The 71,366-nt window shown below is 50.4% G+C and overlaps 1 protein-coding gene and 1 pseudogene across 1 annotated transcript; both read right to left on the bottom strand.

Moving 5' to 3' along the window:
- Positions 1 to 36: 36 nt before the first annotated feature.
- Positions 37 to 16,232, bottom strand: LOC149520663 (uncharacterized). The gene is made up of 4 exons (XM_089775269.1): positions 16,154 to 16,232; positions 15,764 to 16,047; positions 6,120 to 6,123; positions 37 to 1,320 (listed from the first exon to the last, which is right to left on the bottom strand). Exons 1-4 carry the CDS (start codon positions 16,197 to 16,199, stop codon positions 905 to 907), a joined length of 750 nt encoding a protein of 249 aa, XP_089631395.1. The 5' UTR covers positions 16,200 to 16,232; the 3' UTR covers positions 37 to 904.
- Positions 16,233 to 26,288: 10,056 nt separating this feature from the next.
- Positions 26,289 to 56,931, bottom strand: LOC149520662 (immunoglobulin lambda variable 8-61-like; annotated as a pseudogene).
- Positions 56,932 to 71,366: the final 14,435 nt, after the last annotated feature.

Raw genomic sequence — 71,366 nt, 5'->3', positions numbered from 1 at the left:
AAAAGAAAGCCCGATGGCCAGTGTAGACAGGCAACATTAATTTCTTGCAAAAGAAAGCCCGATGGCTAAAATGGCCATTGGAGCTTTCTTGTGCAAGAGAGCGTCTACACTGGCTTGGATGCTTTTGCACAAAAGCACATCTTTTGTGCAATAGCACATGCCAGTGTAGATGCTCTCTTGTTCAAATACTTTTAACGGAAAAACGTTTCCGTTAAAAATATTTGCGCAAAATCATGCCAGTGTAGAGACAGCCCTTGAGTGTCTACTGTTTGGCTTCCCTCCTGTATATAGATTTTGCAAAAGCACTTTTTGTGGAAAAGCATTCGTGCCAATCTAGACGCGCTTTTCCGCAAAAAAGCCCCTATCGCCATTTTAGCTTTCAGGGCTTTTTTGCTCAAAACAGTACTCTGCTGTCTACACTGGCACTCTTGCGCAAATGATTTACGCAAGAGGGCTTTTGCCTGAACGGGAGCAGCATAGTATTTCCACAAGAACACTGACAATCTTACATGAGATCGTCAGTGCTTTTGTGGAAATTCAAGTGGCCATTTTCGCGATCGGGGCTTTTTTGCACAAAACAAATCTGGGCTGTCTACACTGGCCCTTTTGTATAAAAGTTTTGCACAAAAGGACTTTTGCCCAAACGGGAACAGCATAGTATTTCCATAGTATTTCTCTTACATGAGATTGTCAGTGCTTTTGCAGAAATTCAAGCAGCCAGTGTAGAAAGCTGGCAAGTTTTTCTGGAAAAATGGCTGATTTTCCAGAAAAACTGGCCAGTCTAGACACAGCCAGGGTGAGCAGAGAGCGTATGAATAGCTGAGTGAATGCTGAGTGCATGGAGCATCAGCCCCTACTGATGACAATGGATGGCAGAATTTCCAAAGGAGGAGCAATCGGTTTCTCACCTATACCAGGCAAAGCCCAAACTGCGCAGCATGTGCAGCTGGAGGAAATGGTGGGTGTAAGACACAAGAGGTTTTTGTCTCACTTCCCTCTCTGACTGGATCACTGTGTGCGCACTACCAGCCCATACCATACAGTAATAGTCACCCTCTTCCTCTGCCTGCACACCGGTGATGGTCAGGGCAGCCTTGTTACCGGATATGGCCCCAGAGAACCGGTCAGGGATCCCGGAGGGTCTGTTATTGGTGTTATATATAAGCTGCCGAGGAGCTGAGCCGGGTTTCTGTTGGAACCAGCCAGGATAGTTGCCGCTGGTGATGGCTCCAGTGCTCAGGCTGCAGGACAGCGTGACGGACCCTCCTGGGGTCACTGACATGGAGGGCTCCTGAGTCACCACAGGCTGTGACCTGACCCCTGAAAGCAACGGAACAAACAAACTCAGCACAAGGACTCCGGCTCCTCACACACAAACCTCCTCACCTGCAGGTGGCCTCCATGCTGTGTCAGTGCAGCCAACAACCCCTCACCTGAGCAGTAGGTGAGCAGGGCGAGGAGCAGCGGGGCCCAGGCCATGGTGGATCCAAACTAACTCGGCTTCCTGAGGCAGGTCTGTGGCTGGGACCCTCCGATTGTCTCTTGAACCTCCAGTGTTGAAGACCAGCCCCTTCATGCAAAACTGCCTCCTTCTTAAAGCTGAGCCCTGCAGGTTGGCTGCGTGGAATCACTCTGTAACGTCCCACGGGACACAAGTTACAAAGGCCCCTCTGCTGCATCATTTGCTCCAAGGAAACCAATATGATCACAGTGCACGGAGCTCCGACCGGGACACCTGCAGTCGCCCATTTACCAACACAGCACACGTGGATTACGATGAAATGTCACTGACCCCTGAAACTCCTGGAATCCCTGCGCACACCCACTGGCACTGAATGAGCAGGGAGCGCTTATGGTCCCAGTCACTCTGGGGTCAGCTGTCACCTCCCTCACGTCTCTGGTGGGATGCCTTGGACTGGCTGGTTCTGACTCAGGGCCACAGGACACAGCCCAGGGGGCTCACACCAGGGGACGTAGCTGGAGCTGGGATGGAAACAGGGAAGTTGTTGGAAAACTCCCACTGGGGCTCGTGTTCTGCCCTGATCTCTCAGACGCATCAGCAGAGGGACAGGTCACTGTCACCTCCAGAACGAAATGTGCTCGTCCCAAGGGAATGTGGAATTAAACAGTTATTGCATCTGTAGCTGGAGAAGGGAGAGGTCCTGGGGAGAATAGAAAGGGGAGGGGGATGCCTGAGGTTGGTTTCACTCCATTGCAAATGGGAGATTTCTTTGAAGATAAACTGTACCCGGCTGTTTACAGCCTTCGGCCTGGACATTGGACATTGCAGACAAAGAGCTCCCCCTGGTGGGACAGGTCATTCACAGAAATTTCCAGCAGGCCCCTGAGCTGCAGAACTTACTGCTTTACAATAATAGTCTTTCACCCCAATCTTGCCTTGTAACCCGGATCTCTAGTGCCCTTGGATCTAAGCTCCTGGCAATTCATAATCATCCTTGAGGAACACCAGCCTGGCGTTCAGAGGGTGACAACTATGCTTTTTCCTGGGAAGAAGGAAAATTCTTCCAGATACCACAGGAATCAGCCAGTGAAACCAAAAGGGTGAGCTTCCTAAGGCAAATGTGTCTGTGGTTGGGACCCTACAATTCTCTGTAAACCCCCAGTGCTAGAGAATGATTCCATCATGCAAATCTGCTCCCTGTTCATTGGCTGCAAGTATTCTGAAAATTGAACTCCTGAATTTTAACCAGTATAGAAAGACTGACGTCCAATTCAACCTCCAACTTATGCTTTAGTTTAAATTAGATATTGAAAAATAACCCTCAAAATTGAAGATTTTGCATTTTTTTCAAGTTCATTTCCAAAAGACAAGTGCAGCAGAATTTCCACACTATGTACTGGGGAAACTTACATTTGGTCCTTTCAAATCCCTGTCAAACTACATCAGCTGCAGGATCACAATTCTCTAAGTTACAGCCAGGAAACGAGTCACTGGGCAACTCACAGTAGTGGGTGGGAAAACGGTGGTAGATTAGGGACAATTTCTCAGTACAGGCAGTAAGCCCTGCTGTGATTTATCCTATTCTCTAATTGTCTCTGAGACCCATCTCTCTGTTTAATTGGGAGATCAGCCATTGTGCATGGAAGAGAAAGTCCATCGCAAAGAACCAGAGCAGAGAATGTTTTGGTCAATATGTGGGTGAAATGTCATGAATGAATAGCATTTCCTCAGCAGCGACCGATACTTGTTCTTTAAGTTGCAACACCTCCTTGTTACTTGTCAGTGAGGGCTTTGGGAAGAGAGGTCTGGGCTGTTGACAGCAGGAGACTGAGCTGCCTATATCTCTTGCAGAGGCCAAGTAAGGAAGCTGCATGTAAAAGCTGCTTTGCCCCTCTGCAGAGGCTGTGAAGTGGGAGCGGGAGCAGACGTCTCCTCTCAGACTGTGGGAAGCTGGAACTCTCTGTGACCAAACATCAGGTGGTTTATTGAAAGTAAAATGCAAAGTTCTGCAGAGAGTGAGGGATCCAGCAAAGCGAGGCTGGAGAAGGGAGGGTTTTTGTCTCAGTTCCCCCTCTGACTGTGACATGGTGGGTTACCCGGAGCTGCTACCAATGCTGTAATCTGCACCACAGTAGTAAGTGGCCTCGTCCTCTGGCTGGACGTTGGTGATGGTTAAATAGCGAATGGCTCCAGAGTCGGAAATAGTGAATCGATCTGGGACCCCTTCTCCTTTGGTGCCAGAACTGAGCCAAAGGAACTTAGGGGCTTGGCCATCCCTTTGTGGATACCATCCAACAACGTAGCTGCTGTGCTGTTGTTCAGGGTGCAGGAGAACTTCACCGTGTTTCCCAGGGACACTGAGTCTGAAGGTGGCTGAGTCAGCGTGGGCTGGACGCTGGCCCCTGGAACAAGGACAGGAATTAAACAATTATCACGTCCTGACTGAACACAGAAAGAGAATCGAGAAAGTGGAAATGAATGAGGGAAAGCCCAAAAAAAGAGCTTCCTGAAGCACAGTGTGTATTAATCCCCCACCCTCTGAGCACCTGAGTAGTAGGTGAGCAGTGCAAGGAGCAGATGGGCCCAGGCTATGGTGGATCCAGATGAGCTCGGCTTCCTGAGGCAAATGGGTCTGAGCCTGGGACCCTCTGATTCTTCTTTAAACCCCTAGCTCTGGAGAACAGCCCCTTTTGCAAATGTGCTGCCTACTCATTTTTTGCTTTCTGGCACCTCCCCCCTCCAGTCTATGAGAGGAACAAGAGGCTGTTAAAAGTGCATTTGTATTTGATGTTGTGAGCCAGGTAAATATGTAGGTAGCTGGAGTCAGAGAGAGATTTATTTTCTGCCTGGAACATTGCAGAGAGCTCCCCAACCCTTTGCACAGAAACGATTTGTCGTGTAGCCTGCAGAGTGCTTATTGGGCACTATGATGAGTCATTGTTGCAGTAGAAGGGCTTCTGTACACTGGCACTATTTTGCCACCAAAACCTGCCTTTTGGTGACAAAATAACTAGTGTGTTTACACTACAATGTGACATTTGTTTGAAAAGCACCAAATTTAAGGGTGGAATACCTTCCACCTTTGAAAGAGACTTTTGTTTTTTCCCTTCCCTTTATTGTTGACAAAGAGCCAGTGTGGACTCTGTTGGGTTTTTTAAAAAAAATAGAACTGGCTTCCTCCAATATCCCACAATGCCTGCCCTGATGGATCTGCACAGTGTTTTGTGCTTTCTGCTGCCCTGCAGGCATGCACCCCTCTCCTTTCAGAACTCCAAGAAGCATCTAACAAATCACTGGGATGCTTCTTTTCTTCTCCACACTTGGAACACTGCAGCAGGCAAACTGCTGCTGCAGGAGGAGGGGGACAGATTCTGCGCTGCTTTGCCATTCCCTAGCAGGGAGAACTCACAGAGCTACCAGAGAATTCCAAGAAGCTCAGGGATCAGCTCTGCTTTCCCACAACACTGCACTGCAGGATGCCAACCCACACTGCTTTGCTTTAGCTGTTGACAGGGTGCTGGCCATGTGGCCATGAAATGTCAACATGGGAGCAGAAAAAAACAGTTTGGCCAGTTTTCACTTTTAGCAACTTTTCCATGTTGACAGCACTTTCATTGCCAAAGCTTCCTTAAGTGATCATTGCCAAAGAACACTGAATAAGTCCCGATCCAGGAATCATTTAACTCAAGGTCAAAACTCTCCCCGGTACAATGATGCAAGATCAGATTAATTGTCAGCATTTTAATGATACTTCTTTAATTTTAATGTTAATAGGCTCAAAACCAGAAGAAGTAACGTGAAGCTGAGACAAGAGCAGTGCATTCAAGCAGTGTCTGTTGCTGTCTTTGGTGGGAAGTGGGGTCATTTTTCATCACGATCATCACTTTCATAAGTCTAAAACCCCCATGTTTCTGGGATGTAATTGGCCCTATGTAGCACTCTGACTCCTTCACCAAAAAACGGAACCCCAGAGCATATGTAGTAGTGTCCTGTTTGTCCGTTCGCTTCCTGTCCTATGTTAATAGCCCTCTTGATTAGCAAATCTCCCATGGGTTTTACACTAGTGGGTTCCGCTGGAGCAATTACCTTATGGTTTAGCAAGGTGGAAAACAAGTGCCTCATACCTGAGGCAGGCATAGACCCAACAGCCCTGCTCTGAGCTAAGGGGACATTTGAGAGTAAATGTATGCAGAACAGATGACACCTCATGGTCCATTCAGTTGATTGCTGGTATATTTCCCCTATGTATTTCCCAGGGCAATAGAAAGGAGGTGGGGCAGGCCTGAGTATTTATTCAGAATAAACTCTGATCCCAGAGGACAGTCTGAACAGAAATAGAGCCTCATTTTCAATTCACAGCATGTTAAAGTCTCCTGCATGACGCTGAAATGATTTTTTTTTAATTTGCACATTATGTTGTTTCACAGTTTGAATGTGCTGCAAAGAACTGTCCATTTCATTTTTTTATTGTCTTCACTTTAGAAAACCCAAGGCACCTAGAAGAGGCAATTAACTGGAAAATACGGAAAAAACAACAAAGAGTCCTGTGGCGTCTTATAGTCTAACAGATTTATTTGTGCTCAAGTCTATGCCCAAAGAAATCTCTTAGTCTATGGTGCCACAGGACTCTTCATTGTTCTTGCAGATACAGACTAACAGAGCTACCCTGCTATGACCAGAAAATATGGTTTGTTCAGTTCGGGTGTTTGTATGTGTGGCAAAGCTTGGAGTGGTGCTTTCAGAATAAATCAAAAGCAAACTAAAGAAATATTCTGGGTGAGTGCTGCTGAGTTTCCGTTGCTTACTTGAGTACCCCTGGCAAACCTTCATTAGACAAAGGACATAGAGGCAAAATCACAAGAAACTAGTGTAGTTTCTGGTTTAAAACAAAACAACTTAAAATGGCATTTACAATGGACTCTTCCAATGAGTAACCAGAGGTGGAGAGTAACTAAGGCTAGGTCTAGACTGCAGGCTTCTTTCGAAAGAGGCTCTTTCGAAAGCATCTTTCGAAAGAGCCTCTTTCGAAAGATCGCGTCTAGACTGCAGGCGGATCTTTCGAAAGAGCAATCCGCTTTTTCGAAAGAGAGCACCCAGCGAGTCTGGATGCTCTCTTTTGAAGAAGCCCTATTTACATTGAAGAACGCCTTCTTTCGAAAGAGGAACTTTCGAAAGAAGGCGTTCTTCCTCGTAAAACAAGGTTTACCGCCATCGAAAGAAAAGCCGCGTTCTTTCAAAATAATTTTGAAAGAATGCGGCTTGAGTCTGGACGCAGGGGAAGTTTTTTCGGGAAAAGGCTACTTTTCCCGAAAAAACCCCTGAGTCTGGACATGGCCTAAGTAGAAATTCTTTGTTACACTACTCAAGTACATTTTTTCAGTATTTGATCTTTCCTCTAGTAATTTATTTTTGTGATACTTTGACTTTTACCGAAGTAGGTTTTTTTTAGAAAATATCATACTTTTTACTCCATTATTATTTCTGGAAGCACTTAGGGTGTGTCTACACTAAGTTGGGTTTACTAGATAAGTTTACTAGACATAGCAAAAGGAAGCGGCGATTTAAATAATCTACTATATCCTGTCAGTTTCTGGCTATGGGACCTTAGTTTAAAATTTGCTTTAAAACGATTTTATTAGGGAATATCTACACCAGCCATGGCCAACCCATGGCTCGCGAGCCACGTGCAGCTCTTGCCCCGCAAAAGTGCAACTCGCAAAGCTGCTGCTGTGGCCCCTCGCAATGGCCCCCATCCTCCACCGGCTCCCCCCTGGACTCCAGCTTCCCTGTGCTCATGGGGTCAGAGCTGAGGGGTTTTAAAAATGGCGCCCAAGATGACAGCCATCTTAAAGGGGCAGCCTCCTTTTTAAAAAATAATTTCTTTGGTTTTGCTCAACTTTTCTGTTCTGGGTTTTTGTTTGTTTGCTTGTTTTTGCTTGACAATTCTGGTGCAGTTCTTCACATTTTTTCCACCACTGTTTTAGCTCTCTTTGTTAAATGAGTTGGCCACCCCTGGTCTACACAATGCACTTATTTCAGAATAAGCAATTTCAGAATAATAATTCCCAAAATAGCTATTTTGAAATAGCAGGTCCACACTATAAACGCCCATCTAAATTACACAGACGTATATCAAAACAGGGCATCCACACTGATTGGAGGCAGGTTCACATTTAAAGCTCCCTAGAAGCACTCCAAACAGGGCATCAGGACAGCATCCATTTCCTAGAGCTGCTGCCTGAGGCTATCTGAGGGTACGTCTAGACTACATGCCTCTGTTGCCAGAGGCATGTAGATGAGGCTACCAGACATAGGAAAGTGAAGCGGCCATTTAAATAATCGCGGCTTCATTTAAATTTACATGGCTGCCGCGCTGAGCCGACAAACATCTGATCAGCTGTTTGTCGGCTCAGCGCGGTAGTCTGGGCGCTCCCCTGCCGACATCAAAGGTATTTGTCGACCACCCAGGTATGCCTCCTGGGATGAGGTTTACCTGGGTGGTCGACAAATACCTTTGATGTCGCCACCCGTGTGTCCAGACTATCGCGCTGAGCCGACAAACAGCTAATCAGCTGTTTGTCGGCTCAGCGCGGCAGCCATGTAAATTTAAATGAAGCGGCGATTATTTAAATCGCCGCTTCATTTTCCTATGTCTGGTAGTCTAATCTACATGCCTCTGGTGACAGAGGCATGTAGTCTAGACGTACCCTGAGGCTCGAGTGCTTAAAGGAGCTACCCTTCACAGCCATGTATCAGGCTCTTCACCTTTGCCTACCTCCTCAAGGGACAGAAAACACAACACTGTGTGCTCTGGTTGCTTTTGAAGATGCCACAGCACTCTAGCCATGGCGCCAGAGCTGGGAAGAGGGAAGAATGTGGAGGTGGGGGAAGGAGGGGCTCAGAGATGGGGTTGGAACTAGTGTGTCCCTTGGGTGGTTCCACCACCCCATGTGCAGGGCTCTTGGTGGCCAAAGAGGGGCTGGGGGAGAAGCCAGAGGAGCAGGGGCAGAGGTGGGGACAGGAGCAGGAGCAAATGTGGGGGGAAATTAGGAAGAAGCAGGTGTGAGGGGAAGGGGAAGCTTCTGGGCCACGCTATCACGATGACCAGGCAGCTGACGCTGGCAGAGTATGCCACACACATGCTGCAGGTCTGCTGGGACAGCTCCTGCCAGATGGTGCAGCGCAGCTCCAAGTCTGCGTCCCACCTCTTCTCCTGCCGCTTTAGGCACCGCTGTAGGGCACACAGGCAGGCGATGTGTTCCTGCTCCAGGTCCTCATGGGGTCATTGGTGCTGGCAGCTCTTGCAGGGTTAGGAGGATGGCTCAGGAGGTGATGGACATGCTTCACTCACAGCCAGCCCACCTGTGAAGAAAAGCAACAAGGACAGTCATCCCAAGAGACACAGTGCATGAAGCTGAGCCCTCATCTCTGAGCCGACACTATCAGGTCTCGGTACTAATGAAGGTGATGTGCTGTGAGCAAGGTCATCTGTGTCTGGGACAGCAGGGGCTGTCCTGCAGGGGCACGGGTGTCTCAGGGAAGTGTAGGAAGAAGTGTATTAGCTCCCCGCTGTTTACCTTCATTGTACAGTTGCCTCCAAGGCAGTAACAATCGTCAGGAGCTTTGCCAGAATTTGATGTCTCATAATAAACTGAACATTCCTCGGCGGGGGCATGCTAAGGAGTCCAGCTTTCTACTCTGTTTCTCCAATGCCAGCACCCCTCAGAGCTGCCTGAGTGGAAAGATGCAGCTGGCTGAGCAATATGGGTGAGGATGCTGAGTCCATGGGCAAGGTGGGGAGGCCTTGGCTCTGTGCTCCCCGAAGGGATGGGGCCTCAGGCAGAAGGAATGGGAACGGGACATCCAGTGCCACCCAGAGTGACCATGGGGTGTTCCAGTGGTGATTTAAAGGGCCCAGGGTTCTGGGCATTGCCATTGTCACAGTAGCGGCGGCTGGAACTCTTGGCCCTTTTGAATCACTAAGTCAGTTGCCCCCATTATCTCCCCCATCTCTTCCTGGCAACGGCCCGAGCCCTGGGCCCTTTAAATTGCTGTTGGAGCCATGCACGGTGGATTCACAGCAGGACATTAGGTGAAAACAGTCAGTGGAGGTTTTTGTCTCAGTTCCCCATTTGAATGCACCATTGTGGAATAGCCACGCCGTCGTACCATAGGGCACAATAATAATCATCCTCATCCTCTGCCTTGACATTGGTGATGGTTAAATAAGCAACATTGCCAGAGCTGGAACCAGTGAATCAGTCTGAGACTCCAACACCTCTGCTGCTGGTGCGACGCAAGACAAAGCGAGGGGCTTGGCCAGATCCCTGTTGGTACCAATCCAGATTGGCGCTGCTAGGGCTGTAGTCACTGCTGATGGTACAAGACAGTTTGGCTGTTTGTCCTGGTGACACAGACGCTGAGGAGGGCTGAGTCAGAACTGGCTGAGAACAGGCACCTACGCAAGAATGAACAGGAACATATAACTAGCAGTTACACAGGCTCATGATGGGGATGTTCAAAGGAGGGCAAGAGATTTGGCTGCACAAGATTAATCCCCAGGAATACTTTGAAAACCTCAGCACTGATCTGCTGCCTTCCAAAACACCATTTAATTGCTCTGAATTAACAACCTCATAATCACAGCCTCTGATCAAAGTTTTGTGACAAGTCAACCCTCCCAGCTCACCCGAGCAGTAGGTGAGCAGTGTGAGGAGCAGGCAGGCCCAGGCCATACTGGATCCAGACGAGCTCGGCTTCCTGAAGCAAAGGGAGCTCTGGCTGGAACCGGTGGAGTCTCTCTTAAATCCCCAGCACAGGAGAATGGTCCCTTCATGCAAATCTGCTCCCTGCTCACTGGTTGCAGTAGCATTTCAGAGTCCCCCGCCCCCCTCCGCTGAGGAAGGCAGAAACTCTGAAATGGGATCTGTGCTCTCAGAGGTACTCAAAACCAGAGAGGATGAAAAAGCAGAATAATTTGCTTTTTTGGAATGAAACCTACAGAGATTCCCTGGCTCCCACACAGGACAGAGCAGCATGAATTCCCCTCTCTAGCACTGGGAGAATAAATAACTTCCTAGCTTCACAAGAAAGCTCTGTGCAGGGAAGGCTTCATAGCTTCCTCTCCTGTAGTCCCTAAAGTATACAGTCTTCTTCCACTATCTGTAAGACTCTACAGCTGCAGCAGGAAGCAGTGGCTACATTCAGCTCTTGATTGCCCACATGGAACCCCACTGAAGCATGGCTATAAACAAGAGCAGGCTTTGGACCATTGTTACCACTTTGAAATAGACACTAATGCAGCCAAAAAACAAGCCCTTTATAGGGCCCCTGCTTTTTAAAACAGGAGGTGGGGGTTTGGAAGCTTGTGGACAGTGGGATGCACGGACAACGGGGTGCTGATTCTGCAAGGCACTATGTACCCTCCGCTCAGGGCAGCTCAGACCCCCAACAGGGTCAGGAGCTAAGTGGCCAGGTACAAATGTATTCCTTGCAGGGCCAAATTCCAGTGTGGAAGTTCCATCTCAGCCTACGCCCTGATCCCAGGAAACTGATATGCTCCTGTCAATGGTGGGTTGATTGTGAGGGAGATATAAGAGGAAAGAACAAATTTGGAAAATAGGTAAAGAATGAGAACCTGCATATACACACTGGACACAAGGAGAACACACAGGATTAATTCTCTGAGATTCCTAGGGGTGAATTAGGCTCATTTTTTATTATGGGTTTCACACTCTGGATCCTAAATAGGGCGAGTGTTTATGCCCCTCCCTGTCAGCTAACAGCATAGGAGGTTTGCTAATAATCTCACTAACCATGTCCTATGCACATCATTGTTGGGCAAGGAAAGGTGTGTGTGCATGTGTGTGTTGTGTGCACGCGCACATCTGTGTGTTTTCTCTGGCCATAATACACAGAGTCAGGGGAGCCAACAGCCTCTTCAGGCCTCAGAACAAGATGGGGGGGGGGGGTCCTGGCTCCATGCACCCAGAAGGGATGGGGTCTCAGGTGAAAAGGGCAGGGCCGGGGGCAGCCAGACCATGCACCACCTGGAACGTGGCATGCTGCTCCCCCCAGCCCCCTGAGACCTGCCTGGAGTGCAGCGCCCCATTCCCCCCAGCTCTCACTGCCACAAAGAGCACCAATTTAAAGAAGCAGCAGCAGCAACCAGGAGCCCTGGGCCTCTTTGAATTTCTGGGCCTTGGGGCAACTACCCGCTTTAATCCCTGCACAGAGTGGCCTGGATCCAATGAACCTGGTCAAACCTACCATGGCCGTTTTTCCAACAAAACCTGAGTTACATCCACACTGCTCATTGTATTCTTCTACAAGTAAATCGAAAGAATGGAGAGGTGGGGCGGGGGAGGTGTTTCCAGCACTGGTAATCCTCTTTCTACGAGGAAGAAGCCTTCTTCCAAAAGAGCTCTTTCGGAAAAAGGTGTGTGTGGATGGGGAAGAGGGAGTTCTTTTGGAAGAAGAGGAAAGAGGAAAAAGCACAGGTAGTCACAGATAGTCACTCCGTCCATAGTAATCCCATCTTAAATGCGAGAGAGCATCCATTCAGTGTGGACACTATGGGTACGTCTAAACTACATGGCTCCATCGACGGAGCCATGTAGATTTGTTTTTTGGCAAAGGCAAATGAAGCCGTGATTTAAATGATCGCGGCTTCATTTAAATTTACATGGCTGCCGCGCTGAGCCAACAAACAGCTGTTTGTCCACTCAGCGCGCTAGTCTGGATGCTCCCCTGCCAACATCATTCCACGAGGAATAACGGGGCTGCCGACAAAGGGCTTTGATGTCGGCAGGGGAGCGTCCAGACTAGCGCGCTGAGCGGAGAAACAGCTGATCAGCTGTTTGTCGGCTCTGCGCAGCAGCCATGTAAATTTAAATGAAGCCGCGATCATTTAAATCGTGGCTTCATTTGCCTTTGTCTATCTGTCTAATCTACATCGATGGAGCCATGTAGTCTAGACACAGCCTATCTTTTGAAAAAGCAGATGGCGTTTTCGATGCGCGTTGGCAGTGTGGGCGCTCTCTTCCAGAAGAAGTTTTTTCAGAAGATCTCTTCCAGAAAAGCTTCTTCCGAAAGAAGCCTGCAGCCTAGACGTAGCCTCAGATACAGGCTACTTTGCTTCTCTATCTCCAAATGGCTTGGCAATGGTGAGACCCAATTGCCACTTTCTGAAGAGTCACCCCGGCTTTAAATGGCTAGTGAATGTGCTTAGTAATTACTAACACCCTCTTGTCTATATTTTTTAGAGACATTTACAAGAAAGATGTCACCTGCTCCATTCGTGTGCACAAACACAGTTTATCCCAGCAAATTCCTTCCCTCTCCCACCACTGTCCTCCTTTCCTTTGGGTTTACAGACAGTAGCTGAATGGCTTAGGACTAACCAAGCTGTGTAAAAGGCATGCAGATCCCAGCAGAGCACAGAACACAGAGAGAAGACAGGTTTTGTTCTCAGTTCCATATTTGAGTGTATCCCTGGGGATATTACCCATAGCTACTACTACAGCTGGAATGTACACCACAGTAATGAGTGGTCTCATCCTCTGCAGTGATGGTTAAATAGCAAATGGCACCAAAGCTGAAAACAGTGAATTGGTCTGGGACCCAGTCTCCTTTGGTGCTCGCAGTGCACCAAAGAAACTGGAGGGTCTAGACATCTCTTTGCTGATACCAGGAAATGATCTAGCTTGGTGGTTCCCAAACTTTTCAGCATCATGCCCCCTTTTTGATTTTTGAGAAAACCTCACGCCCCCTCCCCCCCCAAAAAATAGCAGCAAAAGTTGGAGTGGGAGTGATCTCAAATCAAAGCCACAGTAACAAACTAGGATTATTTCCTCACCTCGCAAGACCTGAGCAAAAAAATTCCTGTGGGATGACAGAGTGACATCTTGCCATTTGCACCCTCATGCTATCACCACAGCCTGCCTTCACCTCTGTCACCAGCCTCTTGCTGTGGCCAGCCTCGGGGACATCCCATCTGGGACGGTCCAGTCCAGCTCCTGCTTCATGCCCCAGGGGGTATCACTACTGGAGAGAAGCTGAAGGGGCTGGGTCCCCTCTACCATCCGAGCCCGACCTCCCCCCGTCAGGCTGCACCAGGTCCCTTCCGCCATCCAAGCCCGATTCCTCCTCCACAGGCCGTGCCACTTCCCCTCCGCCATATGAGCCCAATCCCCTGGCCGTGCCAAGTCCCGTCCACCTTCCCAGCCCAATCCCTCAGCCACCCCAGGCTGCCCTGCATCCCCTCTGCCATCTGAGCCTCACCACCCTCCACCAGGCCATATCAGGTCCCCTCTGTCATCTGAGCCCAATTCCCCCCCCCCCCGGACACATCACAACTCCTCCGCCATCCAAGCCAACATCCCCTGGCCACTCCGTGTTCCCTCTGCCGTCTGAGCCTGACACCCCCTCACCCCCCAGCCATACCAGGTCCCCTCTGCCATCCAAGCCTGACTCCCCCCACAATCTGCCCTACATCCCCTCCACCATCTGAGACCTACCCCCAATGCTGCCTGAACCATCCTGCATCCCCTCTGCCATCAGAGCTTGAAATGCCCCCCATCGACAGCATACCCTTCTCCAACATCTGAATCCCCCCCAGGCCACACTGGGCCCCCTCCACCATCTGAGACCATCTCCTCCAACCTCCTGGGCTGTCACATGTCCCCTCTGCCATCTGACCCCAACCCCCCTCAGCCTCCTCTCCCCTTCTGCCAAAACCCCATCCCCCAGCCTGCTCCTGTACCTTCCCCTGCTATTGCCCCTTCCCCCATGGCCAGACACCCTGCTCCCAGGGAGAGGGGAGTTGGTAAGTGTAGCACTAATGCTCTCTGGCCATGAAAGCCTCCAGAGAGAAGGGGGTTTGGTGAGTGTAGTGAGCAGGGGGCACAGCCTCCTAGTATATATTTTAAATATATATATATATTAAAATTGCATTAAACATTTGCAAAAAAGCACATGGACGCCAGAAATTCCTGAGCATGGGCCTGAATACAGGCAGTCCCCGAGTTACGCGGATCCGACTGTCGGATCCGTACTTACGAACGGGGCTTTTCTCGCCCCGGAGGATGCGGGCGGCGGGACCGCCCAGACATGCCGTGGTCCCACCGCCCACATCCTCCGGGGCAAGAAAAGCTGCTCCGCGTCTCCCTGGTCTGCTGGGGGGGGGGAGCAGAGACACGGAGCAAAGCCGCGGAGGACCCGGGCGGCGGGACCAAGACGCACCACGGTCCCACCACCCGGGTCCTCTGTGGCTTTGCTCCGTGTCTCCCTGATCTGCTGGCTCCCCCCTCTCCCCCAGCAGACCAGGGAGACGCGGAGCAGCTTTTCTCACCCCAGAGGACGCGGGCGGTGGGACTTTGCTTTGCTCTGCCCCGGGCTTCCTGGAATCAGCCGCTGATCAGTTTCAGCAGCAGCTGACTTGGGGACACCTGGGGTAGAGCAGCTGGGGTGCTGCCGGGTTGGTCCCCGCAGCGCTGAGGTGCGGTGCTGCGGGGACCTACCTGGCAGCGCCCCAGCTGCTCTGTCCCAGGTGTCCAGATTCAGCTGCTGTTGAAACTGATCAGCGGCTGATTCCAGGAAGCCCAGGGCAGAGCAACTCTGCCTCGAGCTTCCTGTAGTCAGCCGCTGGTCAGTTTCAGCAGCGGCTGAATCTGAACGCCAGTTCTGATGAAGGAACAAAAGTGTATTCTCCCAGGAAATAACAGATGTAGTAGTATTTGGATGCTGCTTTGGACTAAGTAATATGACTGCAGAACCTGCACCCCGCTCGGTACAATGGCATAGTCACCTGCCGTGTATTTCAAGTTTCTCTGTGTGTAAAAGGGAGTCTAGCTTGTACCACCATATGCATCACTTCTGGATTTTGCCCCCAATGCTCCATGCTTTAGTGTCAGGCTTTTTATGTGAAAACCATAAAATAATGAAATCAAGGAAACACATGTCCCAAGCTTTAAAACACATGCCTGGTGCTTCTGGATATTGGGATTTGCCTGAGCTGCTCCACAGGATGCAGAGATTGACTGGAGAACAGGGCAGAGCTGTTCCTTGTGCAAAGCAAGACAGAAGATGTCGGGAAGGTTGTTCCAGCCAGGAGAATAGGGCTGGAATTCATACTGGAAAGCAATCAGAAGTCAGACTTTTCCAGACAGAAGCCAGACAAAAGCCTCCACCAGTCGCAGGAAGGCAATGCAGAGTGAGGAGAATAAAAAGAGGAAGTTTTTGTCTCAGTTCCCCGCCCTGTTGCATCACTGTGTACAGTGAACCACTGCTACCCGTGTACACAGCACAGTAATAATCAGCATCGTCCTCTACCTGGACCCCGGTGATGGTCAGGGCAGCATCGTTACTGGATATGGCCCCAGAGAACCGGGCAGGGATCCCTGAGGGTCTCTTGGTAGTTTCATAGATAAGCATCAGAGGTGCAGAACCTGGTTTCTGCTGGTACCAGGAGGGATAGTTGCCTGTAGTGATGGCTCCAGTGCTCAGGCTGCAGGACAGCGTGACGGCCCCTCCTGGGGTCACCGACATGGAGGGCTCCTGCGTCACCACAGGCTGTGAACTGGCCCCTAAAAGCAACAGTACAAACACATTGTTATTTATTCAATTATTATATTTATTGAAAAGTCACTTCCTCCATAACAACCACACAGAACATAAAACCACTCCACTGACCTGAGCAGTAAATGAGCAGCGCAAGGATAAGAGGGGTCCAGGCCATGATGGGGAATCCAGATTAGCTCTGCTTCCTGGGAGAGGTCTGTGGTTGAGACCCTCCGATTCTCTTTTAAATCCCCACCACCGGGGAGTGGCCCTTTTATGTAAATCAGCTCTCTCCTCATTGGCTATAGAGCATGTTCTGCAGATGATAATTTTTTTTAAAGGAAGATGAGGCTCCAGAAAGGTCAAAGAAGAAGGTGGCATGAAAAGTGCAAATCTCAGACAGACAATTTAGTGACATTTCTCCAGCCACACAGAATTCTTTGGTGATGGCACAGCTCCTCACCTCACTAATGCCAGTCCAGAGGCAAGCAGGATTTGACTCCAGATGCTTAGGAGACATTCTAGCAGAGTAAGGCACAGGGCAGCGCAGCTCAGTAGCTTAATGATATGAAGATTGCTGAGTACACTCTGTAGCACGCAATCCGAGTGTGTTGGCCATGTCTGTCTTCCCAGAAATACAAGAAGCCTCAATCATTGTTTCACACCTTGTACACAGACATTTAGGGGGTTATTAAAACAGCCCAGCTTGACTGATGTTTGCTTTCCATTCAGGGCATCGGCTTGTTCAGTCTAAAGTACTTTCTGCTTTAAAGTTGCACAAAGACAAGATCCGACCGACGGTAACAATTCAGATATGGCAGGGATCAGACTTCCCAGGAAGCAGAGAGGCTGTATGAATACCTGCATGCAGCAATGCTGCTGTTGCTGAGGGTTCTACTTCCTGTCTTAAAGTACACAGAGCCCGGGAGCACATATCATTAGCCCCACAATGGCAGGGGCAGGTTACAGAGCAGGAGTAAACATAAATGGCAGAAAATGCTTTGAGATATGTCCAGCGCACAAGGTTCCTGCCTGAGTTTGCTTTCCCTCTAGGCACTACAGCCCAAATGCTTCAGCATGCTCTGCTCATAAGCTTCAGTATGCAAGGTGATGAGTTCTGTCCTGCTAACAGCTTCTGCCTTTGGGACAGGGAGTTTGTATATCAACAGAGGCCCGGTGATTCAGATAAGATAACAAAAAGGACCAGTTAGATATCCTTGAATACATTCCCCGACTCTCCAGTTAAAAGATAGGAAACCCAGGTTAGGAGCCCATGTTCAGAATGGAGAGAGGTAAACTGTGGTAGCCCCAGGGGGATTGTACTAGACCAGTGCTGTTCAACCTATTCATAGATGATCTGCAAAAAGAGGTAAAAAATGAAGTGCAAAATTCTCAAATGACACAAAATTATGCAACACAGTTAAATCCAAACAGACTACAAGGGGAACTTACAAAAGTGGGTGACTTGGTAACAAAATAGCAGATGAAATTCAATGTTGAGTGCACCGAAATACACTCCAGGATACTTCAAATTGATAACACTCATTCTTCTTGCGCCTGTATCATCCTGAATTATTTCCTCAGCTTCAGAAGATGTAAAATTTATCTCCAATCACCAATGGGACAGACACAACTGAATATTGTAGCTGTCATTAACATTAGTGCCTAGATATAAACAAGATTCCTGAAAGTTTCATTCTGAACATTACAGTGAGACATATTGTCTTTGAACTAAGACGTTAGTAAAGACTCCTTGTAGGAGACTGCAAGAATTTTGGTAGACTGTAATTCATTCTAAAGTAATTATGCAGTTTGTAACAACTAAATTCTTATTAAAATAGCAAAGACCACAATGAGAGACACAGTCAATACTTGGGGTATGCTTACACAGCATGCTTATTTTGAAATGAGCTATTTCAGAATTTTTTTCCGAAATGGCTTATTTTAAAATAGCATGTCTACTGTACAGGAGATCCTCAAAATTAGTCAGAGTCAGGCTTCCCTAATGTGGACGTGCTACCTCAATTTAGAGCCCCAGGGAGGCACTGGGGAGTAATTAATTTGAATGACCCTGGGGAGCAGCTATTTCGAAATAGCAGCAGTGGAGCATCCACACTATTTTGGAATAAGTGTTATTCTTTCTAGAATGAGGTTTACAGATTTTGAAATAAGCCATCCATTATTTCAAATATTATTCTGAAATATCAGAATTGCTGTGTAGATGCTCACATTGTTATGTCAAAATAGCTGTGCTGTGTAGATGCACTCCTAGAGTATGAAAGTGTATATTACACTGAAAATAGCCCCCAAACCTGACAGAATGCCCCCCAACACACCTCTTCAAAACCACTCAACTGCATACACAAAAGTCAGCACCTATGTTCCCCCTGTGGGAAGTACCTGATCCCTGTGCGCAAACTCAACAAATAACCCATATGCTACAAATGCAGGGATCCCAGCCCACCCCCACTGATCAATGAAGATAAGCAGAATTGCTCCTTGATCTGTGTGTGGATGCTTCACTTCTCCTGCTGGGCTGTTGGCTTCACATGGCCAGAGATACACTGGCTCCAGCTGAAATTCCTCTGTATGCTGGGCTGGAGGAGCCTACCCAGAGTACATGGCTTGGGGCTGTGCTGAATGAATCTAGGCAGAATCCCCTATATCCTCTCACCACCATGCAGCATGAGCTTTGTGGCTCTGCAGCGGCTCATGTTTGTGCAGCACATGACAAATGCAGGGAGAAGGATGAATTAGCCCTTCAAAGAATAAAAACTAAGTTGAAAGTGGCACTGGGCCAGCCAGGGTCACAAAGCCAGCCCTGGCCAGAGAGACTTGCGAGGTCAATGCTGGAGGATCAATCACTGGTGGGCAAATACAAATGGAGTCATCTGAATATTGTAACAGTCCTTGACTGGCAGACAGGGAGTACAGCATTGGTCATGCTCACGACCCACTGTGACGGCACGTTGGGGGTTCCCCGTCTCCTGCACCCCGAAATGGCACAAACAGACTGTACCAGCCAGTGGAATTGAGGGTGGTTTATTGCTCCTCCAGCACAGCGCAGCACAGATGTAATCTGGTTACAGGAACTGGGCTAGGATGCCTCAGGCCCCCTTGAGATGGGGGAGACTGGGCCCCTAAAACTCCAGCTCCTCTCCCTAGGCTGTCTCGTCCATCCTCCCAGACAGCCACCAACCAACTAACCCACTTCCAGCCCTGCCCCCCAGCCAGGGCCGCATTCACCTTCCTTTGTTCCTCTCCATGGGGGGTGTCTGGCCACTGGTTCAACAAGTTTGTCCTTATCTCTGCCTAGTGAGGTTTTCCCTGCTGGGTCTTGCTCCAGACAGCAGGGGTCACCACATCCCAGCAAGTACCCCCACTACGTCACACCCACCCCCAGCAATAAGCAGACACAGACTCCAGTCCCCTTAGGATAAGCACAGGATAAAGCTCAGACATACAGGCCAATGACACAGCAACTGCATTTACATATGTTTAGAGAAGGGATCTGAGCCCTAAATACTTGTTCAGGCAAGTGACAGAGCTGGCTGTTCTGTGAGATCCCTACAGACCCAGTGGACAGCTGAGTCTCTCTCCCTTGCAGGGCTTCACAGATCTGGGCTCTCTCCTCCTAATGTCCCTTTGTAGCTTCCCGACCCAGAGTGTCCTGAAACTAGCCTTGCTCTCACTCTGGGCTATTCTGAGAGCTCCCATGTCACAAGTGCTGGGCTCTCCTCACCTGCAGGGCACCATCTACAGCAGGTACCAGGAGTTTCATCCCTTATCCTGCCCGGCCTTGGTACCGATGGAAGGAACCCCTGGGAGGCCTGTATCTAGAACAGAGCTTGCAGATCTGGTCATCCCAGCTCAGAAAATTGATTCTGGAATCGGAAAAAGATACAGAGAAGATCAAGGAAAATGATTAGGGACCTGGAATGGCTTCCATCTGAGGAAAGAATAATTAAATTGGGACTTTTCAGTTTGGAAAACTGAAACATATGGGGGAAGGGCTATGACAGAGGTCGGTAAAATCAGGAATTGTGAGGAGAAATAAATGTCATGTAGTCCATCTCCTAATGTAATCCACGCACCTAGTAGATGTGGTTCACTGTCCCATGTAGTGGCACTTAAACCACGTACAGAGAGAAGTAAGAACGAGTATGATCTACAGCAGGGGTTCCCAACCTTTTTTGGTCCCAGTACCTCTTTGGCTCTTAGTAAACCTTCCCGTACCCCCTATTCAATATGAAAGGAAATAAATTCTAGCCTCTAGGGCTATGACTACACAGGCCCCTTCTTCGGAAGGGGCATGCTAATTTTGAAAGTCAGAATAGGGAAATCCGAGGGGGATTTAAATATCCCCTGCGGGATTTAAATAAACATGTCCACCGCTTTTTTCCGGCTTGGGGAAAAGCTGGAAAAAAGCGTCTAGACTGGCCCGATCCTCCGGAATAAAGCCCTTTTCCAGAGGATCTCTTATTCCTACTTTCAGGTTGGGAACCCTTGATCTACAGCCTAAGCTGAGAGCCAGCTGCCTTTATAGCTCAAGATGTAGAGGGTCCTACATTAAGCTCCAAAGGTTCCAGATTTGAAAATGCCAGCTGGCAGTTACACCAACACAAGAACTAGGGGTCACCAAATGAAATGAGTAGGCAGAAGGATTTAAAGGACAAAAGGAAGTACTTCTTCACATAAGGAATGGTTAACTTGTGGAACTCTTTGCTAGAGGATGTTGTGAAAGCAAAGACTATAAGAGGGTTCCCAAAAGAACAAATTAAGTTCATAGAGGATAGATCCATCAATAGCTGTTATCTAGAACAGTCAGGAGTACAAAACCATGCTCTGAAGTGTGGCTAGCAGCTGTATGAAAGAAGCCGGGAATGGGTGACAGGGAATGGATCACATGGTTATTGCCTCTCTGTTTATTCCCGCTGCAGTACCTGACAGTTCCACCTGTCAGTTGGGACACTGGGCTAGATGGCCCATTGGTCTGACCCAGTATGGCCATTCCTATGTTCTAAAAGATCCCAAGTAGGACCAGGTCTCTGCCAGCTAGTGCCCACCCCAAGAACTGTTCCCCAGGAGAGAGGCAAGGGGAGGAGGAAAAGAGCAGAGAGCAAAGAAGCCATGCAAAGAAGCTCTCTGTCTGTCTGATTGTTCTAATTGTGCCATTCAGCTGGGATGGGAATGGGTTACTCTAATACGGTATGTCTACACTACAGCACTAATTCGAACTAACTTAATTCGAATTAGTTAATTCGAACTAAGCTAATTCTAACTAGTGCATCTAGACCTAAAAACTGTTAGAATTAGCATTTTGCTAATTCGAACTAGCATGTCCACATTGAGTGGACCCTGAACCGAGGTTAAGGCTGGCCGGAAGCAGTGCCGGCAGGGCATCAGATTAGGACTTAGAGCAGTGGTCCCCAACCTTTTGAGGTTGTCGGGCGTCGGGGGCGTGGCCGTTTGCCCGCCGGGCTCCAGGGGGCGGGCCCCCCCCAGCCGCGCGCCCGGGGGCGGGGCCGCCCCATAGCTGCGCGCCCGCTCCCCCTCCGCCCTCCCCGCCGAGTGCCGCGTGCCTGGGGCCAGCGCTCCCCCCCCCCCGCCGAGTGCCGAGCGCCCGGGGCCGGTGCTCCCCCCCCTCCCGCCGAGTGCCGCGTGCCCGGGGCCGGGGCCGGCGCTGCCCCCTCCCGCCGAGTGCCGAGCGCCCGGGGCCGGCACTCCCCCCCACCGCGCGCCCGGGGCCGGCGCTCCCCCGCTGAGCGCCGTGCGCCCGGGGCCGGGGCCGGCACTCCCCCCCGCCGCGTGCCCGGGGCCGGCGCTCCCCCTTGCCTCCTCCCGCCGAGTGCCGCGCGCCTGGCGCTCCCCCCGCCAAGCGCCCATGCGCCATGTGCCCGGGGCCAGGCCAGCCCCGAGCACCTGGCGGGCGCATTGAAATGCCCCCACGGGCGCCATGGTGCCCGCGGGCACCGTGTTGGGGACCACGGACTTAGAGCGTGGAGCTGCTGTCTCAGGCTAGCCGAGGGCTGTGCTTAAAGGGACCCGACCCCCACCCCGGACAGACAGTTCTCAGGGGTGCCCCGCTTGCAAACCAGTCCTGGCTTGGAGTGCCCGGAGTACCCACACTCGGCAAATCACAGCACTCGGCCATCAGCCCGGCAGCACTTGCCGCAGGCTGCCATCCGGGGGGGGAGGGTCAATCGGGGGGCTGCAGAAGAGCTTCCACTCCGAGGAGCCCGCAGAGCCACCCCAGTCCTCCCCATCGGGGGCTTGTACCCCATTCCTCCCTCACCTCCTTCCACTTACCCCTCCCTAGCCCCTCTTCCTGATGTACAAAATAAAGGACACGTGTGTTCAAAAATAGAAACTCTCTTTATTGAACAAAACTCGGGGAGACTGGGAAAAGGAGGTGGGAGGGGGAAGACAGAGGGTGGGATAGGGGAGGGCAACTAAAATGATCAGGGGTTTGGAACAGGACCCATATGAAGAGAGGCTAAAGAGACTGGGACTTTTCAGCTTAGAAAAGAGGAGGCTGAGGAGAGATATGATAGAGATCTATAAAATCATGAGTGGTGTGGAGAGGGTGCGTAAAGAAAAGTTCTTTATTAGTTCCCATAATAGAAGGGCTAGAGGACACCAGATGAAATGAATGGGTAGCAGGCTTCAAACTAATAACAGAAAGTTCTTCTTCATAAAGCAAATAGTCAACCTGTGGAACTCCTTGCTGCAGGAGGCTGTGAAGGCTAGAACTAGAACAGAATTTAAAGAGAAGTTAGATAAATTCATGGAGGCTGAGTCCATGGAGTGGTATTAGCCGGGGATAGAAATGGTGTCTCTGGCCTCTGTTTGTGGAAGGCTGGAGATGGATGGCACGAGACAAATGGCTTGGTCATTGTCTTCGGTCCATCCCCTCCAGGGTACCTAGTGTTGGCCGCTGTCGGCAGACAGGCTACTGGGCTAGATGGACCTTTGGTCTGACCCAGGACGGCCATTGTAAGCTCAGGGATCAGGGTCGGGGGTCTCACTGGACCACCTTGATTTTCATGCAAACCTGCTCCTGGGTGGCCAGGCTGCCAGCTATCCTGCCCTAGATGGCCACTTTCCTGTGCCTAGTGCAGGGGTCGTGGATGAGGTCCACGATCTCTGCACTAGACCAGGCAGGCGCCCGCCTCTTGCGATCCCGGGCAGGCTCCTGGGAGCCGCCAGCCTGGTCCCAGGAAGAGGCGGAGGGCTGGGTGGCAGAGTGTGGCTGGATCGTGCCGAGCCAGGTGCAGGGTCTTCTGGCTGGGTGCTGGCAGGCTTGCACCTGGCACAGGCACGGTAGCCAGATCGTGCCACTTTAAGGAGTCTGGGGCCGGGAGGGGGGCAGATGAGTTTCCCTGGTGTTGGCCAGAGTGGCCACCAGGGAAACCTGGGGAGGGCTAGCCTCCCACTTCTTCGAATTAAGTGGCTACAAAGCCCTTAATTCGAACTACTTAAATCAAACTAGGCGTTAGTCCTCGTAGAATGAGGTTTACCTAGTTTGAATTAAGCGCTCCGCTAGTTCGAATTAAGTTTGAACTAGCGGTTTGCATGTGTAGCGCCTATCAAAGTTAATTCGAACTAACGTCTGTTAGTTCTATCATGCCCCCTTTTTGATTTTTGAGAAACCCTCACACACACACACCCAAAATAGCAGCAAAACTTGTTGAGGGGGGAAAAAAGGAAAAGATGGGAGATGAGAAACAAAAATAGCAGCAAAACTTGGGGGGGAGTGATTGATGGGGGGTACTGAGTCACCTCACGCCCCCCCTGGAATTTCTTCATGCCCCCAGGGGGGCACACCCCCCAGTTTGGGAACCCATGCTCTAATACAATAGTAACATTATCACACATTTGGTATTACACCCCCGCCCGCCCTTCCTCCAGCCAGGGAACTGAGGCTTAACAGGGACATCAGCCAGCCGTGTCCACAGTTGATTCAAAGACTTTGCAAGCCTGACGCTGCTGTCCAAAGAGAGGGGAGCCCTCTGTGACAAGGGACCAGAAATGGGATGATTTCTGCAGCTCTAGTGACCTCTTCTGGCGCAGTGACAAGTCTGTGACTGAGCAAATATTTTGCCATAAGACACCTCCCAGGGGGATGTTACAGGCTTAGCCCAGAGCACATCTCAGGCTCTGTCAGTGGTCCTGTGGAAGAGCTACTCAGGAAACAGCTGTAAGAGTGAGGCTTGTCTCTTCATTCACTTTTGTTAAGTACCTGGTTTGGGTAGCACCCGGGAGCCTCAGGCATGGACCAGGACCACTTTGTTCTTGGCTTTGTACAAACCCAGAATAACATAGTGGTCCCTACCCCAGAGAGCTTCCAGTCCATGTAAAGACAAGAGACACCTGGTGGAGACACAGACAGACAGACAGACTGAGGGGAGCACAGGGAAATAATGAGACAGTAATTCCTGCTTGACACATTCTGTTGGCCAAGAAAGAGTCTGAGCCCTCATGCTAACTGACAGGGGAGTCTCTCTGGCAGGGGAATTGTCTCCCAGTAACACAGCAATGCCCTAGTTGTGGCTTTTCCCCGGGCTGCTGGGAAGGGGCTGTGGTGCTATATGGAAAGTGAAGAACACTTTGTGATTGTACTGATGCTATTAATATAAAAATGCAACCTGAGCAGTCTGCCATGTAAGATATCTGCCAAAAAGTGATGAGGCCAAATAAGATAAATGTGTTTATGGTTGTCACCTTTGTGTTCTGAGTTATTGATATATACGGAGGTGGTTTCTAACCTTTTTTATACGGGGGACCGGCAAACCCATTCACAAACTTTTGGTGGACCAGCAGCATTTTATTTACATATTTGCATATTCATTAGTCCTCCAAAAGCCTCAGTCTTAGAGTCTTTCAGCACAAGACCCCCATCCCAAATGCTTCAGTGCCTGCCCCCTGTGTCTTAGAGCCACCTACAACCAGACCCCCCGTGCCAGCCTCCTGTTTCTAGAGTCCCACTACCCAACACCCAGAACTCTCCCCAGTGACAGCCCCTCACTATTAGACCCACCCTCAGAACCCCCCAGTGCCAGCTACCCATACTGGATATCCCGGTGGTGCCCCCAATGTCAGCCCCCCACCTCTTTTAGCTTCCGACCCCCTAGAGATCCCTAGTACTAGCTCTGACCCCAGAATCTCCCAGTATTAGCTTTGCCCCAGAGGTCCCCAGTGCCAACTCCCCATCTCTTAGAGCCCCTGTTCCTCAGAGCCGTCCAGCACTTGCCCTGTCCCTGAAACCCCCAGAGCCTGATCCCCTCCCTCCCCCCCACCTAGCCCTGTGCTGTCTCCCAGCCTCCAGCTGAGCATTGCTGCCTGGGTCATAGGTGCTGGCTGGCTGAGAGGTGGGTCAGTGGTGGGGCTATAGCCAGTGCCAAGGATGGGGCACTTTGCTTCCCATTGCTTCAGAGTGCAGCAGGCTGGGAGCTGGGCAGCAGGGTAGAACAGAGTAGGTTGCTGGAACACTTTAGCTTCCATTGCTGCAGTGAGAGTTGGGGGACCCTCTCTGCTGCTGCCCCACACCAGGAGCCTCAGGTAATCACCCAGGATACCCTGGACCCCAGGGGTCCTGTTCATAGGATGGTTGGGACTCTTCAAAGTGTGGGGCTTGAGTCAATTGCCTTGAACTGTCCTACAACTGGGTCAGCTATGGACCTGGTAGCATGGCTGATCCTTTGGGTTGAGAAGAACGTTTGTATCTTTGAGCAAAGTTATTAAATAACTTCTCCCCACATTTGAACCTGGGTTCTGATTGGGAGCCAGAGAATTAGAATGCAACACAGGGTGGTATGAGTTCCTCTTCAGCTACTTGATAATCAGAACAGGGGATCAGGAGCACAGTATGACTGAGGGGGGGATTTAAGTATCTGCTTTCACCTTTGCAGCCTGCCTGCCCTTCACATATCTCGTGAGGGCTGCCCCAGGCACACTGCAGGGCTGAAGGGGAAGCTTACAGTGTTTGCCCTGGAGCTGCTTGTGGCTAGTTGAGATCTCAGGGGGTCACATGAGCATATCATTCGTATTTTCATCAGTTGGTGTTTGATTTTAGGGCTGAAGATTTTTCAGGCACCTGGACAAGGCGGTGAGACCCAAATGAAACAGCGTCAGGCACTGTAGTTGTGACTGTAATTTGCCCTGGCCCACCTCAGACAATGGAGATTCATGAATTGACACCAGACAAGCAGCCCATGTTTGGAGCTTTTCAAACTAATGTTCCACTCTGTCTGCAGGCTCCAAACAGAGGCCCCCGTTCTCCTTACAACCTCAGACACAGACTGGGGAGGGAGATTTTTGTGTCACTTCCCCATCTGAATGTATCGCTGTGATGAGCACTCCCAGTCCACACAACACAGTAATAATCAGCGTCATCTTCTGCCAAGGCCCCCGTGATGGTCAGGGACATAGTGTTTCCTGCTCTGGAGCCAGTGAAACGGGCCGGGATGCCCGAGGGCCTGGTGCTCGTGCTGTGCATGATCAGCCGGGGAACATTCCCCTGTCTCTGCTGAACCCAGAGCGGGTAGTTGCTGTCCGTGATGGCCCCACTGCTCAGGCTGCAGGAGAGGGTCACGGTCCCTCCAGGAGACACTAACTCAGTCGGCTTCAAGGACTGGATCTGCTGGGAACTGAAACCTGAAATATCAGAAACAAGCCCATCAGAGATGCTCTTGGCATAGAGCAGAACTGACGTTCTCAGCACGACCTGCAGAGAGACACACTGCAGCTGGCTATAGACCCCTGTTGTGCTGCATTCACCAGATCAACCCTTCCCCTTCCCTTTCCCCTTCCCTTACCAATGCAGTAAGTGAGCAGGGTGAGGAGCAGAGGGGCCCAGGCCATGGTGGATCCAGACAAGGTCGGCTTCCTCAAGCAAACAGGTCTGTGGCGGGATCCCTCTGATTCTCTCTTGAACCCTGCAGCACAGGAGAACTGCCCCTTCATGTAAATCTGCTTCCTGTTCACTGGCTACAGATTAGGTCTAGTGAAGGTCTTGTTTTATAAAAGGAAGCTGAGACTGAAGAGAAATCAGAGGAACGAGGTAGCATGAGCAAAAGGAGAAATCTGAGGAAGAGAAAAGAAAGACAATGGAGTTACTAATATTTTTCTAGAATATAAGAATAGCCATACTGGGTCAGACCAAAGGTCCATCTAGCCCAGTATCCTGTCTGCCAATAGTGGCCAATACCAAATGCCCCAGAAGGAGTGAACAGAACAGGGAATCTTCAATGGTGCATCTACACAGCACTCTACATTTGAAATAAGATACACAATTTGTGCTATGCAAATTGCACATCTTATTTTGATTCTATTTCAAAAGAGCTTATTTCAAAATTTGGTGGATTTACACGCGCCAGATTTTGAAATAACATTTATTTTGATGCATCCTTTAACCTTTGTGGAACGAGGGTTACAGGGATGCCAAAATAGAGCACCTGTTATTTCAAAAACTATTTCAAAATAACAGGCACATTTAAAAGACATGGGGTAGCTATTTAGGGTACCAGAGGTAACCCAAAATAGCCCTGCTGTCTAGATGTACCCCAAGTGATCCCTCTCCTTCCATCCATTTCTAGACAAATATAAGAATGAATTGATGATAGTACAGATCTTCACTGCACTATTTTCCAGCTTGATGCAACTAGATTGAATCCATGTCTCTGGAAAAGACATGAGCACATGAAGCCACCGTGAGAAGCAGCCCAATGTGTTAATATTAGAGGCAGGTAAATTAGACATATCAACATAGTCAATGAAGTGGGGATTTAAATATCCCCTGCTTCATTAGAATAAAAATGTCCGCCGCACTGTGCCCGCTCAGCTGTTTGTCGGCACAAACCGGCAGTCAAGACGAGGATCAGTCGACAAGGAAAGCCATTGCCGACCGATCCTGTAAACCTCATTTCATGAGGCATAAGGTATCGGTCAGTAAAGGCTTTCCTTGTCAACCAATCCCCATCTTAACTGCTGGTTCGCGCCAACAAACAGCTGAGCCAGCACAACACGGCGGCCAATTTTATTCTAATGAAGCGGGGGATATTTAAACCCCACTTCAATGACTATGTTGGTATGTCTGATTTACATGCCTCTGTCGGCAGAGACAGTCTAGAGATACCCTAGAGCCAGCTGTCTATACTGGCCACTTGAATTTCCGCAAGAACACTGATGATCTCATGTAAGATTGTCAGTGTTCTTGTGGAAATACTATGCTGCTCCCGTTCGGGCAAAAGCTCTCTTGCGTAAATACTTTTGCACAAGAGGGCCAGTGTAGACAATGCGGTATTGTTTTGCGCAAAAAAGCCCCAATGGCAAAAATGGCGATCGGGGCTTTCTTGCGCAAAACCACGTCTAGATTGGCATGGACACTTTTCTGCAAAAAGTGCTTTTGCAGAAAAGTGTCCATGCCAATCTAGACGCTCTTTTCCACAAATGCTTTTAACGGAAATTTTTTTCCGTTAAAAGCATTTACGGAAAATCATGCCAGTCAGGACATAGCCCAGGAGACTGGAGAGGTACAGTGCTAGTTAGCACTACCCTGGGGAATTGGCTATATTTCTATTTTCAGCAATACAAGAAGATTGTGTTGTTTTTTAAAACCCTTACCCAGATATCACACTGGTGTGCAGGGAGTGAATGCAGAGCTACATTCTGTCACACAGTGCCGTGGATCTACTGGCTTTCTCCTGTATGTGAAACTGTCTTTATGCTGAAGGGAGGAACACAGGTATGTGTTCCACATCCATATGCCAGGTTCTCTCTGGTTCTCCTATCAAGACTCTGAACCCATCTGGCAGGAGGGAGGTGGATTTACCCCTTCAATGAGTTAAAGCCATGTTCCACGCAGGACTTGGCCACGCATGGTCACAAAGCCAGCCCTAGGCAGAGAGCTGAGAGGGCAGGTGGGGGATCATTCACTGCCTGACCTGCCTTATGAGGAAAGAATGGACATAGAGGGGGATGCAGGATGCTGCCAGCCAGTCAGCACCTCAGGCAGCTGTTGTGGGCATGGCCAAGTGCAGGAGGAGGAGGAGGAGGGAAAAGGTGGGGAATGGAGAAACGTGAGCTGCCCCTGAGATGGAATTTCATCTAACAACTCCAGATCCTATTTTCTTCTCTTGCCTTTCAGAATTCTCTTTTCTCTCTGTCACTGCCCATCTGCTTCTTCTGGCTGTTGTTTGTGGTGCTTGTGCAGCATGGACAGTTCCAGGATATGAGGGAGAAAAGGAGGTGGTGCAATAATGTCTTTTCTGTCTGAGCCACTCCACTGGGGTGAGGCTGGCCAATGCAAGCTGGATGGTACCATTCTCACCCACCTGTGGTTTCACTTCATGGTGAGGGAAGTGAGGCTGAGGAGGAACAGCATTCAGAGTCAGCCTGAAGCCTCTGTCAGTTCTACCCTGCTATCTGCAAGTGGGGAGCTGACCAGGAGGAAGTATCCACCCGAGTAACCAGGCACAGGGGATTTCTGCAGCTCTGGTGATCTTGTCTGACCAAATGGCACTTTCCCCAAGATACCTCTGCAACTGTTTTTGCTGCTGGTGCCCTGTGGCTGGCCCACATTGGTTCAGGAAAAAAGCCTAAGATAGTTGTGTCAGTTGTGATTGTGTGTCTGGGGGTTGTTTGAGCCTTTGTCCCCAGCCTCAATCAGCCTTGTGGTCACTTTCCTGCTGTGAGGGTTGCCAGATGGTTTAACCAAAAATACCAAACCTCCCCCTCAAAGAAAAACCACCAGGGAAAAAATTCTGTTGAGGAAAAAAAAGGAGGAGACCAAAGTTGTTTAGGGGGAAAGAAAAGGACCCCAAGAGTTATTAAGCAAAAAAAATGTATAAGAAAATAAATTTAAAAAAAACCCAGAATGGCCCCTGTAAGAGGCTTTTAGGACCTAGAGGCTGCCATCGGCCAGCAGCCATCTTGTGTCTTTCTGCTCCCAGCCAGACAGCTCCCCTGCAGAACCAGGTAAGCGAGGGACGGGAGGGCCCTGGATCCGTTTGCTGAGTGTGTCCAGGTGTCCAGTATTGACCCGGACAGTCTGGTATTTTCATCTCTTATCCAGGTCAATACCGGACACCTGGCATCCTACGCACTGTGTGGTCAAGGAGAGGGTAGGGCTGACCTAGGAGACAAGGCTTAAAAGCCAGGGGCTAAGCAACCAGGCGAATGCGAGAGGGATTTTGTCAGAGGGAGTCGTAGTACAACCAGTTTGGTTGGGAAGAGTCGTATCGCCGGTGCCAACACTGCTCCTGTTAGCCTGTCTCTGTCCTGGATGCCTCTACCAGATCCTGTTGTGATTTTGCAGAGACTGGGCCTGTGTTTCCCACCTACAGAAAACCAGGCTTGGGGAGGGGGGCGATCCAATGTGAAAGGTGCCTGTTGGTGGAATGCCTCAGGAAGCAGGTGGGAGCGCTACAGGAGGAGGGGACTAGGCTGTGGAGAATCTGTGCCCATGAAGAATTCCTTGAGAGCATTCACGAGGAGACAGCTAAGGCCGAAGAAGGTATCCAGCTACTGAGGACTGCTGGAACACCACTAGGGGACAAGGAGATGGCTCTGTCTCAGGGAGGAGACACTGGCAGCTGGTCACTTCTGGCAACAGATAGTGCTCCACTCCTGAGTTTTGTTTTTTGTTGTTTTTTGTTGTTGTTTTTTTTTTTTGCTTTTTCTATTGAAATATCCAATCTAGTAGAAGACAGCATGGTATAGAACAATACAAAAGAACAGGCAGAAGTACCACTGCAAAAAAGGACTCACAAATCACATTAATTATTCCCACTGGAAAATTAAGAACAGCAAGAAACACCATCTGAAGCAATACCCATTTCTGGGTCCTAAGCACAAAAGTCTTTGGTAGCCACCTTGCCTGGCAAATGATATGGATAGGACTATTGGGGTAAGATTTGAATCCATGCCTCTAGGAGTAACTGCAGCCTGAAGGCAGTGCCTTACACTACTCGGCCACCCTCACCCAACATAACCGGATGTTGTTTCTTTTCTGCCTGTAGCTGCCAGTCATGGTAAGATTCCAGAGCACACCGGAGTCAGACTCTGGCTTTCATGGGGCCTAGTCCAGCAGATGGGCCTGCTTTCCCACTGAGGCCCTGGGGCAATGAAGGAATATTAGAGACATGATCAACAGAACACCTCAATAAGGACTGACACAAGCCATCAGGAAAGTCCCTCGAGGAACAAAAAGCTAACAGCTGGCTATCGGGAGTAGAATTTGAACCCACATCTCCAGAGGAGACTGCAGCCTAAATTCAAGGCTTTGGATGGCTCACCACCCTGAGGGCATTTGCCCAGAATCCCTGTGCTAGCTGTTGGTGGACAGTACAATGCTCAGGCATACAGAAAGTCATGGCTCCTGGCTCCAAAAAAAGCCCTACACCTCCCTACTCCAGCCACAGACAGGTGGCAGGAGACCCAACAGCTGCCAACAACTGTGAAAGGGCTGGGGGAAGGGTGGAGGGGAGGAGATTTGAAACTACAGCTCCACTAGAGACTGTAACCTAAAGGCAGTGCCTTACAGAGCTTTTAGATCTGTAAGAGTATAAAAATTGCATATATCTGACCACAAGAGTAGGGAGGCAACAAATTGATGGACATTGCAATAAGCTGAGATCTTTAATCTACTAACTTAGAGCAGAAGGGCACCCAATATCAGTAGGGTGAGGCAATTCAAATAAGGAAGAAGAGAGAAATGTTATAAATAATAGTCCGCCTGTGAACGTTGAGAGAGAGAAAATCTTGGGGAAATACCAGGGTGTTTGCTACTGATGTGGATGAGGAAGGTGATGATGAACATTTCAAGTTATTCTCCAAAGGATGGGATAAATGTCTGGATATTCAGATGTACACTCAGTCAGACCTCTATTTACCTTGCTGGGCTGAAATATTCGTGACTTTGCCAAGTGTATGAACTGTAGTAAATACAGACAAGTTCCAATAGGGGGAGTGCTGCAACTATGCACACATTGGAGTTCCCCACCAGTATTCTCTGTAAGCCAGTGGACCCAACGCGGTGCCTGTGGGCGCCATGGCGCCTGCCGGGGCACTTATGTGCGCCTGCCGAGTGATCTGGGCCGGCCCAAGCCATTCTTGCGCTCTGGGTGCACGGCGCATGCGTGGCCCCCACCCTGGGTGCATGGTACATGCACAGCCCCGCCTCCAGACGCATGGTGCACGCACAGCCCCGCCCCCAGGCGCCCAGGAGCCCCAAAAGGTCGGGGACCACTGCTGTAAGTTGAGTGCTTGGGCAGCCTCTCAGGAGATATCCAAATCCTGACCGGCCAATTAGCAGAGAACCCACAGCAAAATGTGTTTCTCTTGGTGGTGCACATCCTCGCATGCTTCAATGCACATAAGAAAATGTGTTGCACAAATGAATGGAAAAAATAGAGGGAACATTGTTCCCAACTAAACAGAAATTTGAGTAATACTGGGCCTAATCTTAGGACAAGAACCTATCAAACTTCAGAGAAAGAGCTTGGAATTCTTAAGTAATGGATATAATCAATAGAAGAATCATAAACTGGGGAACAGACCTTCCCTACTCACAATTGATCAAAATCAATTTAATTCTGCACTCAATGTACGCCCATAGCATAAACTAATTACCTGGTTCCCTTCCACATCTTTCTCTCTCACTGGTAGCCCTGTCCCACACACTGAACACCCCCATATTTCCTCATCCCAGAGCCTTATGGGGGTTCATAAAATTTTAAAAACCTGTAAACCAGGCTCCGTGCTGGATGCCCACTGGCTTCTGAGCAGAACGTACACTCTTGGTTTTGACCTATACAGTCCTAGATGGCTTGGGATCAGCCTAGCTGAGAGCCCCTTTCCAAACAAGCCATACGGCCCCTGCTGCAATCAGCAGAAGCCCTCGAGTTTTCTTTTCTCCTCCTCATTAGAAATGAGGGTGTGTTCTCCACAGAGGACCTGCTTCCCTTTCACTCCCTAGACTCCCTCCCTGTCCCATGTCTGTGTTAACCATGAACTCTGTTAGCACCACCGGGGCTCTGGCCACCCAGCTGGGGCTCAGGGCTCCCTTCAGAACACAGCAGCTTCACCTTGCTGAAATGACTGCTCCCCCTAGCAGCAGGCCAAGTCACTGCCCCGGGCTTCCTCCCCTTGCTGCTGCATAAAATCATACAATCCTAGGGCTAGAAGAGACCTCAGGAGGTCATCAAGTCCAGCCCCCTGTCCAAAGCAGGACCAACTCCAACTAAATCATCCCAGCCAAAGCTTTGTCAAGCCGGGACTTTAAAACCCCCAGGGATAGAGATTCTACTTTCTCCCTAGGTAACCCATTCCAGTCTTCACCACCCTCCCAGGGAAATAGTTTTTCCTAATATGCAACCTAGACCTCCCCTCCCTCACACACTGCAACTTTACGCCATTGTTCCTTGTTCTGCCATCTGTGACTACTGAGAACAGCCTCTCTCCTTCCTCTTTGGAACCTCCCTTCAGGAAGTTGAAGGCTGCTATCAAATCCCCCCTCACTCTTTTCTTCTGCAGACTAAACAGACCCAAATCCCTCAGTCTCTCCTCATAGGTCATACGCTCCAGCCCCCTAATCATTTTAGTCGCTCTCCGCTGGACCCTCTCCAATGTGTCCACATCCTTTTATAGTAGGGGCTCTGAACTGTACACAATACTCCAGAGCCGAATAAAGGGGAATAATCACTTTTCTAGATCTGCTGGCAATGCTCCTCCTAATGCACCCTAATTGCCATTAGCTTTCTTGGCTACAAGGACACACTGTTGACTCATATCCAGCTTCTCATCCACTGTAACCCCCAGGTCCTTTTCTGCAGAACTGCTACTTAGCCAGTCGGTCTCCAGCCTGTAACTATGCTTGGAATTCTTCCGTCCCAAGTGCAGGACTCTGCACTTGTCCTTGTTGAACCTCATCAGATTTCTTTTGGCCCAATCCTCTAATCTGTCTAGGTCACTCTGGACCCTATCCCTGCCCTCCAGCGTGTCCACCTCTCCCCTTAGCATGGTGTCATTTGCAAACTTACTGAGGGTGAAGTCCATCCCCTCATCAATAAAGATGTTGAACAAAACCCGCCTTAGAACCGATCCTTGGGGCACTCTGCTAGAAACTGACCTCCAACTTGATATTGAACTGTTGATCATTGCCCGTTGGGCCTGAAAGTCTAGCCACCTTTCTATCTATCTTACTATCCATTTATCAAATCCATACTATCTTAGCTTGCTAGCAAGAATATTGTGAGAGACTGTATCGAAAGTGTTGCTGAAGTCAAGGTATATCACATCCACTGACTTTCCCATATCCACAGAGCCAGTAACCTTATCATAGAAGCTAATCAGTTTGGTCAGGCATGACTGGCCCTTTGTGAATCACTACCTCATGATCACTGTTTCCCAGGTTGTCACCTTTGTGAATCCATGTTGACTATTCCTGATCACTTTCCCCTCTTCCAAGTGCTTCAAAATGGATTCCTTGAGGATCCCCTCCATGATTTTCCAGGGATTGAGCTAAGGCTGACTGGTCTGTAGGTCCCTGAATTGATATTCTTCACTTTTTTAAAGATGGGCCCTATATTTGCCTTTTTCCAATCATCTGGGATCTCTCCCAATCTCCATGAGTTTTCAAAGATAATGACCAAAGGCTCTGCAATGGCATTTGCGAACTCCCTCAGTAGCCTCGGATGCATTAAATCCAGACCCATAGATTTGTGTATGTTTAGCTTTTCTAAATAGTTCCTAACCTGTTCTTTCCCCACCAAGGGCTGTCCTCTTCCTTCCCAAACTGCATTAGTCTGGGAGCTGACCTTGTCTGTCTCCCGCATCCAGTAAGGGCCCAAAACTCTCCCTGAACACCCTTTTATTGCTAACATGCCTGTAGCAACCTTTCTTGTTACCTTTCACATCCCTTGCAAGCTGCAATTCCAATTGCGCTTTGGCCTTCCTAATAACTCCCCTGCATTCTCGAGCAATATATTTATACTCCTCCCTAGTCAGCTGCCAAAGTTTCCACTTCTTGTAAGCTTCCTTTTCGTGTTTAAGCTCACCAAGGATTTCCTAGTAAGCCAATCTGGTCACCTACCATATTTGCTTTTCTTACTGCACATCGGGATGATTTCTTCCTGTGCCTTTAATAAGGCTTCTTTAAAGTACTGCCTGTTCTCCTGGACTCCTTTCCCCTTCATGTAAGCATTCCAGGGAATCCTGCCCATCAGTTCTCTGAGGAGTCAAAGTCCTCTCTTCTGAAGTCCAGGGTGTGTATTTTGCTACTCTCCTTTCTTCCTTTTGTCAGGATCCTGAAATCTACTACCAGTACCTCATGATCAATTTTATTCTCCCACGCCTCACTTCCCTCAGTCCTGCAGACCAGGGAGACGCGGAGTGGCTTTTCTCTCCACGGAGGACGCGGGCGGCGGGACCGCGGCACGTCTCGGTGGTCTCCTGGGGGCGGGGGCACAGCTAGTGCAGGGTTGCCTCACCCCGTTTGTAAGTAGGGATCCGATGTAAGTCGGATCCATGTAACCCGGGGACTGCCTGTAATTCGAATTAAGTTAGTTCGAATTAGTGCTGTAGTATAGACATACCCTTCCATACAATGTAACTCCTCCTCCTTTTCTCCCCCACCTGTTCTTCCTTAACAGTTTATACCCTTCCATGACAATTCTCCAGTCATTCGAGTCATCCCACCAAATCTCTGTTATTCCAATCAAATCATAATTCTTGGACTGGGCCACGACTTCTAATTCTTTCTGTTTGTTTCCCAGGCTTCTTGCACTTGTGTACAAACAGGTTTGATAACCAGTTGATTGCCCTACCATCTTCATTTGAATCACCTCCTATGTTGCTTGTTCCTCCTTGTATTTCTTCCCAGTATTTGACCTTTGCACTTACCTCGGGGTTTTCATCACCATCCCCCAATGCACCTAGTTTAAAGCCCTTCTCACTTGGTTTGCAAGCACCCCAGACAGAGGGCCAGTGTGACACAGTCTCATCAGTCTGCATCGCGCCCTGGGCAGGTCACAGGTGTCTGGTTGACAGGTGCCATATTAGTGCCGCGGGGTGCTCTGTATCCCTCAGTTGTATCCCAGCCTCAGCCGTCGTGTTTCCTGCTCTTCCCTGCCTGTGAAGTCTCTGACCATCCCCAGCTCCCACCAAAGGGGAGAAGCTGTTTCTGCTCAGGCAGAGCCATACGTGTCCCCGTGCAGCACCGATGGCACCGGGCGCCCGTCCAGAGAAGGGCTGGCACAGGGCCAGTGGGACGGTGGGAGCAGGAAGGGGCTGAGAGCGGCCGACTCTCCTTGTTGCCCAAGTGCCCTGCACCACCAGCCATTATAGGCAGCTTGTTATCAGAGGCCTCATGGAGCCTCCCTTCCCCCACCCAGCCCTGTCAGCCATTGACTAGCAGGGACTGTGCTCTGCTGCCCTCTAGTGGGCAGTGACCTGTCCCTGCAGCGGAAGGTTCCCTCGCCCATTTCACAGGTTCCTTGAGGAAGGGGTGGACAAGCCCGTCCAGCTCCCGCCTGTCACATGGGTGCGGACCTTGCTCTTTGTGAGGCAGGAGAATGGGCGGTGTTTCCTAGGGACCCTGCCGTGGATGACAGCTGCCTCAGGTTTTGAGCAACAAGCAGACTGTCAGACAGGGGCGGATGAGAGTTTTGCAGGGCCCAGAGTAGCACAATTTCACGGGGCCCTCCTTTGGAAAAAAAATAGAAAAAAGGCATTCCCCCGCCCCGTGCCCACTCCTCCAGTAGCCCCACTCTGATCGTGTGAGCTACCCATCCTCATCCCCTCTCCTAACACCTCCATCTATACACCTGCCCTGCCTCTCTCCTCTGGTGCTGGTCCCTCCCCTGCAGGCAACTGCCCTTCTGCTTCACCCCCAGAATTCCCTGGCACCTGCACCCTCCTGGTGCCTCCCCTTTCCCTCTCTGGCCCTGCCCCCTTTGCCCTGATTTCCCTGATACCCACTCCCTCACTACCCTGTGCCCTCATTCCCCTCATGCCCCTGTGCCCTCACACATGCCTTGCTCCATCCCCACCTTCCACATGCCTACCCCTCCTTTCAAGCCTTCTCCCAGCACCTCCTCCTCCCTCCTTTAGCTCCCAATGCCTTTACCCTCTTCTCTCCCAGCATCATCCTGTCTCCCCTCCCACTGACACCTCCCCTCCTGCCCTTTTCCTCATTGTCTCCACTTGGCTCCCTGGCATTTGTGTCTCCACTACCCTGTCCGTTGGTGCCTTCCCCTTTCTTTTCCTGACCTGTCTCCCTCCCCTCAGCACAAGCCCCTTCCTCTGCCATCTTCCTTCTTCCTTCCAGTTTGCAGGGCAGCTGCGATCCCGTCCCAGGCTCCAGACCACATGCTGAACCAAGCGGTGTAATGCTGGGCTGCATCATTTTAAAGTCCCGGGCCGTGATGTCACACCACACCTAGGCGTCTCCCCTCTCAGCTGTTGGGCGGCATTTCAGCACACCGCTCATGCGCTCCCTCGGCCCCACATGGCCCATATTGGCCAGTGCCAGGAAATTTAAAGTGAGGGGCTGTGGCACCCCGTCACAATCCCCCTCTTCCTCCAGCAGCCACCAGCCGGCCCTTTGGCGGACAGACCGCCAGGAAATTCCTGGTATCCACTGAGCCATTCTGCCCCTGGTGCATTGAAGTGCGGGGCCCGGGGCAGCCACCCCGCTTGCCCTGCCCTATATCCGCCACTGCTGTCAGAAACCCAGAGACCCATGAGCAGTGCCCAGGCCAAAGCTCACAGGATATTTTGGTGCTAAGGGTCTGCCTCCCGAGCGAGGAGTGGTGAGGGGAGAGGGAGTCAATGCCCTGCTAGCAAGCAGATTGGTGCACAGAGCTGGTGTAGCCTTGCCACATGGCTGCCGTAGAGTGAGAAGGTTTTTGTCTCACTTCCCCATAGGCCGGCAGCACTGTGCAAGCACTCCCAGTCCACGTAACACAGTAATAGTCAGCATCATCCTCCTCCTGGGCCCCAGTGATGGTTAAATAGCCAATCTTGTCAGAACCGGAGCGCGAGCCAGCAAACCGGCTGGGGACCCCCGAGCCTGTGCCTTTGTTAGATTCAGTGAAAAAATACAGCAGGAATCTGGGTGCACTGCCTGGTTTCTGTTGTATCCAAACAACACGGTTGCTACTGACAGTGTAACTGCCCTCCAGGGTGCAGGAGAGCTGGACATTCCCCCCTGGGGACACGGATGCAGAGGGCGGCTGAGTCACCTGAGCGTAGCAACCTGCAGAGAGCAAAAAGCAATGAGATGAGCAACCCAGTGACTGCCCCATTCTCAATCATCCTCAGTTTCCAGGCCTGGTCAGACATCAGTGTGCTGTAGCCATTACCTGCCAGGAAAAGCCCCAGGAAACAGAGAGGTAGAGTGGGCTGGGCCATGGTGCAGGGAGATGGTGTCAGGTCACAGGAGCAGAGATTCTACTGGATTGCAGCCTGGTCCCCTGCCTTTGTGAAACCCTGTGGCAGCCTTTAGAGCCCTTTGGAGCAGAAGTAGGGCAGCCCTGTATGCAAATGAGTCTTCAGGCATCAAACTGCAGCAGCCCGGTATGCAAATGAGACTCAGGGAGTGGAGGTCAGACAACTCGTGTGAAGCATCTTGCTCTTTTCATGATCCAGGCCCCCTCAGTTCTTGATGCCAGATCGATTGTAGCATTCGGTGCTCCACCAGATGCCATCTGTCGAACAGGAACCACCATCCGTCACAGCTCTCTGAGCATAACCAACCAGTGGGCCATACCACTAGGCTAATTCAAGGGTGGGGAACAGGAGCTTTTCCTTTTTTTCTTTCTTTACAGGGCTGCAGTTCCTTCAGCAGGAGGCTCTGCAAGCAGGGGCTCCTCAGAGTCCCCTAGGGCCTGGCACAGGCTTTAGTTCTGTATTGCTAGAGACCATGGATGGTGCACTCGATGGAGCAGTAATAGTCAGTGCCACTTTTGGCCTGAACCATGGTGATGCTCAGAACGCAGGCCTTGCTGGCAGGGTCTTTGGTCACAGAGAACCCGTCCGGCATCCTGGAGAGTTTGTGCTTGTCCACCAGTTGTAATAAGTAGGTATCTCTGCCAGGTCTCTGCTGGTACCCAGTGACCCCGTACTCCCTGATGTTGTACCCAGGGCTCAGGGTTCACGGGAGTTTCACCATTTGTCCCAGCAACACTAGAATGGAAGCCGGCTGAGTCAGCACCAGCTGAGCCTTGGAAGTTGAACAAAACAAAGGTTCAAGTTACAGATGGATTGTACGGTTCCTACTCCTGGTATTTCATCTCTTACACTGCTCCTTCCAGCATCACCCTCTATCCAAGCTACAGTTTGACTTGTCATGTGCTGCATCTCCACCAGCCCTTGTGTCCACACCTGCCTGCTCTGCCCATCCCTCTCTGCAGCACTGTGATAGCTCAGCATAGGGGCCTTGCACTTCAGTCCCTCCCTCTGCAGAACTCCCTTATCACCTTCACCTCTCACAAGAACACAACTACACCCTTGGGAGGAGCAGACCAGGAGACACTGCACCATTGCCAAGGCCTTAAGAGTGCCTTAAGAGGGAAAGGAGTTGCCAGGTGCCCCTGCCTTTGTGCAAACCTGTCAGAGAAAGTGGGGGGCCAGAAGCCCAGTGGGTCTATGGGTCTATCACTCCATCAGTGATCAGGTAATTATCTGCAATACTGTGCACTAGGCCGACACTATGGGGATGAAGCTCCAATCTCCACTGGGAAGAACGGATTCAGGGCTCACACCCCAGCTGTATTTCAGGTGTTGTCATTTGCTATGGGATCCAGCCAATGTACCCTCCTCATCTTGCCTGCCCCTCACACACCTATGCAGGTACAATGCATAGGAGACAGAGATGGATTCTGTTCCAGCTCTGGCCACAGACTTCCTGTGTGCCCCTGGCCACCCCATGTCCTCTCACTGGGTCTCCGAGAGCCCATATCTAAAGCAGGGATAATAAGTCCCCTCCCCTACAAGAGCTGGGAGGCTGAACTCCTTCATTTCTGAGAAATGCTCAGGTGGAAAGTGCTCTGCCTCTCTGGACAGAGCAAGCCAATGTCCCTCAGAGACCTGGAGATCCATCCACAGCTGGTCCTGTGTTAGGTGCAAAGGGCATGAACCTTCCCCAGGCTGCTGTCTAATCTCTGACCACAGAAGGCACCCAGGGTTGCTCCTGAGACTAAATCACTGTGACAGAGCTACTGCTGCTGTGCCATGAAATACAGGGACAGCCGCCTCCTGCCTGGATGCCAGCACAGGAGCAGCCCTGCTGCCAGCATCTGTGGAACCAGAGGTTCAGCCTAGTTACCTTGCCTCTCTACTATGGCTGCTGCCGTAACAATAGCAACATCTGAACGTACCTCAGGGCACCGCCAGTCCCCTGCTGGATCCCTCTGGCTGTGCTGGAGACACTGACATGGAGAGTATCTGAGGGACCTGGGACCCAGCTGCCAGCATCACACACAACAAGGGAGGTGCCCAAGCACATCCTGCCCAGAGGGGGAATCCTGCATCCTAAAATAGTCGAGTAATTCCTATTTCCTATTTCCAGTGACAGTCTAAGCATTCAAGTCTAATGCACTAAGTCTTAATGTTTTCTGTTGTATACTCTGCCAAACTATTTTAAAGGACAAATAGATTTAGATTCTTATGATTATTATTATTGTAGGAAAGTTTTAGAATGACTGTAGAAATAGGTTTAGATTTTTATGGTTATTATTTTGTTTTTAATTTAAGTAAATATTGTAATACTAGCCAATTAGCCCATCATAAAATGGGATTTTCAGGTCTCCCCTCCATGTCCTATTCCCTTTCTATCTCAGTCTTCTCTCCTGACCCTCCGGTCTCTCGCTCCATCTCTCTCTCCCCTCTTCCTACTGCCTCCCCCTTTCCCTCTCTCAGCTCTCCTCCATCTCCTGCCTCTCTCTGTCTCTCTTTATCTTCTCCTCCTCCTGCCTCTCGCTCTCTTTCTCTTCTCCTCCCCCTCCTGCCTCTCATTCTCTCTTCTCCTCCTCCTCCTGCATGGGGAGCGGAGCCCAAATGACTGTTTGCATCTCTTGCTCCCATGCGGTAGCCTGGCTGAGCGACTGCCTGTAAGCTCCAGCTGCCCCCTTGCTTCATTTGCAATTTCGGTTTCCCTCATTAGCTTCCCTAGATCGAACTAGGGGGCTAGTGTAGACATACCCTGTGAGAGTAAGGAATCTGTGGGAGATGAGAGTGAAGGCCACCTCGAACCAAAGATGCTAAAAGGGAGCACCCAGTAACAGACTAGAAGGTACCAAAGAGGGCAGGTTGGCAACCCAGGACACTGAGGGAAAGGACAAGCATCTCATAATCGGGGCAAGATATCCGTGATGGAAACCAGTTTAACATTGCAGAACAAAGAAGACAAGGAGCCAGTGAAATAACCAGAGATGATAAACATCGGTCAGAAAACAACAAGATGATGCAAAACTTACTGATCCCAGTGAAGAAAACCTACTATAGAAAGAAACTACTTTTCATGTAACTTTGGAGTACGTTAAAAATAACATTAATTGGTGGGGCAGTATGTGTCTGTCTGTCTGTCTATGTAAGCAAGTATTGCTTTGCCATTGTATTCTCAATAAACATGGAACTTTGCCTTTTCCACCAGAAAACATTCCGTGTGCTTCTTATAAGCATAACACTACATGGTGCAGGCACCACCAGAGAGACGCAGGGAGAGACACCACAAGGACAGTATGTAGCAGTTAAAGGCCAAAAGCAAAGGGGAATTGGCAAAGGGGGCAGGAACTCAAAAGAGGCAGATTAGAGGACTGGGACTGAAAAGAAACAGGGGTTAATGAGGGAAGCCAAGCCAGCACAGGGATGTGATAATGGGGGAGACTGTCTCATAAACCCACACATACCCAGCTTTCATTGCCTCACTAGCTCTAGAGGAAGTCATCACCCCAGATCAGTGTGAACTATGCACCCTAACACCTGGGCTACAGCTTATATGCAGAGTAAACTCAGGCTTCATTCAACAGAGGAGTTTGTGTCTCATTTCCCCATCTGCTTGTGTCACTGTGATAAGAGCTAGAGACCCACACACCACAGTAATAATCTGCCTCATCCTCAGCCTGGACTCCAGTGATGGTTAACGATGCTATGTTATTGGACGTATCACCAGAGAAACGCTCCGGGATCCCCGTGGCTCTGTTCCTAGACTCATGGATCAGTAACCGAGGGGCCTTCCCCCATCTCTGCTGGTACCAGGATGGTTTGTTTTCACTAATGAAGGTCACCCCTTCCAGGGTGCATTCCATCCGGGCCCTTTCCCCTGGAGCCACGGACAGGGAGGTCTGTGTCTGAGTCAGCACACTCTGGGAACTCAAACCTGGAGAGAGGGACAGAAACAAGCCAATCACAAGATGCCTCTCCTGTCTGAGAACACTCCTTACCAGATCACACAGGGAGCCACAGGGATTTCAGTCCAAAGCCTGTTTAGTTTTCAGTCCCTGGGATCCGTTCAGAGACACTCGCCCTCTCCCCTTACCAACGCAGTAAGTGAGCAGCACGAGGAGCAGATGGGCCCCGGCCATGGCAGAATCCAAACAAACTCAGCTTCCCGAGGCAAACGGGTCTGTGACTAGGACCCTTCAATTCTCTGTTAAAAAAGGTGCGCTGGAGAACAGCCCCTTCATGCAAATCTGCTCCCTGCTCAATGAGTGCACAATTTTTTTCTAGAGAAGAAACATTTTGAAAAAGAAGAAGTTGAGGGTCAAGGGTCAGCCGAGAAACAAGGCAGCCTGATGACCAAAGAGGAGGAGAAATCCAATGAAGACAAAGGATACTAGAATCTTCCCAGAAACATTAATATATTCCCAGCCAGGTGAAGGAATTAACTGAGGATTGGAGAGCTCCCAGCTGCATTATCGAAAGTCCTAACGCAGGACTCCAGAGCGCCCCTTCGCAGAGCGAGCCATTGTGCACTCCAAAGTAACGATCCAATAAAAGTCTGACAACTATGGCTCGGTACAGTTCTCTCCAGGGCAAGCAGCCCTGTCTGTCTTCACAGCAACACAAGAGGTTTGCATAATTTTTTAAACCCTTTTGACTGATACCTGGTGATTCATTAGGGACGCACAAGTGTTTGGTGTCCATTTCAGGCCGTTTAGGCTCCTTTCATGTAAAATACTTTCCGCTTCCAATTCACACAGCATCTAATCAGGAACACAAAGACACTGCAAAGATGGCTAGAAGGGGGGAAAAGTTTCCAGCAACTCACAGGATACACCTTTGTTCAATCAGGTGCGTGGGTGAGTTCTGCTGTTACTGAAGATTCTTTCCTGGACTTTACCTGCACTTGGTCTGCATGTGCCTCTCCCACTCCTCTGCCCAGGAGGTAGAGCACAAAGAGCTCTGTGGCCTCCTGGGTATATGTAGGTGGCAGCACAAGGGACAGGGGATGTGCTGGAGGCCCAGGGTTTATACAGAGGTGGGAGAATCCATGGCAGGTGTACAGCATCCATCACTCAGGATCCAGAAAAGACAGCTCCTGCCGGACCCCTTCTCCAAGTGCATTCCCAGGGTTGTCTCCCCTTTGGCCCCTGCAGCCAAATGGCTGCCTCACTTCTTGGACCCTCCTGGATACAACCTGAACAAACAGCCCGTATGAAGGAAGGCGGGGAGGACATGGAACCTTCCCACCCCACCTTCCTGAAAGAGCAGAATTGCTCCAGGATCCCTTGTGCAGCTCTCAAACCTCCCCTGCCTCAGGAAACTGAATACGGATCTTGATAGCGACGGGACCAATGGCCTCAGCCCATATCTCTCGCTCCCCCTGCAGGTTGGGATCAAGGAGCCCTGGCAGGACACACAGGGAATGGGGGATGCACGTGGCCTGTGTCCCTCTATCCCACCACCTCCATATGGCTGGACCTCCTTGGCTCTGCTATCCATCCTGTTTTTGCACCTGTCTGGGATGCTGGAGGAAGCCTTTGCCATTAAATGTATAAAAGCCAAATTCCAAGTGGAAGCAGGCCGCTACAGGACACAAAGCCAGCCCCGGCGGAGAGAGTTGGGATCAGTCACTACTTGGCCTTCCTCATGACAGAAGAATGGACCCAAGAGTGACCAGGACTCTGCCAACTGGCACCCACCCTTTGTTGCTGCTGGGCAGGGTGCTGGCTAAGCAGAAGCAAAGGGGGGACACAGAAGGGGAAGCTGCCCCACATGGAGTTTCTTGCTCCTCTTCCTTGTTTTTTGCTTTTTCCTTTTCTCTTTCTCTTCCCCTCTGTCCCTCCCTCTCTCTGCTTGTGGCAACCAGCTGGAACGATGCTGGGGACCTGTAACTCCACTGTAAGAGAATTCCATGGCTCTGGTTTCCGTCTCCCTCCCGCCCAGGATGGAAGGGTGGGCTTGGCAGAACCAGCTCCTGTGTTCAGTCAACCCAAAGCCACGGAGCTCTGGGCTGTTCTGTGCACTGACAGGCACAGAGACTGTGCGGGGATGTTGGGAGAAGTGTCACACCCCCAGCATGAAGTGGTTTCCATGGTAACCACGGTTTACAGTTTGGCTCAATGACGCTCAGCAGCCCCACAGTAAAATGTTCCAGAGCCGGCCAAGAGAGCAGCTGGGCATGACAAACTAGCCACCGCAACAACCAGAAAGCAGGCGATTTCTTCTGCTCTGGAGACATCTTCCGGCCAAACGACAGATCTGATCTGTGAACTGAGCAAATACTTTTCCTCAGCCTGAGATTCCCCTTGGGGCCATGATAGGAACACAGAGGACTGTGTTCCCAGGGCTCTGCCAGTGGCCATATGGAAGAGCTACTCAGGAAAGGCTGTAACATTATTACTGATCATCTGCATTGCAGGAGCACCCAGGAGCCCCTGGCCTGAACATACACCAGTTGTGCTAGGCGCTGTACAACTCCAAACAACATGACAGACCCTGTCCCGAAGAGAGTAATAGACAAGAGACACCAGGTGGACACACACAGGTGGGTGGTCCTGGCTGGAGGAGCATGAACTAATCCTTGTGTAAACACATCTCTGTTCTCCAACAGAGGGTTTTTGCCCCTCTGAGACCATGGGAGCCTCCCCGATAGGGGATCATCTCTCAGCAACACCGCATGCCCTAGCCATGGTCTTTTCCCCAACTGGCTGTAGGGCTGAATAGCAAAAGAATGGATCATGCTGGAGCCTATCAGGCACATACAGGGATATACAGGCAGACCATTGTGTATTTCCTTTGTTAGCACCAGAATTTAGGTCTAGGGGATGAGGCTTTCTATGGGACTGTGATGGGGGGGAAAGCGCGAGGGATAGAATTGGCTTAAAAAAAAAAAGCCCAGCACTGGGCACTCTGAGCCTGTTCTCAGTTGGAGTAAATCACGCTCGTCCTACTGCCAGCTGCATGTCTCCACCAATTACTTCAGCATACATGTTTTTAACCTCTCAGACGTTCCACTCTGCCTTCCCCAGCTCTCCTACACTGTGTTTCTGTTACATCCTGGGCACGTGCTGAAAGAGAGAAACTGCCACCCACTCTCTGCCTTGACCACTTGGCTTTGCTACAGTGATCTCCACCAGTGCACACATGAAGAGCGCGATCTGGGCTCTCTCCTCATGACATCCCTTTGTAGCTTCCCAATGCAGAGTGTCCTATAACTAGCCTTGCTCTCACTCTGGGCTATTCTGAGAGCTCCCATGTCACAAGTGCTGGGCTCTCCTCACCTGCAGGGCACCATCTACAGCAGGTACCAGGAGTTTCATCTCTTATCCTGCCTGGCCTTGGTACTGATGGAGGGAACCCCTGGGAGGCCCGTATCTAGAACAGAGCTTGCAGATCTGGTCATCCCAGCTCAGAAAATTGATTCTGGAGTCAGAAAACAATACAGAGAAGAGCAAGAAAAATTATTAGGAGCCTGGAATGGCTTCCATCTGAGGAAAGGATAATTAAACTGGGACTTTTCAGCTTGGAAAAGAGACGACTAAGGGGGGAATATAATGGGGTCTGTAAAGTTGGGAATGGGGAGAAAAAAGTAAAGAAGGAAGTGCCGTTTACTCCTCCTAACACAAGAATTAGAGGTCTAAAGGACCCCACGAGGGACCAGGACTTTGCAGCCAGTACACTTTGCAGCCCCAAGAAGTGTTGTCCAGGGGGACAGGGAAGAGGAGGAGAACAGAAAGGGGTAAGAGCCAAGAAGCTAAAGATGCTCCCCAAAAGGAGTTTCAACTAATTGTTCCTGCTCCTTATTTCTTCTCTTTCCTCCTCCCTTTTCTCTCTGTCTGTCTCCTTGTTCTAACTGTGCCAATCAGCCGGGATGGGGATGCATTACTCTGACTCCACTATAACATTATTGTGCATCTCTAAAGCGGGATGATTTCTGCAGCTCTAGCAGCCTCTTCTGGCGAAGTGACCGATCTGTGACCTGGGCAAATACTTTGCTCTGAGACACTTCCCAGAAGGATGTCACAGGCTAAGTCCAGAGCAGAGGGGCTGTGCTCACAGGGCTCTCAGTGGCCCTGTGGAAGGGCTATTCAGGAAACTGCTATAAGAGGGAGGCTTTTTTCCTCATTCACATTTGTACAAACCCAGAATTTCATGGTGATCCCTACGCCAGAGAGGTCCCAGTCCATGTAGAAGACGAGAGACACCACGTGGAGGCAGACATACTGGCAGACTCAGGGGAGCACAGGGAAATAATGTTATTGCCCAAGAATGAATCTGGGCCCTCATAATAACTGTCAGAGGAGTCTCTCTGGCAGGGGAATTGTTTCCCAGCAACAAAGCCATGTCCCAGTGGTGGCTTTTCCCCAGGCTGCTGGGAAGGGGTTGTGGTGCTAGGAGGAATGTGCAGAACACTTTGTAATTCTTCTGGTGCCAATATTAGAAAAAGGCACCAGTCTGACCAGTCTGCCATGTAAGATGTCTGCCAAAAAGTGATAAGAGGACAAGTAGGATAAATGTGTTTATGGATGTGTCACCTTAATGTTCTGAGTTATAGTTATAGATATGTAGGGCATATCTGTATTTCCAGACTTGTGTTGTGTTGCTGGGTGACACCCTAGACAGATTGACATCAGAACTGCCTGACCTGTTTCATGGCCCATCAGATGTCATCAGCTGTGCAATGAATCCATTCAAAGAGCCAGACACTACAGTTTATGACACCTAGAGGCATGTGTATGGACAGAACTCCAAGGCGTTTCCATGCCATGTGTTCTACAGCTTGTGTTTGGGGACACGGGAAGTACCTATCACATTGCAAAGACTATAAGAAGTTGCTGCATCTTCTCCATTTTGTCTTTATTGCTGCTTCTGGAGAAACGTTCCACAAACCTCAGGTCTCAGGAAAGCCGGGGTTTCTTTTGAAAATCCTTTTTTCGAAAAAGCACTCTCACGCAATTATGCAAATAAAGCACAAGATTTGCTAATCCGCTCTTCATTTGAATGTTCAATCTGCTTTCATTTGCATTCTTCTTTCGAGAGAGGAATACAGTCCAGACATAGCATTTAGGGCTGGCTTGCAGCGTGGTATTTGGGGGGAGAGCCAAGCTCATATGCCCCAGACACCCCTGGTCACATGGGCTTGGGGGCTGGCGCGGTGGATAATGGGGTTGATGCTTGTACCTGCTTATGGCATGATGGGATCTCAGGAGTCCCAGATCATGAGCAAATCACTCTGATTTTCATGACCTGATGTTGGATTTTAGGGCTGAGAGCTTTGCAGGCACCCAGGCAGGGGGGCCAGGACCAGCTGATACAAGGCTGGGCTCTGTGGCTGTGAGACTCAGCTGTGTAACTCGCCCTACTACACCTGCAGCCAGTGGAGCTTCAGGGACTGGCACAAAATAAGTCATCCCATGTTTGGAGCCTTTCAAACGAACATCCCACCCGGTCTCCAGGCCACAACGGGGCAGCACCAACGTGCCATGGAGATGTGTGTAAGGAGAGAATCTGGCACCCATCCTGAGTCTCTACCAGCTGTCTTGCCCTTGAGACTATCAGTACAAAAACTAAATGCTCCTGGCTCAGGGCACAGGAGGGGAGGGAGGTTTTTATGTCACTTCCCCATCTGACCGTATCGCTGTGATGAGCACTCCCAGTCCACACAACACAGTAATAATCAGCGTCATCTTCTGCCAAGGCCCCCATGATGGTCAGGGACATGGTGTTTCCTGCTCTGGAGCCAGTGAAACGAGCCGGGATGCCCGAGGGCCTGGTGCTCGTGCTGTGCATGATCAGCCGGGGAACATTCCCCTGTCTCTGCTGAACCCAGAGCGGGAGATTGTTGTCCGTGATGGCCCCACTGCTCAGGCTGCAGGAGAGGGTCACGGTCCCTCCAGGAGACACTAACTCGGTCGGCTTCAAGGACTGGATCTGCTGGGAACTGAAACCTGAAATATCAGAAACAAGCCCATCAGAGCTGCCCTTGGCATGGAGCAGAACTGACGTTCTCAGCACGACCTGCAGAGAGACACTCTGCAGCCAGCTATAGATCCCTGTTGTGCTGCATTCACCAGATCAACCCTTCCCCTTCCCTTACCAATGTAGTAAGTGAGCAGCGTGAGGAGCAGGGGGGCCCAGGCCATGGTGGATCCAGACGAGGTCGGCGTCCTGAACCAAACAGGTCTGTGGCGGGATCCCTCTGAGTCTCTCTTGAACCCCCAATTCTAGAGAACATCTCCATCATGCAAATCTGCTTCCTGTTCACTGGCTACAGATTAGGTCTAGTGAAGGTCTTGTTTTATAAAAGGAAGCTGAGACTGAAGAGAAATCAGAGGAACAAGGTAGCATGAGCAAAAGGAGAAATCTGAGGAAAGGAAAGGAAAGGAAAGGAAAGGAAAGGAAAGGAAAGGAAAGGAAAGGAAAGGAAAGGAAAGGAAAGGAAAGGAAAGGAAAGGAAAGGAAAGACCCAGTCTGGGTCCCTTCTCTGTCCTCCTGCTTGCCAGCCCAGTCCTCCTCCTGTCCCCATTGCTCTGCCAGCCAGAGCCTCCTTCTCCCTTTCCTTCACATGCCCACTGCTAGCCAGAGCCCCTTCTCCCTTCCCCCCCACACACCACCGTCACCCAGGGCCCCATCTTCCTCCCTCTCTCCCCAGCCAGGGTCCCCTTCTCCCTCCCCGCCACCAAGCAGGTCTCCTTCTCCCTCTCTCCTGCCAGACAATGGTTTGTGCCAGGCCCGGTTCTATCCCTGGCTCCCGGGTGGTGATCCAAGACCCACCGGGCTGGCTTTCCTCTGGCTGCTGGTAAAGGGAAGGGAAAGCTGGGGCAAGATGGTCAGGTTGGAGGTGGGTGGGGCATGTTCCCGTGGGATGCCCAGTGACGTGCTGTCACTGCATTGTCCCACAGGAAAAACTTTTTTATAGGTATAGTAAGAGAAGAGCATAAGAACGGCTGTACTAGGTCACACCAAAGGTCCATCTAGCCCAGTGTCCTCTCTGCCGACAGTGGCCAATGTCAGATGCCACAGAGGGAACGAACAGAACAGGGAACCATTCCCACCCCTGTTGCCCATTTCTAGCCACATATCACAGTGAATTGATGAGAGTACAGAGCCTCACTGCACTATTTTCCAGCCTGATGCATCTAGATGTGAATCCAAGTCTCTGGAAAATACATGAGCACATGAAACCACCATGACATTCAGCTCAATGGGTTAACGTTAGGAGACCGAGAGGTACCGTGCTACCCCGGGGAACTGGCCACATTTCTATTGTCAGCAGCAGAGGAAGTTTGTGGTGTTTTTTAAAACCCTTGCTCTGATATATAGCGGTATTCCAATGTAACAGGGCTTGGGACATGTTGGGTGTCCATTTCAGGCAGTCAAGCCTGCTTCAGTTTCATGGACATTCCACTTCCCGTTTGTGCAAATCTCTGACTTATGGCCGCATGACTTTTCACGGAAGGGTGAAAACGACTGAACTGTTCCCCGTGAACCCGTCAGTTCATCGGTGTAAGTGGACTCTTGCGCAAGCTCTGCTATTGCGGAGGATTCCTTCCTCTAATTCAGCCATCACAGGGTCTCCACGTTTCCTTTCCTTCTCCGTTTCTCGGTGGGGGGGAAAGAGTGGGGGCAGATAGAGCCCCAGGCTCCATGGGCACATGTCTGGGCACCACAGTGGGCAGGGGATGGGTTTCAGCACATGGTTAAATATAGAGAATGGGGAAGTTCTTTGGGGTGAAAAGGCAACTCCTGCCTGACCCCCTCTGCAAGTGCACCACGAGGAGTGTCTCCCATTGGACTCCTGCAGCACTGTTGCCCCCTCACTCCTTGTTATGGGGATGCCTGCTCTGGACACAGCCTGAGCAAAGGGATAATGTGCCAGGGAGGTGCAGAATCTTCACTGCAACCGAACTGCTCCATCATCCCCAGTGTGGATCTGCATAGTGTGACGTACCCGTCTACACTCCAGACTGACGAGCAGCTGTGTCACCCCTGCCCTGCAGCCTTGGTGCCTTGCAACGCCTTGCTGAAGGAGCCTCCCAGCCAGGCCACTCCAGAACAACGTTCCAGCATGCAAGTCCACCCTGGGCATGCGTGTAGCTGCAGCCCGCTGGCCACACTTTGTTTATACTCTGCCTCCCTTTAACCTCAGTTATGTAGCCAGGGTGACTGCAACACAGCACACGTCTTAGATTTCCCTCTGGAAATGTACCTGCTGTGCCACCCACCCCTCTCCTTCCCAGCAGCAGCAGTGATAGGTCTCTTACTTCTGTGCAACACAACTTGTCACCCCAGACGGAGTTTCCCAGACACATTACATTCATCAAGAACTCATCTGAGTACAAAGAATGCGGGATAAAAGTCAGACATGGTGAAAAGAAAAATAGATGAAATGATACCGGTGCCTAAGTGAAAAATACTATGTGGCATTTAAAGCACATTTTTCTCATCACAGGCATTCAGCCATCTTAAGGGCCAAACTTCTTAGGTCTACACCCTGCCTCAGTCCAGCACCTGCTTCCTTTCTCAAAGGATATATGGAAACAAATCAGATATCAGGAATCATTACATACAGAAACCTATAGAAGTGCTGTCAAGGTCGTTCCCCGCTCTGGCACAATGAATGCAGAAGTGAAGGCCTGCAAAAGTACTCCAAAACCTGATCTTTCCAGGCTTCGGTAAAAAACTTCCCCCCAAAATCTTTAGAAGCTAGATTTTGGGGATACAAACTCCGCTGCCCCCACCCAAGTAATGCTAAGAAAACCAGAGGAGAGATCACTTGGGAAACCTCACCCCTAAAGTACAAACCAGGACACAAAAATTAACCAACACCAGGTTAATAAAAGAAAAGAGAAAGAATGTTTATTATCACCACAGTATTCCTGTTGCAAGCATAATGACTAGATGGAAAAGTCACAAAGTAACATACTCATTGGCTGCGTCTGGACTAGCAAGTTTTTCCACAAAAGCAGCTGCTTTTGCGGAAAAACTTGCCAGCTATCTATACTGGCTGCTTGAATTTCCGCAAGAGCACTGACTTCCTACTGTCTGAAATCAGTGCCTCTTGCGGAAATACTATGCTGCTCCTGTTCGGGCAAAAGTCCTTTTGCGCAAAGCTTTTGCACAAAAGGGCCAGTGTAGAGTTTGCGCAAAAAAGCCCCGATCGCGAAAATGGCGATCAGGTTTTTTTTGCGGAAAAGCGCATCTAGATTGGCACGGACAAAAAGCATCCATGCCAATCTAGACGCTCTTTTTCGCAAATGCTTTTAACGGAAAACGTTTCCGTTAAAAGCATTTGCAGAAAATCATGCCAGGCTAGACGTAGCCATTGGGTATTCTACCATGGGCCAAATGTTAGTTGCAAAAGACAGAAAACCCCATTTTTAAATGCACTTTTCAGATCCCATTTCCTAAACCATAAAACAATAAAACCTAACGGATGTATTTAAACTTTACCCTACTTACAGGCAGTGAAGCGTCTTTTCTTGAAGGGAGACATTCTGCCTGTGTCCCTCAGTAGCTGGAGAGAAACTTCCCAGAGACAAAGGAGGGAGAAACCACAAATTCCTGTGTCCCAGTTTGAAATTCCTACCTATATTCCTATTGGCCAACTCTACCTGGGTTAGGTATAGTTAATCCCTGAGGGTATGTCTACACTACCCTCCTAATTCGAAATAGGAGGGTAATGTAGGCATACCGCAATTGCAAATGAAGCCCGGGATTTGAATTTCCCGGGCTTCATTTGCATAAAGCCGGCCGGCGCCATTTTTAAATGCCGGCAGTTCGAACCCCGTGCCGCGCGGCTACACGCGGCACGGAGTAGCTAGTTCCGCGCCGCGTGTAGCCGCGCGGCACGGGGTTCAAACTGCCGGCATTTAAAAATGGCGCCGGCCGGCTTTCTGCAAATGAAGCCCGGGAAATTCAAATCCCGGGCTTCATTTGCAATTGCGGTATGCCTACATTACCCTCCTATTTCGAATTAGGAGGGTAGAGTAGACATACCCTTAGTCCCCAAGCAGCTGGCCAGCTCTCAGGATCATGAGATGTCCCCCAAATCGCAAACAGTGCTGGACAGCTTCTGGCTACACTGGCTGTGATTTCTTCTTGTAGGTCTGGGATAAAACATAGTAAATAAGTACATGCACGCTGTGCTAGACCATTGAAATACATGAACAGTCAACAAAACCTTTCCATATCCGTGGAGTACCATGACAGATACACAGAGAGTGTCCGAAGTAATTGAGTCCGGAGTAATTGAGTCTCCAAACCAAGTTTAGAATAGCGCGGGGTCCTAATCCAAAGCTCAATTGACCAGGTTTTCTGCATCTTGCTGAATACACCGCTGTCATACCCCAGGCCAGGTCTTGGCACTGCTGAGGGCGTCAGCTCAGGGCAAATTGCTTAAAACCAGGGCTTCTTTCTGCCCTCAACTGGGGTCCTTTCCCAAGGCACCCCGCCAGTTACACAGAGCACTTCAGCTGACACTCTGGACAGCAGGAAGCCTCACCAGCAAAACCACTTAGACACCCCAGCTTCCCTGTGCCAACATCAGACTCAGGCCTCACACACAGGTGAGAGGTTGTAAAACCCACACTCACTACCTCCAAACAGATCCTCCTGGTCCAAAGGATGCAGCCACAGTTCCAGGCCAATTTTTGCTTTAGATCTTACCCACAAGAGCACGTTGGGCCAATCCTTTAGAATCTAAACTCATGTACAGCTACACTGGCGCATTCTCACGCAAAAACGCTTTTGCGGAGGAGTTCTTCTGCAAAAACTCTTCCAGAAGAGAGCGTCTACACTGGCATGTGCTTTTGTGCAAGAGCATCCATGCCAGTGTAAATGCTCTCTTGCTCAAGAAAGCTCCGATGGCCATTTTAACCATAGGGCTTTCTTGCGCAAAAAATTCATGTTGCCTGTCTACACTGGCCTCTTGCACAAGAACAGTTGCGCAAAAGGACTTATTCCTGAGCGGGAGCATCACAGTTCTGGCGCAAGAAGCCCTGATTTCATACAGTAGAACGTCAGTTTACTTGCGCAAGAACATGCAGCCAGTGAAGACAGGCAGCAAGGTTTTGCGCAAGACCATCTGCTTTTGCACAAGATCGTGCCAGTGTAGACACAGCCTAAAGGTATATTACTAAAAGAAAGAAAAAGTTGAGAGTAAGATTGTTAATGAGAACCCATAGCATACATCAATCACTGAGTGCTTGATGCAGGCGGTTAGTAAAGATAGTACAGACTGTTAGCTTTACAGTCTTTGGTGTCAGCCTCGGACGGCCATTTGATGATCTTTGTCTCTTCCATCTGGAGCGGGTCACATTCAAGCTGTTTTGCAGTCTCCCAGATGCAGGCCTCTGGCCATTGTTCATGAGGTAGTGCTACTTAGCACAGCCATTCACTGAATAAGCAGTAGGCAGTCCACGCCCACTTAGTCCTTCCAGACAGAAAAATTTTAACGTACAAGAACAAAGTCCATTCCATAACTTCATATACAAAAATCCTAGAAGTACACAAGTATCGTACATAGAATCAGCAGAGAACAAGATTTCAGCAGACACCTTACATGGAGCTCTTTACACAACATTTGGACCTAACACCTATTAGTGGGTAAAGCAAAGCCCTTGCTCAGAGCTAAACAAATTAAACTTATCCATGCCAGCTTATGCAATGTCTGAAATCCAAATAACACTGGTACAATGTATGTATCCTCATTCCCCATAGTGTAGGCATCTTGGCACTTAGCCACGAAAGCAAAATGTAGTCATGCCTCACTTTCCCCTTTCACATAGCACACCAATTCTGGCATGCGCCTCCTCAGGTGAGAAACTCTAAAGCTAAGTATAGGTATGAACAGTGAAATATCAGTATCACAAGGTTTTTTAACATACAGTGTGTCCTTGGGTACATGTCTTAACAGTTTCCAGGGTCCTTGCACAACTTCATGCACATTGGACATTGTTACAATTCTTAGTAACAGTACAGTGGTTAAAACGGCGGACATCAGCAATGGGAATAAACCCCAAGCAAGTGTACCCTGACAATTTTGGGCTTTTTGATTTAAAAAGCTGTAGCCTTCCTGGGCAAACACAAGTCTTGTCCCTCCCTCTTGCTCTGCGTGCTCAACTTTAGAATTCCCTGTCCCAAAGACAAAGGACTGGCTGGGTGTATCTCCCTTGCTCGCAATGGCCATGGAATTCCCTTGCTTCCCATAGCTAATCAGGTAGCAAGCAGTCCAGACACTAACCTGGCCCCCTGCTTTTAATCTAGTTTTCCAACTAGTTTTCCAAGTGGGCCACTGCCTCACAGAGACAGGGCCTGGGTGTACTGGCCTGATAGACTTATTGATCTCTGGTCCCTTCACAGGATCAGACTAGAACCATTCATGATGTCCCAGCAACACACACTCTCTAGCACGCTGGTCAAACACAGTCACTTGGTCACTAGAGGACTGATTCATCTCCCTGGCTGCTTCCACTCCACCTGAAACAAACCTCCAATCCCTCTGCAACTTCCTTACCCTTGTTCACATTAGGTCTTCCTAAACCCAAGTCACCTTCACCCCCTTCAGGCACGGAAAACTGCTGGCCAACAACACCATAAGGATCCTCTTCCTTATGACCTTCTGTAAGCAAAAGATCGCCTTTTCCTGGCCCTACAGTAACACTGCCCTGCTGAGCCACCACCAACTCCCCTGGAGTTTCCTTAACCCCCTGAACAGGCAGGTCTCCACACAACCCCCTCTCAGGAAAACATGCAGACTTCCCTGGTAAGACGTCAGAGACATCTCCATTCTCCTTGTAGCTTTCTAGACTGCTACAAGCTTCCACACTATTGGTAGGTGCCACACTTACCACACCTTGCTGCTCTCTGGGTATCCTGGCTAGAGTAGTACCCTGATCACAGAGTCATTCTCCTCCCTCCCAGCAACACACCAGCAGCAGGTAACACACAAGCACCAGACTGGTCTGATCCCTGAGTTTCTGACATGATACTGACTGGGCCCACTCCAGTTACAGCACCACTGTCCCTAGCGGACACAAACCTAGGGTCCTCCCCTTTCTGGGCTTCAGCTGTCTCCAGCACTAAATCTGGACCCACAGCACTCTCCTCAGCCATCCCAGGTGAACAGGCACCTCCTGCAGACAAAGAACTGCTGGCCATCTCTCATGATCATGACAGGTACATCTTAGTCTACCCGGGCACTCATTAATGGATTTAAAAGTAGCCATTCTTCTACAAAGGGATTTCAAAAGTCAACTACAGAAAGAGAGTGTGGAATTGACTTTCATCTGCAAATTTGACACCATCTCTCCTAGCTTTAACAAAAACATGAACTGGATGGGCCATTATAAAACCTGCTTTCCTTGCATTCAATACTCAACTGACATAAAAAATCTAAGTATGAGACACTTCCAACCTATTCAACGAGTGCTAAGGACTTGTTAGCACTGGCACTACAATAACAGGTACTTCCCTCCCCAACTTCTTTTTCTGTTGTAAATTGTGCGGGTAACCCCTTTTTGCTCAACTCTGTACATCTGAGGAAGTGGGTTTTGCCCATGAAAGCTTAGATACCATACAGATATTTTGTTAGCCTCTAAGCTGCTACAGGACTACTAATTTTTTATGGTAAGAAGAATCAGTCATCACTAGCCACAGGGTGTTTCAACGGTGGGGAGAGCAGTGTACCTATGCAGAGGGGGAAGAGCTGGAATTCACAGGGACAGATGGACAGCTCTTTCATTTGCTCTACTCATACCATGGGCTTTGTAGCCAGCACAGCTCTCAAAAGGGCACGGCCAGGAAAGGGAGATTTTTGTGTCACTTCCCTATCTGACTGTATCACAGTGACGAGCACTGCCAGTCCACAAAGAACAGTAATAATCCGCCTCATCCTCAGTCTGGACTCCAGTAATGGTTAACGATGCTATATTATTGGACGTATCACCAGAGAAACGCTCCGGGATCCCCGTGGCTCTGCTCCTAGAATCATAGATCAGTAACCGAGGGGCCTTCCCCCATCTCTGCTGGTACCAGGATGGTTTCTTTTCACTAATGAAGGTCACCCCTTCCAGGGTGCATTCCATCCGGGCCCTTTCCCCTGGAGCCACGGACAGGGAGGTCTGTGTCTGAGTCAGCACACTCTGGGAACTCAAACCTGGAGAGAGGGACAGAAACAAGCCAATCACAAGATGCATCTCCTGTCTGAGAACACTCCTTACCAGATCACACAGGGAGCCACAGGGATTTCAGCCCAAAGCCTGTTTAGTTTTCAGTCCCTGGGGTCCATTAGGAGACACTCGCCCTCTCCCCTTACCAATGCAGTAAGTGACCAGCACAAGGAGCAGATGGGCCCCGGCCATGGCAGAATCCAAACAAGCTCAGCTTCCTGAGGCAAACGGGTCTGAGACTGGGACCCTTCAATTCTCTCTTAAACACCCAATGCTGGGGAACGGCCCCTTCATGCAAATCTGCTCCCTGCTCAGTAGGTGCAGAATTTGTTCTAGAGAAGAAACATTTTGAAAAGGAAGAAGTTGAGGGTCAAGGGTCAGCCGAGAAACAAGGCAGCCTGATGACCAAAGAGGAGGAGAAATCCAATGAAGACAAAGGATACTAGAATCTTCCCAGAATTATTAATATATTCCCAGCCAGGTGAAGGAATTAACTGAGGATGGGAGAACTTCCTGCTGCATTATTGAAAATCCTAACGCAGGTCTCCAGAGCGCCCGTTCGCAGAGCGAGCCATTGTGCACTCTAAGGTAACGGTCTAATAAAAGTCTGACAACTATGGCTCGGTACAGTTCTATCCAGGGCAAGCAGCCCTGTCTGTCTTCACAGCAACACAAGAGGTTTGCATCATATTTTAAACCCTTTTGACTGATACTTGATAACTCATTAGGGATGCACAAGTGTTTGGTGTCCATTTCAGGCCATTTAGGCTCCTTTCATGTAAAATACTTTCTGCTTCCAATTCACACAGCATCTAATCAGGAACACAAAGACACTGCAAAGATGGCTAGAAGGGGGGGAACAGTTCCCAGTGACTCATGGGATACATCTTTGTTCAATCAGGTGCGTGGGTGAGTTCTGCTGTTGCTGAAGATTCTTTCCTGGACTTTGCCTGCACTTGGTCTGCATGTGCCTCAAGATCCAGAAAAGACAACTCCTGCCTGACCCCTTCTCCACATGCGTTACCAGGGTTGTCTCCCCTTTGGCCCCAGCAGTCAAATGACTACTTCACTTCTTGGAGCCTTCTGAACCCTGGACACAGCCTGAACAAACATTCTGGGTGAAGGGGGGACATGGGACCTTCCCACCCCACCTGTCTGGAAGAGCAGTATTGCTCCAGGATACCTTGTGCAGCTCTCAAACCTCCCCTGCCTCAGGAAACACAATATAGATATTCATAGATACAGGACCAATGGCTTCAGCAGCGGTAACCTCACGCTCCACCTGCAGGTTGGGCTCAAGGAGCCCAGACAGGACACACGGGAAATGCGGACTGCACGGGGCCAGTGTCCCTCTATCCCACCACCTCCATATGGCTGGAGCTCTCTGGCTCTACTGTCCATCCTGTTTCTGCACCCATCTGAGATACTGGGGGTAGCCCTGCCCCTAAATGTGTAAAAGCCAAGTTCCAAGTGGGAGCACGCCACTGCGGGTCACAAAGCCAGGCCCGGCGGAGAGAGCTCAGAGGAGAGTTGGGATCAGTCACTGCCTGGTCTTCCTCATGACAGAAGAATGGACCCAAAAGTGACCAGGACTCTGCCAACTGGCACCCACCCTTTGTTGCCACTGGGCAGGGTGCTGGCTAAGCAGAGGCAAAGGGGGGACACAGAAGGGGAAGCTGCCCCACATGGAGTTTATTGCTCCTCTTCCTTGTTTTTTGCTTTTTCCTTTTCTCTTTCTCTTCCCCTCTGTCCCTCCCTCTCTCTGCTTGTGGCAACCAGCTGGAACGATGCTGGGGACCTGTAACTCCACTGTAAGAGAATTCCATGGCTCTGGTTTCCGTCTCCCTCCCGCCCAGGATGGAAGGGTGGGCTTGGCAGAACCAGCTCCTGTGTTCAGTCAACCCAAAGCCACGGAGCTCTGGGCTGTTCTGTGCACTGACAGGCACAGAGACTGTGCGGGGGTGTTGGGAGAAGTGTCACACCCCCAGCGTGAAGTGGTTTCCATGGTAACCACGGTTTACAGTTTGGCTCAATGACGCTCAGCAGCCCCACAGTAAAATGTTCCAGAGCCGGCCAAGAGAGCAGCTGGGCATGACAAACTAGCCACCGCAACAACCAGAAAGCAGGTGATTTCTTCTGCTCTGGAGACATCTTCCGGCCAAACGACAGATCTGATCTGTGAACTGAGCAAATACTTTTCCTCAGCCTGAGATTCCCCTTGGGGCCGTGATAGGAACACAGAGGACTGTGTTCCCAGGGCTCTGCCAATGACAGAGCTGCTCAGGAAACATTATTATTGATCATCTGCATTGCTGGACCACCCAGGAGCCTCTGGCATGACCATACCCCAGTTGTGCTAGGCACTGTACAACTCCGAACAACATGACAGACCCTGTCCCAGTGAGAATAACAGACAAGAGACACCAGGTGGACACACACAGGTGGGTAGTCCTGGCTGGAGGACACATGGAAATAGTGAAGGACTAATCCTTGTGTAAACATGTCTCCGTTCTTCAACAGAGGATTTTTGCCCCTCTTTGACCATGGGAACCACTCCAACAGGGGATCGTCTCTCAGCAACACTGCATGCCCTAGTGCTGGGTTTTTGCCCAAGTGCCTGTGGGGCTGAATAGCAAGAGAATGGATCCTGCTGCAGCCTGTCTATGGAGGGAAGGGATTAGAGTCTCAGGGATACACAGGCATACCGTTGTGTATTTCATTTCTTATCACCCGAATTTCAGTCTAGGGGCTGAGGCTTTCTGGGGTCCTGTGATGGGGGGAAAAAATCCAGTCAGTTGGAATAGATCACGCTCGTCCCACTGGCAGCTGCCTGTTTACACCAGTGACTTCAGCACAAGTTTTTTTAACCTGTCAGACTGACATTCCATTCTGCCTACCCCAGCTCTGATAGGTTGTGTTTCTGTGACATTCTGGACATGAGTTTAAAGAGGAAAACTGCCACTCGCTCTGTGCCTTGACCACTTCGCTTTGCTACAGTGACCCCTATCAGTGCACACATGAAGAGACTGAATCCATGCAATGAATGGAACGGGTCACAGTGACTGCGCTGTGTGGGGGCTTCAGCAAACAGCCCAATTGCCATAAATTATTGGAACTTGGCCCACAGCCCATCTGCCAATGAAGAGCTGCAAAATTGCTCCATAATCTCTGTGCGGTTGCCCCAGCTCCTCTGCTGAGCTGACTGAATGTTGTAACAGGCCTGGACTGACAAACAGGGAGTAGAGCACTGGCCATGTTCACAGCCTGACCCCAGCAACAGGAACATCCAGACTGTGATCCCCTTAGGGTAAGCACAGGATCAAACTGCAACAAGAGCAATAAAATGTATTTCCTGGCTCGGGCGAGTGACAGAGCTGGCTGTTCTGTGAGATTGCTACAGATCCAGTGGACAGCTGAGTCTCTCTCCCTTGCAGGGCTTCACAGATCTGGGCTCTCTCCTCATGACGTCCCTTTGTAGCTTCCCGACCCAGAGTGTCCTGTAACTAGCCTTGCTCTCACCCTGGGCTACTCTGAGAGCTCCCATGTCACAAGTGCAGGGCTCTCCTCACCTGCAGGGCACCATCTACACCTGCCAGGCCTTGGTACTGATGGAAGGAACCCCTGGGAGGCCCGTATCTACAACAGAGCTTGCAGATCTGGTCATCCCAGCTCAGAAAATTGATTCTGGAGTTAAAACAAGATATAGAGAAGAACAAGGAAAATTTTTAGTAGCCTGGAATGGCTTCCATCTGAGGAAAGGATAATTAAAGTGGGAGTTTTCAGCTTGGAAAATGGATGACTAAGGGGGGAATATAACGGAAGTCTGTAAAATTGAAAACAGGAGGAAAAAGTAAATAAGGAAGTTCCATTTACTGCTCCTAATACAAGAACTTGAAATCACCACATGAAATGAATTGTCAGCAGGATTATAACAAACAAAAGGAAGTATTTATTCATACGATGAATGGTTAACTTGTGGAATTCTTTGCTAGGGGATGTTGTAAAAGGAAAGACTCTATCAGGGTTCAAAAGAACGAGATAAGTTCATGGAGGCTAGGTCCATCAATGGCTATTAGCCAAGACAGGCAGGAAGACAAATCCCTTCTCTGAACTGAGTCCAGCTGCTGTTTGCCAGACACTGGGAATGGGCGATAGAGGATGGATCACATGAAGATTTCATGTTTTGTTCAGTCCTTCTGGAACACCCATTACTGTCCACTGTCAGAAGATAGAACATTGGGTTAGATGGACCTAGTATGGCCATTCTTATGTTCTAAAGGACCTCACAAGGAACCAGGACTCTGACAGCCAGTACACGCCCAAGAAGTGTTGTCCAAGGGAATAGGGTAGTGGAGGAGGACAGAAAGGGGTAAGAGCCAAGAAGCTAAAGATGCTCCCCAAAAGGAGTTTCAATTAATTGTTCCTGCTCCTTATTTCTTCTCTTTCCTCCTCCCTTTTTTCTCTGTCAGTCTCCTTGTTCTAATTGTGCCGGTCAGCCAGGATTTGGACTGCATTATAACAATATTGTGTATTTCTGCTTTCAGTCGTCTTCCTCCAGCCAAGGAAATGAGATTTAATGGGGATGTCAGGCACCATGTCCACAACTGTCCCAGGTCTCTGCACGCTCTACCCTGCTATCCAGAGAGAGGGGAGCCCACAGTGATGCGTTACCCACTAGTTAGAGCGACCAGAAGCGGGATGATTTCTGCAGCTCTAGCAGCCTTTTCTGGCAAAGTGACAGATCTGTGACCTTAGCAAATATTTTGCCCTGAGACACCTTCCAGGGGCATGGCACAGGCATGAGGGGTTGTGCTCACAGTGCGCTCGGTGGTCCTGTGGAAGGGCTACTCAGTCTATGTAGAAGACGACAGACACCGGGTGGAGACACAGACAGACAGACTGACGGGTACACAAGGAAATAATGAGACAGTAATTCCTGCCTGATACATTCTGTTGCCCAAGAAGGAGTCTGAGCCCTCACACTAACTGACAGGGGAGTCTCTAATTGTCTTCCAGCAACACAGCAACACCCCAGTCATGGCTTTTCCCCAGGCTGCTGGGAAGGGATTGTGGTGCTAGAGGGAATGTGCAGAACACTTTGGCTAGGTCTAGACTGCCATGATTTTCCGCAAATGCTTTTAACGGAAAAGTTTTCCGTTAAAAGCATTTGCGGAAAAGAGCGTCTAGATTGGCACGGATGCTTTTCCACAAAAGCACTTTTTGTGGGAAAGCATCCATGCCAATCTAGATGCACTTTTCCGCAAAAAAGCTCCGATTGCCATTTTCACGATCGGGGCTTTTTTTGTGCAAAACAAATCTGAGCTGTCTACACTGGCCCTTTTGCACAAAAGGACTTTTGCCCGAACGGGAGCAGCATAGTATTTCCGCAAGAAGCACTGATTTCAGACAGTAGGAAGTCAGTGGTCTTGCGGAATTCAAGCGATCAGTGTAGACAGCTGGCAAGTTTTTCCACAAAAGCAACTGCTTTTGCAGAAAAACTGGCCAGTCTAGACACAGCCTTTGTGTTCATACTGATGCCAATAATATAAAAAGGCAACAATCTGATCAGTCTGCCATCTAAAATAACTGCCAAAAAATGATAAGAGGCCAAGTAGGATAAATGTGTTTATGGTGGTGTCACCTTTGTGATCACAGTTATAGATATGTAGGGTATATCTGTATTTCCAGACTGTGTTGTGTCGCTGGGTGACACCCCAGACAGACTGACATCAGAACAGCCTACCCTATTTGATGGCCCATCAAATGTCATCAGCTGTGTAATGAATCCATTGAAAGGAGCCAAACGCTACATCTTATGACATCTAGAGGCATGAGTATGGACATGTGTATGCTTTTCCATGACATGTGCTCTACCGCTTGTGTTTGGGGACATGGAAAGTACCAATCACATTACAAAAGAATATAAAAAGCTGCTGCATCTTCTCCATTTTGTCTTCATTCCTGCTTCTTATCTCTGGAGAAACTTTCTACAAACTTCAGTTTTCAACAAAGGACTGAGTGACCCCTTGTGATGAATAGAAGGAGTGTTGTCCTTTTCTAAACAGCCCAGCATTCAGTAACTAAGGAAAGTTGGCAGGGTAGCAGGAGAACCATTGAGAAGATAGTGTTGATATTTGAATTGAAGAGGACTGTGTCTGCTGCTTGTCTTTATGGGAGTTTTAAACCAGGAGCTGGTGGGCGAGTGGGGAGATGAACTGAACCACAGGGATACTCATACCTAGAAAAGAAATCCCATGCCCAGAAAAGGAATACCCATGCCAGGAAATGGATTGGATCATGAAAGTACAACTATGGGAAGATAATGGAGCAAGTAATTAAGGAAATCGTTTGTAAACAATTGGAAAGTGGCAAGGTGATAGAGAACAGCCAGCATGGATTTGTAAAGAACAAATCATGTCAAACCAATCTGATAGCTTTCTGCAATAGGATAACGAGTCTTGTGGAAGAGGGAGAAGCGGTGGATGTGGTATACCTAGACTTTAGTAAGGTGTTTGATATGGTCTCGCATGATATTCTTATCAATAAACTAGGTAAATACAACTTAGATGGGGCTACTATAAGGTGGGTGCATAACTGGCTGGATAACTGTACTCAGAGTAGTTACTTATGGTTCGCAATCCTGCTGGAAAGGCATAACAAGTGGGGTTCCGCAAGGGTCTGTTTTGGGACTGGTTCTGTTCAATATCTTCATCAACGATTTAGATATTGGTATAGAAAGTACGCTTATTAAGTTTGCAGATGATACCAAGCTGGGAGGGATTGCAACTAATCTGCAGGATAGGGTCATAATTCAAAATGACTTGGACAAATTGGAGAAATGGTCTGAGATAAATAGGATGAAGTTTAATAAAGACAAATGCAAAGTGCTCCACTTAGAAAGGAACAATCAGTTTCACACATACAGAATGGGAAGCAACAGTCTGGGAAGGATTATGGCAGAAAGGGATCTAGGGGTTATAGTGGACCACAAATTAAATATGAGTCAGCAGTGTGATACTGTTGCAAAGAAAGCAAACATGATTCTGGGATGTATTAACAGGTGTGTTGTGAGCAAGACACAAGAAGTCATTCTTCCGCTCTGCTCTGCGCTGGTTAGGCCTCAATTGGAGTATTGTGTCCAGTTCTGGGCACCACATTTCAAGAAAGTTGTGGAAAAATTGAAGAGGGTCCAGGGAAGAGCAATGAGAATGATTAAAGGTCTAGAGAACATGACCTATGAGGGAAGGCTGAAAGAATTGGGTTTGTTTAGTTTAGAAAAGAAAAGATTGAGGGGGGACATGATAGCAGTTTTCAGGTATCTAAAAGGGTGTCATAAGGAGGAGGGAGAAAACTTGTTCATCTTGGCCTCTGAGGATAGAACAAGAAGCAATGGGCTTAAACTGCAGCAAGGGAGGTTTAGGTTGGACATTAGGAAAAAGTTCCCAACTGTCAGGGTGGTCAAACACTGGAATAAATTGCCCAAGGAGGTTGTGGAATCCCCATATCTGGAGACAGTTAAGAGTAGGTTAGATAAAATGTCTATCAGGGGTGATCTAGACAGTATTTGGTCCTGCCATGAGGGTAGGGGACTGGACTCGATGACCTCTCGAGGTCCCTTCCAGTCCTAGTATTCTATGATTCTATAGGGAATGTTTATATAGATGCAATTGGGTTCTTTTCCTTGTTTTGTTGTTTGGTTAAACTCCTCTGTACTGAGTCCATGTCCAGGGAAGCAATTCTCTGTACTTTAATCTGTTTTCCTCAGTTGCTTTCTAACATCTAGCAACCAAGTATGCTTTATGAAGTATATTTGGAGGGATGGCTGCCCCAGACACCCCAGGTCACATGGGTTTGGGGGCTGGAGTGGTGGATAATGGGGTTGATGCTTGTACCTGTTTATGGCATGATGGGATCTCAGGAGTCCCAGATCATGAGCAAATCACTCCGATTTTCATGACTTGGTCTTTGATTTTATGGCTGAGAGCTTTGCAGGCATCAAGACAGGGGGGCAAGGACCAGATATAATGTTGGGCATGTCTCATGGGAATGCTTGTAAGAAGAGAATCTGGCACCCACCCTGGGTCCCTACTAACTCTCTTGCCCCTAAGACTATCAGTGCAAAAACTAAATGCTCCTGGCTCAGGGCACAGGAGGGGAGGGAGGTTTTTGTGTCACTTCCCCATCTGACTGTATCGCTGTGATGAGCACTCCCAGCCCAAACAGAACAGTAATAATCAGCGTCATCTTCTTCCAAGGCCCCTGTGATGGTCAGGGACATGGTGTTTCCTGCTCTGGAGCCAGTGAAACGGGCCGGGATGCCCGAGGGCCTGGTGCTCGTGCTGAGCATGATCAGCCGGGGAACATTCCCCTGTCTCTGCTGAACCCAGAGCGGGTAGTTGCTGTTCGTGATGTCCCCACTGCTCAGGCTGCAGGAGAGGGTCACGGTCCCTCCAGGAGACACTACCTCGGTCGGCTTCGAGGACTGGATCTGCTGGGAACTGAAACCTGAAATATGAGAAACAAGCCCATCAGAGATGCTCTTGGCATGGAACAGAACTGATGTTCTCAGCACGACCCGCAGAGAGACACGCTGCAGCTGGCTATAGACCCCTGTTGTGCTGCATTCACCAGATCAACCCTTTCCCCAACCCTTACCAATGCAGTAAGTGAGCAGCGTGAGGAGCAGAGGAGCCCAGGCCATGGTGGGAAGTCAGAGGCAAATGTCTCTCTGTTAGGAACCTTCTGATTCACTCTTAAATCCCCAGAACTGAAGAATCTCCCCTCTCCCCGATGCAAATATGTTGAACACTCAATAGCTCCTCCTATCCCTCCATCGTGATGGGGTGGAGCAACCTACAGGGATGTTGTTCCATAGAGCTGATAGCACAGAGCAACCCACATTCCCCTCTGTGAGCTCTCGTGGTTACTGGAGCCCTGCTGTAAAAAGGGATCATCTTCCTACTAGTCTCGGAGCTGAGAGATTCCTATGGTTCCAGCTGTGACTCAGAGCCGCTCACTTAGATTCTTTCCCCATCCAGCAGCAGCCAATGTTTTACGACAGAGAAGCCCTCCTGGTCACCCTTCACCCTCTGTGGCTTAGGGCCGATTGTGAATGAGACTTGCTCTCTGTTCCATAACTGATCTATTGGGCTGCAGCGAGATGCAGCCTAGGCTGTTCTGTGCAAGAGTCTCCCATTGCAATCCTGACCTGGAAGGAGTCAGTTATCACAGCTGCAAGCCTCTGCCCTCTCTGGAATGGCGTTGCTCTTTCACTCCTGAGTGTTTCTTATGGCAAGATTTCCCTCCGTTTTGAGTCCTGTGATCACTTTGTAGTGGGTGAAAATGGGGGAGCCAGTGTAGCCATCACGGTACCCTAAGTCAGGACTTGAATTCATGTCTCCAAGGTGAAAGAAATATTGTTGGATTATCAATGTGTTTACTGCAGGGACATCAGAGGTCAGGGATGTGCTTTCACTGTACTGGGTGTTGCACAAGAACATTTCCCCAGCTCTCTGGGCAACTAAGATTTCTCAGCAGAAGCAGGAAGAGACTCTCAAGTTTATTACTGGGGACAGTAGGGCTGGAGGATTGAGAATGCTTGTGGGAGCCAGGAACTTCTGGGACTCAGTTGGCCCATCAGTGATGGGCAAGTGGGTCCTGCAGGACGGCCCCTGTCCCACGGGGCCTCCGGTGCTGCACAGCCTCCTCCTCCTCATGTGCAGGTGGCAGCTTTTAAAGTGGCCACTGCTGCTCGGAGGGGAAGAGGTGGCCAGAGCCGAGAAGCTGCTCCTGGACCATGGCGTTTTAAAACTGCCACCTGTGGGGAACCTGGCTCAGACTCTGCCACCACCCCCCCACCCTCGTGGGGCACACTAGGGCTCTGGTTCACAGTCCCCCATTCGCTGCTGCTCTCTCTTCCCTGCGCCCCTCCCCAGCCTGCTGGGGAAGTGACAGAGTTTGATCTGGTGGGGAAGGTCGGGGTTTCTACACCCCCTCCCCTCCCGCCCGCCAGTGGGAAGCCTGGTCTGGTGCTGCAGCTGCACTGGGTTCCCCGCTGCATGGGTGGGAGGACTGAGCTCCGTCCCCCCCCCCCCCCCCCGCCAAGAAACAAGAGCAGGCTGCCTGGAGGTTTTCCATGCTGCAGCAGGGTGCCAAGCCAGGTAAGCGTCCCCCTTCCTGCCCAGACCCTGCACCCAAATCCCCCTCACTCCCTTCCCCCTGCCAAGGCCCCACATTCCCAGCTTGATCTGACACCCTGCCCCAAGACCCCTCTTGCATCCTCCCTCCTGGCTAGACATCCTGCCCGAAGACCCTCCTCTACCCTCCGTCTCGGCCAGACACTCTGCCCCAAGCTTTCTCCTGTACTCTTCCTCCTGGCCAGGACATTGCAGATCATCTTTGTGATTTATACACAAACATCATGAAATATTTTCCAACCATAAATGACAACACTAACTGAATTTGAAATCCATTGGCTACGTCTAGACTGGCATGATTTTCCGCAAATGCTTTTAATGCCATTTCCACGATCGGGGCTTTTTTGCGCAAAACAAATCTGAGCTGTCTAAACTGGCCCTTTTGCGCAAAAATACTTTTGCCCAAACGGGAGCAGCATAGTATTTCCGCAAGAAGCACTGATTTCAGACAGTAGGCAGTCCCTACCCTTGAGCCTCTATGTCCAGTCTCCAGTGAAATCCCCCTTTGTCACATTGTTACTTTGGGTGGGGGGTGACCTTTCATATGTGGGGCTTTGTGTTATTGTGGATTGTTTCTTGGGTACTGAGTGCCACTCCTGGCTAAGAGGAGTAGGGTCAGTCACTTTCCCAAAGGACAGTTCCCTCATGCCCCAGGCAGAAAGGGGGTCACCTTTGGAGGAGGTACCAGGCTTTGCAGCAGTGTGCCCACAACCCAAATGCACAATAATGTTATAATGGGAAGTGGGGAGGCCCCCGGGAGAGAGAATGAGCCTCACCTCAGAGTCAGGGGTACGGCCAGAGAAGTTAAAGAACATAAGCAAAACGAGGCACGTCCCCAGCGAGGGACGAGGAGGGGTCTGTCACAGCGGGAGCGAGGAGGGCATAAGGGAAAGTTCTTCCCTGCAGCGCACATGCAATTCCCCGCTTCCCTCCTGCTAGGAACCCTGCTCTGCAGCCAGCACATTTGCCAGCCCATGGAGATTTGTCTCAGTTCCTCATCTGATCGCATCATTGTGTTGATCATCCCCCCTCCAGGCAACGCAGTAATAATCAGCATTGTCCTCTGGTAGGGCCCCAGCGATGGTTAAGGACATGGTGTTGCCAGCCATGGAAGCAGTGAAACGCTCTGGGACACCGGCGGGTCTGTTACTAGCACCATGTATCAGGCGCCGGGGAACATTCCCCGGTCTCTGTTGAATCCACTGGGGGTAGTTGTTATCAGAGAATGTCTCACTGCTCAAACTGCAGGAGAGGGTCACAGTCCCTCCAGGAGACACCGACTCGGAGGTCTTCAGGGCAAGGAGTTGTTGGGAACTGGGACCTGAAACAATATTAGAAATTAGCTCAGGACAGAGATTCCTGCAATATCCCCTAAGTAGCTCCAGGGAGACAGGGACGGAGATAATTTTTATGGAAAATTCTTAGTTAATTCCCCTGGCAGATAATCTTCTCTTACACAAGCAGCACGTGAGAAGCACCAGGAGCAAAGGGGCCCTGGCCATGGTGGGGAATCCAGACGAGCTCAACTTCCTGAGGCAAATGGATCTCTGCTGGAAACCTTCTGATTCCCTCTTAAATCCCCAGCGCTGGAGAGTAGCCCCTCATGCAAATGTGCTCCCTGCTCATTGGCTTAGCTGCCTCCAGATCCTCCTTTCTAGAATAGCAAGTGGTTATGGTGGGTGAGGGGAACCAGCAGTTTATTCATATCCCAGCTGTGACTTTGCAGAGCACCTTCCTGCCCTCGTCCCTATGAAGTGAGTCCCAGAAACTGACCCAAGGCTTGAACTAGCTGCAGCCTTTACAGCGTATGTGGTGCTTTGATCCCAGGTCTGGTCTGGCCAATCTCTGTGGACAAGCTTCCCCCCAAAACACCTATTCTTCTCTGAATTCCCATTCCTTTCTATAGGGGATAAAACAGGCCTGAGGTCATACACATGCTCAGAACGGCTGTTAACTTTTAAGGCCAGTATGCACCCAGGGTATGTCTACACTAGAAAGTTAGTTCGAACTAACGGACGTTAGTTCGAACTAACTTTCCTATGCGCTACACTAGCGCTCCGTTAGTTCGAACTTAATTCGAACTAACGGAGCGCTTAGTTCGAACTAGGTAAACCTCATTTTACGAGGACTAACGCCTAGTTCGAACTAGCTAGTTCGAACTAAGGGCTGTGTAGCCCTTTAGTTCGAACTAGTGGGAGGCTAAGGCTTCCCAGGTTTCCCTGGTGGCCACTCTGGCCAACACCAGGGAAACTCTATTGCCCCCCTCCCGGCCCCGGAGCCCTTAAAGGGCCACGGGCTGGCTACTCACTTTGTGCCAGTTGCAAGGCTGCAAGCACCCGTGCCTGCACAGCCTGCACCTGCCACACTATGAGCCAGCCATCCGAGGGCTCCCAGCCCTCCACTGCTCCCCACGACCAGCCTGGCGGCTCCCGGGAGCCTGCCCGGGGGCGCAAAAGGCGGGCGCCCGCCTGGTCAAGTGCGGAGATCGTGGACCTCATCGAGGTTTGGGGGGAAGCCTCCAATGTCCACGATCTCCGCACTAGCCACCGGAACGCGGCCGTCTATGGACGCATGGCTGCCAGCCTGGCCGCCAGGGGCCACCAGCGCAGCCGGGAGCAGGTGCGCTGCAAGATTAAAGACTTGCGGCAGTCCTACTCCCGGGCCTGCCTGCCAGGGGCTGACCCGGAGGCCTGCCCCCACTTCCATGCCCTGGACCGCATCCTGGGGCCTCATGCCGTCCCTGCCCCCCGGGACGTGATTGACCCCGGGGCAGAGGGACCGCTCCTGGACACCGAGGAGGAGGAAGAGGGCTCTGAGAGCCAGGAGCCTGCTGCCAGCCTTCCCAGGACCCGGGACCCCCGAGGCACCCCACAGAGCCGCTCGCCTGCATCATCAGAGGCCGGGGAGGCATCCACCTGTGAGTACCCTCGTGTTCCCCTTATGTGTACGGGGGGCTGGGGCGAGAGGGAGCCCCGGGACCGTGCGCCTGGGCCTTGCCCACTACGGAGCAGCAGCTGGGGATCCTGCAGGGGCCCTGGCCTTGCAGAGGGGAGCTGGGTTTCACACACCTGGGCCCCTGGGGTAATTGACCGCTGGTCTTCTTGCACCACAGCTGCAGCACCGGGGACTGCAGGGCACACCACCCCGCCTGCAGCAGCCACCCGCGCCCGGGCAAGCAGGACAGCCAGGAACCAGGAGGACTACCAGAGGCGGCATCTCCGGTTCCTGGACCGACAGCTCCGTCTCCAGGACCACTGGGTCCAGGAGGACCTCAGGCTGCGCCAGAGGAGTCTGGAGGCCCTGGAGGAGCAGGGCCGTGCCCTGCGAGGCCACCTCCAGAGCCTGCTAGACCGCTTTCCATTTCCTCCTCCCCCTGCTCCCCCTCTTGCTCCCCCTGCTCCCCCTCTTGCTCCCCCTCTTGCTCCCCCTGCTCCCCCTCTTGCTCCCCCTCTTGCTCCCCCTGCTCCTCCTGCTCCTCCTGCTTCCGCTCCTGCTTCCTCCACACCCCCTGTCCTCTCTGCCCCCCCCTCCACAACCATTCCCCACCGACGCCCCCGGACCCGCAGTGTGGCGAGACGGGAGAGGCACCCAGACTCCCACCCCTGAGCTTTCCTTTCCCTTCCTCCCTTCCCTCCCCTCCCCTTCCAGCTCCCTCGTCCCAGGTTTCCCCCTCCCTTCTCCCACCTTCATTCCTCCCTCCCCCACCCCAGTTCTCTGAAATAAACAGACGTTTTTGTTGGAAAAACAGGTGTCTTTATTTGACAGTAGGTAGGGAGGGGAAAGGGGAAGGGGGGGGTAGGGTGGAAGAAGGCCCCGGTGGGGCATGCAGGGAGAGGTCAGTCCTCCTCCTCCTCCACCTGGAAGCTCTCCCGCAGGGCTTCCCGGATCCGGATGGCCCCCCGCTGGGCTTCCCGGACGGCGGCGGTGCGGGGCTGACCGTAGTGTCCAGCCATGCGGTCAGCCTCAGCCATCCAGGCTGGCAAGAAAGCCTCCCCCTTCCGCTCACACAAATTGTGGAGCACACAACATGCCGCCACCACGGGAGGGATGTTGTGCTCGGCCAGGTCCAGACGGGTGAGGAGGCATCGAAAGCGGGCTTTCAGTCGCCCGAAGGCCCCCTCCACCACGATGCGGGCCCTGCTCAGCCTGTTATTGAAGGCCTGGCGGGAGGGATTGAGGTGTCCCGTGTAGGGCTTCATGAGCCAGGGCTGCAGTGGGTAGGCGGCATCCCCCACCAGGCAGACGGGCATGTCCACGTCCCCGACCCTGATGTGGCGGTCGGGGAAGAAGGTCCCGTCCTGCAGCCGCTGGCACACGGAGGAGTTCCGGTACACCCGGGCGTCGTGTGCTTTGCCGGACCAGCCCACATTTATGTCCGTCAACTGTCCCCGGTGGTCACATACGGCCTGCAGGATGACGGAGAAGTACCCCTTGCGGTTCACGTACCGGGACGCCTGGTGTTCCGGGGCACGGATGGGGATGTGCGTCCCGTCGATGGCCCCCCCGCAGTTGGGGAAGCCGAGGGCGCCGAAT

The sequence above is a fragment of the Pelodiscus sinensis genome, chromosome Z (assembly GCF_052426305.1).
Source record: "Pelodiscus sinensis isolate ZL-2025 chromosome Z, ASM5242630v1, whole genome shotgun sequence".
In the NCBI taxonomy this organism is placed as follows: Eukaryota; Metazoa; Chordata; order Testudines; family Trionychidae; genus Pelodiscus; species Pelodiscus sinensis.
This window is presented reverse-complemented; position numbering and strand designations above follow the sequence as displayed.

Excerpts from the sequence above, each read along its gene's own strand:
- LOC149520663 (XM_089775269.1), bottom strand. The coding sequence starts at position 16,199 with ATGGCCTGGACCCCTCTTATCCTTGCGCTGCTCATTTACTGCTCAG. Across the intron at positions 16,048-16,153 it reads GCTGCTCATTTACTGCTCAG|GGGCCAGTTCACAGCCTGTG; the intron begins GTCAGTGGAGTG and ends TGTTGCTTTTAG.